This window comes from Tursiops truncatus, chromosome 4 (genome assembly GCF_011762595.2).
Source record: "Tursiops truncatus isolate mTurTru1 chromosome 4, mTurTru1.mat.Y, whole genome shotgun sequence".
Classification (NCBI taxonomy): Eukaryota; Metazoa; Chordata; class Mammalia; order Artiodactyla; family Delphinidae; genus Tursiops; species Tursiops truncatus.
Genome location: NC_047037.1, coordinates 63,164,941 through 63,237,029, shown reverse-complemented (window position 1 = coordinate 63,237,029; position 72,089 = coordinate 63,164,941). Strand labels below are relative to the sequence as shown.

General features: G+C 40.6%; 2 protein-coding genes across 14 annotated transcripts; one reads left to right on the top strand and one right to left on the bottom strand.

Moving 5' to 3' along the window:
- Positions 1-6,188: 6,188 nt before the first annotated feature.
- Positions 6,189-21,561, bottom strand: DNAJB11 (DnaJ heat shock protein family (Hsp40) member B11). Its single transcript, XM_019946195.2, has 10 exons — positions 21,122-21,561; positions 18,326-18,482; positions 14,459-14,556; positions 12,555-12,687; positions 10,598-10,740; positions 9,689-9,771; positions 8,953-9,010; positions 7,707-7,818; positions 7,097-7,256; positions 6,189-6,638 (listed from the first exon to the last, which is right to left on the bottom strand). The coding sequence occupies exons 1-10, from the start codon at positions 21,187-21,189 to the stop codon at positions 6,574-6,576; spliced, it is 1,077 nt and encodes a 358-aa protein (XP_019801754.1). The 5' UTR covers positions 21,190-21,561; the 3' UTR covers positions 6,189-6,573.
- Positions 21,562-26,064: 4,503 nt separating this feature from the next.
- LOC101337885 (gamma-crystallin S) lies at positions 26,065-54,473 on the top strand. 13 transcript variants are annotated; one of them, XR_012331420.1, is made up of 9 exons: positions 26,065-26,160; positions 28,668-29,046; positions 33,221-33,376; positions 36,340-36,706; positions 38,495-38,681; positions 38,816-39,313; positions 43,834-43,984; positions 48,783-48,849; positions 53,467-53,533. XR_012331420.1 is itself a non-coding variant. In XM_073803992.1 (9 exons), exons 1-9 carry the CDS (start codon positions 26,132-26,134, stop codon positions 54,376-54,378), a joined length of 2,199 nt encoding a protein of 732 aa, XP_073660093.1. In that variant the 5' UTR covers positions 26,065-26,131; the 3' UTR covers positions 54,379-54,473. The 13 variants fall into 13 exon arrangements, 11 of the variants coding, with proteins under 11 accessions (XP_073660093.1, XP_019801749.1, XP_073660096.1 ...); XR_012331419.1 differs by lacking the exon at positions 53,467-53,533 and adding an exon at positions 46,584-46,643; XM_073803992.1 differs by lacking the exon at positions 43,834-43,984 and adding an exon at positions 54,106-54,473 and having other exon boundaries at positions 53,467-53,709.
- The last annotated feature ends 17,616 nt before the right edge of the window (positions 54,474-72,089 follow it).

The window sequence follows — 72,089 nt, the reverse complement described above, 5'->3', positions numbered from 1 at the left end:
CTGTTACTTACACATACACTAGGTGCTTGGCATTTTAAACTCTCTTCCTGAATGCTCACCACTGATAAAAGTATTGAATAGATCAGGACTGAGAACATAGCTCTGTTTTGTGCCAGCAGAGACCACCTCCCTTCCAGGTTGACATTGGTTCATTAATTAACAGCATGTTCAAACATAGTTATTGAGTTATGAATCCAACTATATGCCTCTATTTTGCCCCCAAAGATATAAAGATCTGAATCATCAAATGCCTTGCTGAAAACCTTGTCTATCAATTTTCTGCTGTCCTAGGTTAGTGACCTGTTAGAAGAGGCAGAGGCTTTAATTACCTGACTTGTTTGGTTTCCACAACTGATATTAGATCTCAGGAGCCATCTTTTATTTATTTTTATTTTTTGGAAGAATTATCTCTAAATCAAAACCCAGCCCATATGGAAGCTACCTTCTCTACATTAGGATTAAGTGAGGCTAAGTGAAGAGGGCAGACACAGTCGAGGTGCATTACTTATTTGAGTTTGCATTGAAAATTATCATTCTTGTTGTTTTAATGAATAACTTGATTTTTAGTGGTAATAACGAGAAAATGACTTAAAAGAAAACAGGGCTTCCCTGGTGGTGCATTGGTTGAGAGTCCGCCTGCCAATGCAGGGGACACGGGTTCCCCGTCCGGGAAGATCCCACATGCCGCGGAGCAGCTGGGCCCGTGAGCCATGGCCGCTGAGGCTGCATGTCCAGAGCCTGTGCTCCACAACGGAAGAGGCCACAGCAGTGAGAGGCCCGCGTACCGCAAAAAAAAAAAAAAAAAAAAAAAAAAAACTTTACAAACCTTAGTTAAGCAAAATAGAGATACTAACTTGCTCCTTTTTGCCTATATGTCCCCAAGCCAGCAATTCCAGTTGTGACTGTCCAATTATTCAATGACCCTGTGAAAGGGGTACTATTATTATTACCATTTTGCAGATGGAGAAATTGAGGCACAACTTGTAAGTGGTAGAACAGGAATTTGATTCTAAGGGGTTTGATTCTAGAGTATATACATTTAAATAACTATGGTATACAGAGTGAAGTAAGTCGGAAAGAAAAAAACAACTACCATATGCTAACACATATATATGGAATCTAAAAAAAAAAAAAATTGTTCTGAAGAACCTAGGGGCAGGACAGGAATAAAGATGCAGATGTAGAGAATGGACTTGAGGACATGAGGAGAGGGAAGAGTAAGCTGGGACGAAGTGAGAGAGTAGCATTGACATATATACACTACCAAATGTAAAACAGATAGCTAGTGGGAAGCAGCCGCATAGCACAGGGAGATCAGCTCCGTGCTTTGTGACCACCTAGAGGGGTGGGATAGGGAGGGTGGGAGGGAGACGCAAGAGGGAGGGGATATGAGGATATATGTATACGTATAGTTGATTCACTTTGTTATAGAGCAGAAACTAACACAACATTGTAAAGCAATCATACTCCAATAAAGACGTTAAAAAAAAGATTAAAAAAAGAATTATCTGTTACAAAAGCTAAGTTTAATACATTGGAAAGACTCAATAAATACTAAAGCCTTTAAAAAAATAATTATGGTATATAAAACCTCCAATTTTGCATCTATATTCTGTCAGAAAGAATGATGTTTGAAACATAAGGGTAGAATGAACAGCAGTAAGAGGAAATGGAAGACCGAGAGGGAAGAGCTGATTACAAGAAACACTTATTAACACTTCAAAGGAAATTATGTCTTCTGGACTAGACAAAATCCCAGAGTACTGAGAGGAATATAGAGGAGGTTGTTAAACACGGCTGTGACTTTGAGACACTGTGGAGGGGTAAGAGGCTGAAAGACTGGAGATGGGTGATTCTTCCAAAAGCTAAGAAGGTGACAGTCAACTTAGGCATCATTTGTAAGCACGTAGATGAGAACGTGCTGATCTCTAGGACCCAATATGGGCTTGCTAAGAAGAAGTCATGTCAGATATACCTCATTTCCTAATAGGCTGTTGTATAAATGGATTTCAACAAGGCCTCTCAGCATATCCTTGTGGACATGATAAGAAATATGGCTACATGCAAAATTAGTTATTTTCATGGAGGTTGATATGACTATATGCCAACGTTTTGATGAATGACAACCCGGAGAGAGGCTTTCAGTGGCAAAACCCAGGAGTTGTCCTTCAGTTCTTTGGTCAGCACTTTTCTTCACTGTTTGGATAAAAATCTTGATGTCTCAGCCAATACAGCGGACAGATAACATCAAGCAGAGAGGCACAGACAGAATATTGGATGATTGAATGGGGATCCCAAAACATCTTGACAGTCTGGACCACTGGACTGAATTGAATGAGAGGTAATTGAATAGGGAGGAAAAGGAGGTCCTTCATCCCAAAGTGCTAGTCAACTTCTCTCGTGTTGAGAAGTAACCTGGCAGCAGCGCTATCAATAAAATGATAATATGAGCTACACATGTAATTTAAAATTTTCTAGTATCCACATTTGAAAAAGTGAAAAACCAAAACCACCTCAGGTGAATTTTATAATGTATTTTATTTATCATTCTAATAATATATTTCACCAAATATACCCAGAATACTATCATTTCAACGTGTAATCAATATATAAAATTCAGTTACTTTACATTCTTTATTTTGTACTGTATTCAAAATCTAGTGTGTAGTTTATACTTATAGCACCTCTCAATTTGTACCAGCCGCATTTCAAGTGCTAAGCCACATATGGCTCCCATATTGGTCAGAGCAGCTCTAGAGGTTCTCATTGACACTCAGCTCTGTGACTGCACTGCCCTCTACTCATGGCATTCTCAGGCTCGCTGCATCAATAGAGGTACCATACCTAAAGTTGTCCCACTCATAAGTACTGATTTCATTTAGTGGAAAGAGAAAGGGTCTGGGCTCTTTGACATATAAATCACTGTGGAAGCTGTACCGGTACCCACTGCCTGTGACCTGTAGTCAACCCTTGATCATGAGTACTGGTACCATGTCAGTGACTAAAAGTCTAGAATTTTAAAAAAGTGAATACTCATCAAACCATTTTTTCCTCTCTGCTTATCTCCTGGAGTCCTTGGATGTGTATCTTTGTTCAAGGTAGACGTTTTTACTGGAGCTAATTGCAGCTTATCTTTTGTCAAGGAATAGAGTAAAATCTTCCTTCCATTTCTAAGAACCACCAATGCAACTTTTCCAGTGGTTTTGTTTCCATATCCTGTTCCCTTTTCCAAAAACAGTGATTTCTGAGCACTAACACCCATCTAGGATTCAGGAATCTGGCAACATAAACAATAGTGAATGCAGCTGAGGACCAGGAATTAAACATAGATAAATGTGTAGCTAAAATATGTTAGAAATCACAAAAGCTCAAATTAAAATATATCACCCTTCATTATTTCCATTTTGCAGGTGAGAAAACTGAGGTTCAGGGAGGTTAACTGGCTTGCCCAGTGTCACAGAATTGAATCCCATCCCAGGCCAACCACCCTTTCTGCTTCATTACATATCTCATTGGAGTGACATTTTTCCTTGCAGGGGTGAAGACATTATTATTTGTTCTCTCACCATAACTACCTAGAATACTTCTTCCGCACCATTTATTTTCTCTAAGTAGAAATCATGAATTCATGAGTTAAGAGCACATTCTCTGAAGCAGACTGCTTGGCTTCAAATGCCAGACCCACACTAGTAAGCTGTGAGGTGTAACTCATTTCCTCATCTGCAGATTGAGGATAATACTCCCTCTTCCATACAAACAACCTCATCTATATAAGGCACTTGAACAGAAACTGGCACATAGTAAGGACTCAATAAATACTTGTTACTAAATGAGTAAGAGAGCAAGTTTTCAGTTCTTCACTTGAAAACTCTGTAACACATAGAAATCTTCAGCTTGAAGGGAACATATACTGACCATTACAACCTCCCAAGCCCATTTCTGGTAGGGAGCTTGCTGCCTCGGGGACCACCGCTCCATTTGGGGGCAGCATTAACTTCTGGGAAGGCAGTTGTACCTTAGTGCAAAAAGCTTGGGCTTTAAAGCCTGGTTTTCCGATCTTCCTGTCATCTCCACCGCACCACCCTGTTACTATGCTTTATTACAAGAAAATCTATGGAACTTTGATACAAGTCTTTCCATGTTATAATGTGCTTCAGAGAAAGCACTTAAAGTAAACTGAAGCTCACAAAGAGTCAATGGTAAAAGAATATTCTTTTTTAACTCATTCATTCATGGCCATCTGGACCATGGATAAACAGTAGTGACAAAGCCCCGTGAACATTCTTATTTATAGAAAAGCGTTATATCTGGGGTCTTTCTAGCTAAGAATAATAACTCTAGTTTGGTATGTGACTCTTTGCAAAAATCTTGGAAAAAATCAGCAAGTGCAAAAAATGATCAAGAGCTCTCCTGGGCTAAGATATAGAAGAGAAATGTTGATAATTACTCCTAAGAAATTTTTAACTACAGCAACTCAGTACATAATGAATATTAAATGTACAAAAGTTCATGAAACACACACGTATTTATATGGGGCATTTGATTTCTAAGCTAGATTTTCAGCATTTCAAATAAGCCTCTGAATTTTGTTCTTTTTCTTCACAAGTGAACACACAGTTGGATCACTCAAGTCCAAATAGTGTCTGGGAGCTTCCCTGGTGGTGCAGTGGTTAAGAATCCGCCTGCCAATGCAGGGGACACAGGTTCAGGCCCTGGTCCAGGAAGATCCCACATGCCGCAGAGCAACTAAGCCCATGCGCCACTACTACTGAGCCTGCTCTCTAGAGCCCACAAGCCACAACTACTGAGCCTGTGCACCACAACTACTGAAGCCCACGTGCCTAAAGCCCGCACTCCACAAGAGAAGCCACCACAATGAGAAGCCCGCACACCACAGCAAAGAGCAGCCCCCGCTCGCCACAACTAGAGAAAGAGCCCGCCCACAGCAACGAAGACCCAACACAGCCAAAAATAAAAACAAATAGGTAAATTTTTAAAAAATAGTGTCTGATTGAGGTTAAAAGGTGCGCTTTTTCTTTTTTTAATTTATTTTTGGCTGCGTTAGGTCTTTGTTGCTGCGCACGGGCTTTTCTCTAGTTGCGGCGAGCGGGGGCTACTCTTCGTCGCGATGCGCGGGCTTCTCGTTGCAGTGGCTTCTCTTGCTGCAAAGCACGGGCTCTAGGCGTGTGGGCTTCAGTAGTTGTGGCACGCGGGCTCAGCAGTTGTGGCTCGTGTGCTCTAGAGCACAGGCTCAGTAGTTGTGGCCCAAGGGCTTAGTTGCTCCATGGCATTTGGGATCTTCCCAGACCAGGGCTCGAACCCACGTAACCTGCATTGGCAGGAGGATTCTTAACCAGTGTCACCAGGGAAGTCCTGGCGTGCTTGTTCTTAACTGTTCTAAATGGATGAAATTTCCTCCCCACCGCCTTTCCCCTAATTTTTATAAAACAGGGCAAAATAAATGAAAAGGCAATAGCAGCATTGGCTGCTGTATAGCCAAAGGTGGGAATGTTGCTGGAACCAAACTGATGGCTAGAAGGCAGCTCCACAAACACTCTGCAACAGCAGTTGTTCAACAACATTGAAACATTCACTAGCTAAAGTAACATAAAGAATGTAATTTGACTGTATAATGTAGAAAAGGGAAGGAGGTTACAAAGTCAAATATATTGACGTCACATACCACCTGAATTAGGTTCCACTGGGAGAAGCAAATACAACATGCAACTCTACTGCTTCAAATTCATTTTCTAGGGCCGACAATAATCCTAGTTCCTAACACAAGCCGAAGACTTTTCAAACATGAGGTCAACTGAGATTGGATACATGGAAAGTGCTTTCTAAACAGTAAAGTTTCCATGTCAGATTTGATTATTCCCAAATTAAATGAGAGGGAATATACTTTCTCAAGGACAATTAGGTGGTTGTGTGACCTTGTTTCACCTACTCCAATCTCTAATTTTCTTCAGGCTCCTTTCTAGAAAGTGCCATGTGTGTTTAACTGGGTACAGGGACTGGATCTTCATCACTCTTCCACAGGTTTGTGCATTCATCTTGCTTGATGGGAGGAAAACCCAGCTAGCTCACAGGCCCCAAGGAGGGAAGCGAGGCTGATCAAGGAAAAATGACCAAAATGGAGATGGAAGAGACAACAGGGTAACTACACCAACAAGAAACAGGAGTCAAGAAAAAATTAACAACAAAATTGTATTTAAAAACAGACTTCTCCAGTTGGCATTTCGAATGAAATAGCTAACAATTAACTCCAACCCTTTATACTGTGTCTTTTGCTCCTGGAGTCCTCTTGCAGCTTTAATTCTTGAAACTCAGGTGGCAGCACCAGACATAAATCCCCAAAGGGAGAGGTATTATTAAACCTTTTGCTGGTCATTCTTTTCTCAACACGAATGGACAAATTCTTAAGCCCTCTTATTCATTTCATGACGATCATTAGAAGAAAAAAAAATTAAACCAAACTTGCATATTGAAAATGAAAACAAAAACAAAAAACCCTGCAGATAATAAATATCGCTGATTCACTTATTTTAAAACAAAGTCCAATTTTATTCGCTCTTAATATCCTTGCAGTCCATTGTATACCTTCTGCACTGACCCTTGATTCAGCAGCTGTTTGATACCTGAGGAAAGAACAAACAAATGACTCCGTTAACAAAAAAGTGACTTCCCCAGAGTTTGAAGACCATGTGTCATGGGGAGGCTCACAAAAGGCCTTATGACAACCAGGGATCTGAATTAAACAAGTAACTACCAATGTCTAACTTTATCGCATGTGGATACCCATACATGCACGTCCAAGGTGAGCCCCTGTCTTTGTGTCTCAGGCACACATACCACACATACATCCCACAAAATCCGATAAGAGGCAATTGAAATGGACAGAAAGCTCTTTGGCTGTCTTCCATTCCTTCTTCTTTGTCCTCTTTCCAGTTTTGACCTCTCTCACCTTTTCCTTTTTACTTAGGACCCACTGACTGGGCCCTCTTCTCAATCAGTCATTGCAGACTTCACCCCTAAGCCTCTAATCCTTCTAATGTAGACCTCATCTTTCCTTGAACAGTAAACATTATACCCTCACCTTCTCTTGCTTCCTCTGATAACTGTTCTTTTGGAAAATCCACATCAAAAGTGATTATCAAAGAGCCCTTGATGTTGTTGTTGTCAAAGTTGGGGAGCCCTTCCCCTTTCTTCCATAGCTTGGCTCCTGGTCTGGTGATCTTATCCCGGGAAATATGTACCTGGAAAGCAAAGGGGATGGACTGGAGCAGGACTGGTACTCTCGAAGCACAACACACAGCTTCCAGTGAGTACTGGCGCCCAGAGCCCATGTCATGGCTCAGAGCAGCAGGATGAAGGGGTAGGGGAAACATCATTAGGACAGTGTGAGCCAAAGAAAGAGAAGGTTTTCAAAAAGAAAAAGAAAAACGAAACACGTAAAAAAGTAAGGCTTTTACCAACGGAGACTGTAAAGACGAGACTGCCAAAGGCTGTGCAATCACCTGAGTAGCTGAGGGGTCTGTGGCGTTGTTACTGCTACACGTTCAGCAGCAGAGTGAGGAAAGATGACAGGACAAAGCCTGAGCACTTAGTTCCCGTGGCTCCAAATGACTGAAGTGGCTGAAGTAACCTCAACAGCAGCCATGTGAAGGCTTTAAAAGGACAGGAAGTGGGAGAACTGGTTTGCTTACCTTGTGACCATCCAAGTGAGCAATATCCATATCGAAGCCCACCAGAGACTCCACGAGGGAGACTGTCACGTTTGTGTACAAGTCATCTCCTCGCCTTTCAAATATTGGGTGCCTAGAACAGAACAAGGTAAAGATCATTAACTTCCAAAGTCTCTCTTTGGGAAGAGTTCAAAAAGTTTTTAGAAAAATCATGGAAAAGGATGAATGCCACTCTTTCAAGAAATAGGCATTTATTAGACACTCCTTCGTGTATAGTATTAATCAAGACTGTAAAGTAGCCTAAGATTTATTAAACCCTAATCTTAAGGAGCTTACAATCAGCAGAAGTCAAAGCACGTAATTAAAATACAAGTAACTAGATTATGGAAAAGAGAGAAGGACAACTTCTGGCTGTGGGACTGGGGGAGAAGGGCATCAGGGACGGGTCCTGGGGGGCTTCTAGAGCTGGGCTTGTAAGGCCCGATCAGCTCTGAAGCTGCAAATAAGGTGGGCGCAGGGGAGGGTGGGGATAGGGCAAGAGGGAATTCTGGCAAAGATAAGGACTTGAGAAGGTACCAGGTTTATTCAGGGAATAGTACATGTGCCAGTTTCTCTGGGAAGTGATGGGAAAGACAAGGTAGGTGAGAAAGGTTGGGGAAAGATCACAGAGATTAAAGAGTGCTATGAGGGAAAAAAGTCCTTGGCACTGGGGGCCCATTTCTCCATATTTGGGTGGGAACCTTGTTTCAATGAATCCTTAGAAACAGAGGTATCACTGGTTTCCAAAGTGGTAACAAGAGACAAGTGATAAACAAGAAAGCCTGAGTCCCAGGTAAAATTCTTATGTAAGTAGAACTGCACGTTGAAGAGAAGCCAACCAGAGAAGCTGCCCAGCAGCTGCAGATCATGTCACAGAAGCTCCTTTCTATGGAAAAGTCTCCCATTCTTGTATGGGGCCGTATTTCCTCAGTTAAAATCTCTGGTCTCCTTGTCTGCCTCTCTTTCACAGCTCCTTACTCATAATATCGATGCTTTCCTCCCAACATCTTTTGGACTTGGAAGTCCTGAGTAAATAAATAAATGGACTCAATCCTAGGCTCCAACCCCAAATTTTCAGTATGGCTGTAGAGTTACATATTTAGGGTATTAAGGGCATGAAACAGAGGAAAAAGTCTGGAAGTGCCCTGGTAGCTACCCATATTTCTTTAACCTGACTCCTCTGAAAAGCAAGGGCTAAAGAGAAGGCCTCTAAACTGAGATTACTTACTTGACAACTTTGATTCGGAACCGTAAGTCTCCTGGCTCTCCATCCACATGAGGCTCACCTTGTCAGAAGAGAAGAGATTACAGCACACTGTAAGCCACGCAAGTTGAACGCTGCAAATCTATTTAGCAGTTGAGAGAATTTTCTAAAGCCACTACCTTAGGCTTTGACTGTCAAGCCTATCTGTGAGAGCAGCGTGTCTGTGTCTACCTGGTTATGTCAAGTCTCAGATTATTAGTGAGGATCACCTGGGACTCAGACACAGCAATAAATAACTTGACCTACTTCCTAAACAAGGAATGATTCACTGGTCTCCTGAATCTGATGTTTTAAAGCTATTTTTCTTCTAGAGATTTAAATTTAACCCCTAAGTGAGGTCTGAGAGCATCTTATTAATGCCAACTAGAGTTACATAACTTCTTTCATTGCTGAGTTAAAATTAATCCATTAAGTTCTGAACATTTAAACTTTGACCTAACTTAGGCTACTTGACAGTAACTTTTGGCCATGATAGTCAAAGGATAAACAGTAATGCTACTGCTTAAGTGGACCAGCCAGGATGCTTAAGGATGGTCATAAAAAGGCTTTCTGTGTCCTAAAACTGACTGAAGTGTGTTGGAAATGATATATGCATTTACTAGGTGGCCACGAGGTATGGGGTGAGGCGGGGGTGGGAGGCGCTCATAAGCAGGCGAGAGCATAAAGTTACAATAATAAAACATCAATATCAATATTTCACCTTCTCCAATAAAGGGGTACTCCATGCCATCTCTCACCCCAGGTTCAATTTCCACCTCCAGTGTTCGTTCTTCATTCACTAGTCTGAGACAAAGAGCATTTAAAAGAAAAAAAAAAAAAGAAGAAAATATAAACCAAACCCCAGATACAGATAATAAAGTTTTATCTACTCAATCAGACCTTTTCTCTTGGAAGACTATCCTGTATCCCTAAATGACAAAACCACCTGATATCCATTTACACCTTCCACCTGCCAAAAGCCAGGGCAAAGCTACTATATATCACATAACCATGCGACTGCTGACTCCAAAAAAGCCTGCAGTAGACTGATTGTCTTGAAGTGGGTGATCAGTAACAGAGAAAACTACTCGCACTTACATAAACGTGCACCTGAAAGGACAGCATCATGTTTATCAGAAAATCTAACAGAAGAGTTTATCCTATTTGATTTTTTTCACTGATCCCACAAATAACTGAGCTAGTTTTAATATATACAATTGAAGGTTCAATTAAACAGTTGTATTTATAACATAAATCAGCAAATAGTACTTCTCTAATCTGAAATGTTAGCTGTACACATAAGATTGCTCTAAGTATTCCAAGTAGGAAAAAGGAAACATTCCAAGTAGGAAAACGGAAAAATATCAACATTTTTTTAAAGTATATTCAGAAATAAAGGGCACTGCTTATTAGTTCATAAACATAAAAGGAGATATTCTTAATAGATACTTTCAGAAAAAATTAAACTGTACATTTCTTTGCTCTATCCTCTGGCAGAACATGAGGGAGAGAGAGAAGGATGGGGGACAGGGAGGGAAAAAAAATCTAGGTATGGACCATTGGCATTTTATTAGACAAATGAGATGATTAAAGTGTCCCTTGGCAGAGCAAAGAAGGTGCTTGCACTCACTTGACATTCGGGCACTCGTCGCAGACCACCTCCTGGGTCATCTGGAAGCGGCCGGGGCCCAGCTGGGTGGTCCGCATCTCCTGCCTGCAGTTGCACTTCCGTTTGCCAGGGGCCTGCCTTGCCACGGGTTTGTTTCTAACCACCTAGCAAGTACACACACAGGATCAGCTTCTCTCTTGTGTCCCACAGCCTTTGGTTTCCTCACCAGATCGGGACTCTGCGCACCTGCCGGGGTTGGCACTTCCCCTTCTCTCCCAAGCCATCCCTCAGGGAGACCCACAGCTGAGAGAAGTCTTGGAGGAGTTACAGGTCAGCTCCCACATAGGAGTTGAGCAAATGGATCTTTAACTGACTCAAATTCTAAAGTTGGAGAAGAGAGAGGAGGGTAAGAAAGAAGAGAACTGAAAGATAGTATGTGTGGAATCACCTTTTCTAAGCCATGACACAATACTACTGAGTTAAAGTAGTGCACAGAATTACTATCTCTTGAGAAATCTGAGCTGTGTAAAGCGTAAGCCCTGAAGAACAACCACAGCCTTCAAAAGCTGGTTTGTCGCTCCCACCCCACGATTAGTCATGATTAACCTCATGAAAACACTTCCTTGTTTCAGGCAACTCAATCTGGCAGTGTTTTCCAGTGCTGTCTCGATTCAGATACTCTAACCCGTAAGAAAAGACACAACGATCATCTCCTTGTAGCTGACTGCAAGTAAACATTCTGACCCCTCTAAATCACTAGAAGCTAAAATATATGAAGAAATGTACTCTTGATTTTGCCTGTTTAGTCAAACACCTACTAATCACAGGGCACGTGCTCATGCAGTGAGATGACATGAATGCCTGGAGAAAAATCCCTCAATGCCTACAAACATATGAAAGCCCAGGTCAACGGAATAAATAACAATAATTAGAGCCAACACTTTATAGCACTTAGTATGTGCCAAGCAAGGCCCTAATCACATATATTTATGAACTCATTTAATCCTCATAGCAGCTTTATGAGGTAGATGCTGCTATTATCTCCATTTTACAGAGGAAAGAATGAAAGCACAGAAAGGCTCAGTAATACGACCAAGGTCACATAACCAATGTATGGTAGAGCCAGGATTCTAAACCAGGCAGTCTAGCTCCAAACTCTGTGCTTTTAATCACTATGCTCTCTCAAGGTAATTTTTTCTTAAAAAGAACTTACCATGGGGGCATTTAAATAGCAAGGTCATATACATCCTTTACAATAATTAGATTAAAAAGGAATTTGTTTAGGAGCATGCTAACTGCAAAGAGTGATGCACATTATGTATTAGCAATGATGACAGACAACAGGTCTGCAAGGGAACATGGGAAATTAATATTTTTACCTGGATATATGTACAAGACTTCCTAAAAGCACAGCTTGGAATTGAAAAAACGTGGAGGTAACCTACATGCCTATTGATGCAACGTGGTCACAATGAAATTCTCTTCAGCAGAATTATAGCTATAAGCAAGAACATGGATGAATTCTGACAATATTAAGAGTGAGTAAAAAAGGCCAGTCTCAGAAGATAATATATAGTATGATATCATTTTTACAAAGTCAAAAACAGTGAAAGTAAACAATATATTATTCAGGTATTCCTATATATGTAATAAAACAAACAAACACGAGTGGCAAGAGAACAATAAAGACAAAACTCAGGATATTAGACAGTTACCTGGGAAAGGAGGCAAGTGAATGGAATAGGGAAGTAGCATGTAGGTAGATATATCTCCTGGTATTGTTTTATTTAGTTCTTGGGCTGAGTGATGAGTTCATGAAATAATAACAGCATATCATGAACCAAGAATTATGATTAATTCAATTCTATACACCTCCCCACCCCCTAAAAGACAGAGAAGGTACGTAGAAACCTCTTGTTTTTAGTCATAAGAACACATTCTGGGAGTCAATATGAATAGCTGTATAGTTTGGACTTACTTCTACAAAATTTCCTGCATATACTTCTTCCAAAGTGACTTCTAGATCTACAATAATATCACTTCCTCTTGGAATATTTCTGTCTTGCTGACGAGGGGTTCCTCCAAACATGAAACCAAAATCTCCAAAGAAGCTGTTGGTAAGTGTAAAATCATCGTGAAAAGATATCAGAGTTCACCTCTTACAATTTTAGTTTTCTTCACATTGATAAAATATTGTGTCCCACCAGTGAGCAAAACTGAAAGACATTTTAATACATTGGAGTCATACACCATACACAATTTTTAATTTATATAATGTCAATTATATTGCCCCTACTACAAAAAAATTTACTTTTTAATATTGTCCAGACACACAGTACAGTGTATACAGTATGCCAATGAATTCTTAATCAATGAAAAAATAATCTCTCTCAATACTGACAAATATCAGGATATAATGGAGACAGAGAGAAAGGGTATAGTCTATATAAATTCATGTATTGCCAAACCTAATGGTAATTTTGGACATTTGTAGTGTTCACCTTTACATGCTTTTTTAGAAACTAACTTTGCTGAAACAAGCCACTGCTTTGTACAAGAATCTTGGAAACATAATTAAACTAAAAAAGCATCAGCCTTAGTAAAACTCTGGATCTTACAGAAAAGGAAGTTCTGGTCTCATAAGACGAAAATTAATTTGTTAAGTAACAGAAGCGTCACTTTGAGATTACTATAAACAGTGACTTTCAATTGCATAGGAGTTCTACTCTTGATGTTAAGTTTTGGTTATTAAGAGCCTCAGATGTTAGCATAGTGATGACAAATATACAACAACCCCAACCCCTCCAAAAAACAAAACCAAAACCCAATCTTGGTGAATGGATTCCCTGCATCTTAAATAAAAGCAGAGAGGGAGGATTTTGGTGGGGAAGGAGCAAGGGCAGAGCCTTTTTTCTTTCTGGCATCCCTGGGTATCACTTCTAACTGCTAAGGGGTTCAAACAGGACACTTCCCTGGTAGGCCAAAGCAGCCAAATCAATCCTGGGGAAGAGAAAGATTTCTTAATAATATTACTCACACATCGTCCTAAGTCCTGAAAAACTACTGTCACCCCCAAACACTAAATGAGGGAAGCTGTTGTAGCAACAGTGATTCTTACTTCTTTTGGGGAAGCGTTCACAAATCTGAAGAAATCTGAGAATCTAAAGAAAATTCTCTTTGAGAATCTGAAGAGAATCTGAAGAAAGCAATGCATCCTATCCCCATAGAAATGCATATTCAAACATCTTTTTATTTATAACTTGACTTGAAACCCCAGATCAAGATCTCCTATTTATGCATCATCAGGACATATGAAAATTCAAATGCTCAACAAAGAGGGGCTCAAAGAGCGGGAAGGAAAGATGTTTATTATTCCAGCCTCTCAGCACTCCCAGAAAGCTGGGCCCAGCAAGGGATGAAGAGCCTCTAACCCAACTCCTTCCAACAATGCTGATTATCATAACCATCCCTCTCTGGTGGATGGGATGAAGAGTCAGTTTGGGGTATGAGAGTAGGAATTTCTCTCTCCGCTTGTAAGAATCACCTTTGCTCATTAAGTGGTTTGCAGATTCTAAGACAGCAGGGAGATACAATGAACTGGTTTCCAACATATATCCCCCCCAACACAGTCAGAGTTGATTTAATTGATATGGTTGGCTAGATGGACATCCCTTTTAGTGCCACCTGTCTTTTCTGGAGCTTTGTGAAAATAGAGGAGTATATTCCCACAGAAAGGATGATGAATGACCTCTTGGTCAAGGATCAGTTGAGTTGTACTCTTCATCGAAAGCTTCTGAACAAGGGAGCAAGGATAATTCTTTAATAATCACTAAGTGATCCATTCTCAGACACTAATACCCTGCAGATAGATAAATTACTTACTGTGAAAAAATGTCTCCATGGGAGCTCTGATGCCCATCTTTTAATCCTTCTTCACCATAAGTATCATATTGTTTCCGTTTCTCACTATCTGACAGAACCTGGGGGCAAAAGCCAGTGGAAGAAAAGATTATGAGTTGGTAATATTCAGGTAAGGTGAATTCACATTTATGTTTTTGTTTTTTTAAACTCTGATACTGTGTGTAAAATTTTAGTGGAATTCAGTTTTCATTATGTATGGTATTAAGGCATGTTTATAAAGTTATTTTCTTTATCAGACTAAATTCTTTGATCAGTGCTCATTTTGTAACTTTCCACAATGCTCCATTCATGTTTTTAATTTAAATTTATCAAAACTCACCTAGCCACATAAATATCATGCTGGAGATTAGCGACATGGCTATGAATGTGAGGGCAGTAACAGGAAGAGGTGAGATGAATTCCTCAGGTTTACTTCCCCCGTAGTTTGACTCCAGTGTTTAGGCTGTTAACCACTATGTTATATTCTCTCTCTAAACTATAAACTAGGACATGACTATGACAGACTGTCATTAGTCACAGAAGCAGTAAACTAGGACAGTCGTCAGTTTGCTCAGCCCTACACATCTATACCATAACCCCTGCACCCCACTACCACACACACATTAAAAGACTGGTAAGTCAAGGGACTCCAATGACAGGTCTCCAGAAAGCTCTACACTGCAATATTTTCATATTCCCTTTTCATTCTTTTGATTCATGTAGAAATCCATTTGTGGAAGAATGCTGTCTGCCACACACAGCTCATAGCCTCCTGAGTTTGAACTGCAAAGAGTGAAAAGGGACACTGCTCTATGAAGGACGCTCAAGCTCAATTTCACAACTTGAAAAGACTTTCTGAAGTTTTAATGGTTTTAGCAAACTACATACTCAGTCACAGGTATATGCTTTCTCATTGGGACCATTCCATATATAGAACTAAAGAATGTAAAACAAAATAAGCTTCAATGTTCTTCAAAATTTGCCCTCCCAAAAAAAACCTTCCCATTTACTTAGAGCATTCTGAAATATATGCACACATATAACTTTGAAAATTGAATAACTTTATGTTATTTGATATTCTTAAATGTCTATTTAGATAGCAGACTGAAGGAGAAAGTTATTTCAAACCCATACTTGTGTTGGCTCAGGAAACGTGAGGTTGGAAGTGGATGGGGCTTGTTGACTCAGCAAAAGAAAGGGAAGATCTAACTGGCGTATGTAAATAGGACACACTTTTGGCTCAGGGCCTGAATGATGTGTAAGGTGCCACAGCAAAAATCTACTAACATTTAAGATACATTTAGAAGGATAAAAAGAAATTCAGTGTACAAGAGAGTGAGCATTCTTAAAAGCAAAGACAAATGGGTTAGTCTAGAAGTGACCAGAGTACTCAACTAAAGCCACTGTGATAGACCAGGTGAGAAAAAAATAGTTTGGTAAATATCCTAAAAAAATAGCCACTTTGGGGAAGTAGAAATGGGCAGAGTTAACTTTAAAAACAAACAAAACAAAACAAAACTCATTATTATGTGATCTGGATTTCCAATATTTTCACTTTCAAGTCTACTTCGCTGTTCCTGTCTTGGCAAAGAAATGAACCCCACATTTGGGTCCATAAGAAACACCATTTCAAAACCCCAAAACAAAGACTATTTTTTTAAGTCAGCTTCTTTTTGGACATAGGAGGCTTCTGTAATAACTACCCCCAAATTACTCTTAAAGTTATCTATTACCGTTCACTTACTCCTCACTTTTCTTCTGTCTAAGGAATGCAACTTTATTCCATAGTCTTGGAAACTTTTATTATTAAAAGAAAAAAAGGAGTTTCTTAGTTGATTGGCCAACCAACCAGAGTCTCAGCTAATTAAAATGCCAGTAGTAATCCCAGCTCAGTAGAGAAGACAGATTTGTATTCACAAAAGACTCTTCAACTTTACTGGGATTCTGATTTGTGAACACTAATTTATCTAAGGACCAAAGGCAGGCAATCAAGTGAATGATACAAAGAAAAAAGAAAATTTGAACTAGTGACCAGAAAGGTTCTTAAGAGTTAAACTGCAATATCATGAATGATCTATGTATAGCCTTGCCTAGGTCATGGCTAAAGAACATGGTAGAGTTTTTAAAGAGCACGGTAAATTCTTAGCAACAGCTTCCCCAGAAAATATTTTTGATTATTGGGTTCCTAGCAAGCAATGGGAATACTCATGGGAAACACAGTGTGAAATATGGAATCCATATTATCAACGAGAAAGAAAATGTTACATACAGTAATTTAGGAGGGTCCACCAACCCTCTCAAGTTTATTTGTGGGCCCGAGGTTAGGAACTTTGGTCCTACAGGTGTTGAGAGAAGAAAGGGAAACCCCATTAGTTCTAGGTTTCACCTGGGTATATAAGTCACTGTTTTGGTTCATTCACTTCTTTAAACTAGGCGGCCTTGGGATCCCTTCCTTCTGGGTTTTTTCCACTAAAATATTTTTCAGATTTGTTTTCAGTCTTCTCACTATACAGGGATTTAATTTGAATTCAGCAGTTGTAGCTCTCTGACTTTTGGAGTCAAATTATTTTTTTCTGTGCCCTTTTAGAAAATGTGAATAAATGGTGACTAGAATTGATAACACTGTACTGTATAACTGAAATTTGCTAAGAAAGCAGAGCTTAAATGTTCTCACCAAAACAATAAATATATGAGGTGATGGATTAACTAGATGGGTGAAATCCTTTCACAATGTATATGTGTACCAAGTAATCACAATATATACTCTAAATATCTTACAATTTTATTTGTCAATTATATCTCAATAAAGCTGAAAAGAAAAAGTATAACCACAGAATAATAGTATTCTATTTCTAGGGGAAAGGTGAATTGCAACACACACAAAACAGCTAACTCCTAAATTAATACATATGAAAGATTATCAGTGACTTATTTGTAAAATTTTTTCACCACCGTGTTGAAAGGTTCTGTGTATAATGGTTTTTCAAATAGTAAAAAGATTATTAAGCATTCAGTAAATATTCCTCTGTGTTGTTAAAAAATTTTTTTAAAATAGTAATAAGAATATGCCCAGCTCTACTATATCTCAAGGTGTCCTAATGAAGATTAAATGAGATGATACACATGAAAGTATTTTGACCTCTAGATTACAGGTTGCAAATTCAAACTACAGCTGTGTTTTCTTTGATTTGCACGAAAAAGAAAATTTAAAATTGAATCAGTTACCAACATTTTACAACCAGGAGAATTTACCAAAAAATCAGGATTTCCACTCCTCTTGAAAAATTAAATGATCTGGCCACGGTGTGCAAACACAGTGTTTGCATCTGTATATGGCAAAAACTGGCTGGTGTTGAATAACAGCTGTTCCCTTGAAATGGGGCAAGAAGTCTTCAGCTTGTCACAGTCCTCTTCAATCGCTACTGATTCCTAACATGGAGGTAGAATATCCACTCTCCTGTTTTATCTTATACCTGCCCTGAATGTTATCTGCCTGATCCACATGGGCATATGTGGATTTGCAATCCTCATTTAGATTTTATTTCTGTTTCTGGCTCCAACTCTCAAACGGATTGATTGATCATCAGTCTACGTATTAACCTACCGATCCTATTTTCTTTCATTCGTCTTTTTCAACATTACTCTCCTTAATAAGACAAATACTGAAATGAAAAGGGCAGGAAGTAGCACCTACTAACATTAATGTACAATATAGCATCAACTGCTACTTTTATCTATTGTCAATTTTTTTTTAAAAAGTGACTTGAAAAATGGGAGTGTTACTCAGCATTACATGGCTTTTTCTGTATCTGTAGGTTTTATTCACACTTTATCCTTTTCCTGACTCACCTCATAAGCAGCACCCAGATCCTGGAATTTCTCCTGCGCTCGAGGATCATCAGGATTCCGGTCAGGATGAAGCTGCAGGGCTAGTTTCCTGTAGGCCTTTTTAATATCCTTTATAGAGGCACTGCGAGGCACCCCTAAGATCTTATAGAAATCTCGCCTGAGGGTGGGGGAGAGGGAGAAGATATTTCATTGAAGAGTTAATACATTACATTTTTAAAAGTGAAATTTTTTCCTTTACATTTAGGTTTGTGTCTGAGCAAAGAGGTAGGAAAATGAAGGTACCCACGTGACACACGAAAAAGAATGACTAAAAAGAGAACACACCAGAATTTGTAATGAGTCTCATATTGAAGTAATCACAATGAGAGGCTATGTACTTTTTGAACAATACTAGAATTATTCAAAATATCTCTGGCATTCTTCTCTTAGAACTACCTTTAGTCAAGAAAGTCATTTTCTTATTTCATGGTCACACATCATTTTCAACAAAGAACTGTATACTCAAATTGACTCTCTTTTTTCTCCCCTATTATTGACTTCAAATGACTTTTGACTGCTTCCAAAGGTCAATCTCAAAGGATGAATTTCTTTATTCAAAAAGATTATGTCACAGAAATGTTCTAACAGTAGCACTCTTGGAATGTTAAAGATGAAGTGACTGAAGTTAACTTCAGAGGTTAACACAGAGGTTAAGTCAAAGCCCAAATAAAAAGCTTGAAGAGAGAGTAACACCCATTTGAATGGATGAGTTGTGGAGTTTTTTGCTGAGAGAGAAAATTTCAATTTTGCAGTCATTACTAGTGGTTATACTAGTTTGTCTAGGTCAAGTCTTAATTAGAGACAGCTGCTGGAACCCATATGCAGGTGCCTATAAGTCCCAGCAGCTGCAAATATGTACATGGCATGAGCTAGGAGATAAAGTGGAGATCCACTGACCTCCTTGCCAGGAACTATGTTGGAACCAAATTAATTGTAAAGGGAATCTTTGCAGGAAGGGCCAATGGGAAGACAGAATAAGACTAACAAACTTTTAGGGCAGGGACCATAGCCAGCCCATAGAAGACACCAATAAATATTCGTTGAATGAAATGAATAAATAAGCATGCTCACAAAAGTCTATTCATTTTGCCAGAGTCAGCAGAAATTACTCTGAAAATGCATTCTCTCAACCAAAGGGATGGGAAAGTTGTTCACAGGGAGATGATGTAGTAATGATGGTAATTTTAAAATGCAGTGGGGAAAAATGCATTGGGGTATCAAGATCCACGTAATATATGACAGAACTTTTTAAAAAAATGTATTTCATAAGCTCTTAGTCACACTTCAGGAAAATCATTTAATCATTTTATGTATAAATTTTAAAAACTATCACTGACAAGGGGTTCCATGAGGATTATTTAGGTGCTTTATCGCCACACCCCAAAAATCTGCAAAAACTTGACATCTCTTGAGACAAGAACTAAATAAATCAAAAGTTTCACTAATGTTAATGACAAAAGAGCTAGCTATATAAAAAATGAGGCTTAGGATATACTTAATATAAAAATGGTTAAGTAACAGCTGAGAAAAATACAGGGAAAAGATGGCTGGCATAACTCAGCATCAACATGATGGTTCCCAAGAGAATCCTTTAGGAAAAACTGAAGTTTATAGCTACAGTACTAACAGTATTTATCCTGACATCTTGTTTAAACAACTTAAGGTACCCATTCCTTTAAGTGCAAAAAGTACTAACAAAAAACATGTTAAAAAACCCAATAAAGCATTACCTAGGAGAAGTTAATTTTTTCAGAAATTTAATATGTTTCAGAAGAAAAAAACCCAACAAAGTTGAAGCATATATGCACAGGGAAAAAACTTTTAAGAGAATAACAAGTACTTAAAGTTTAAAGCTCTGCTAGGTAGTGCTTTCTACATTCAGAGCAACCTATAAATTTGTCAAAAGCTAAGACTTTACTATTCCCCACATTCTAAAATATGAACCTGGCATATCATACCCTGTGGTCAGCAGGCCTATACGATAGTGGATCTTATTAAAGGCCGGAGAATCTCAAGAGTTCAGGTGGTCCTACTTCCTTCAAACAGGTGGCACATTATCATCCTCATGTCACAGATGAGAATTGAAATGTTCCTTCAAGGTCACATAATTTGTAAGTGGGGTGGGGGTGGGGGGGTGGTCTAGAATCCCAGTTTACTACCTATTGGTGTAGTAGTGGAAATGTTTTTTCCCCGCTCGTAATACCATTCAGTTTCCTAAGAATGCTCCATGGAGAGACAGTGAGGCATGATGACAACTCAAGCTCATCATCTCAAGAAGCTGAGAAGTACAAGGGCTCTCCCAAGGGTCTGCCTTGCTCCCTCAATCCAACTTCCTTCAATCCCAGCATGGCCTCCCTAACCTGTCCTCCCCACTTCCTCACTTGGCCTGGCATCATAACCCACCCACTTAATGTCCGCCCAATGGCTTGTTGTAGGCTCAACACTGCATCGTCCTCTTCTCCAGTTCAGCAGCCCCCTCACACCACGTTGCTTTTGGCACTGCATCCAACCCTCACTTCTCTAGGCAAATCTAGCTCTAGGTCTTCTGGGTCTAAGCCCCTCTCACCCATATCACCCTCTGCTCTCCTCTCCACCCCACAAGCCTGGCCCACGCTACCCATTCCTCCGCTCCACCGCCTCACCATAGCAACGCCCCTCTCCACTCCCCAAGTCTGACAATGCCCCCTCCTCCCTCAAGCCCCCTCCCCAGCCAAGACTGACTTAAGGGCCCCGTGCCCGCGGATGCCAGTTCCTCACCCGGCGATCACAGCCCCGATGAGGTACAGCAGCAACAGGCAGAAGGTGCCCAGGTTCTGCGGGGCCATGGTCTCTCTGTGCGGGCCCCTGACCCCCGCACTCTTCACAGCCTCGGCCGCCGCCGCCGCGTCGGCTCGCCAGCCCACCCGGCCCTGAGAGGCCGCCTCACGCCGGAGTCTCCGACTTAGTCGGGAGCGACAGCTAGCTTGCCCCGCTCCTCTACCAGTCCACTTCCCGGGAGTCCCGAGTCCCGGCGAGAGAAGCACCCAGCGGGCCAGAGCCAATCGCTGCTCGGGACATCACACGCGGCCGGCGCCTCACAGCCAATCAGCGCAGTACACTTCACCTCCGAGGCGGTGAGGCCGGCCAGTTAGGCTTCGGAACTACAGCCGCAGCTCCCGGCCAGTTAGAAGGGGAAACGTCAGAGAATCGTGCCGCCGCAGGAATCCGCTCAGCCCCGGCACCTGCGAGTCGCAGAAAATTACGTAAAGATTGGTGGTGGGGAAGGGTTCCAAAAGCCGGCATCGCGGTACACGAAGTTTCCCTCCGCCCGCCTCCTTGGACTCTCCACCAATCACGGGGCTCCTCCTCCAGCACTGACCAATTGCGGGAGGGCGGTTTTATCTTGGTTACGAGTCTCGGAATTTCATTCACCTAGAGCTAGGCGCTGTACGCCGGAGAGGAAGGACGCGGGCGAAATGGGCGGGGACAATGACTCCACGCCAACAGTACGGCTGATGCACAGCTTAGATCATATTTTATCTTCTAAAAAACCTAGGAGAAAATTGTCTCGGTTTCGCAAAGAAGAGGCTGATGAGGAGTGGCCCTGGAAGCAGACTTAGGTTCGGATTCAGCTTCCACCACTTCCTAGCGGTGAGAACATGCTCCCTCTCCGCTCCCAGCCTTACACTAAGCTGCTTTATCTACAAACCTGAGGCAAAGCATTTACTGGTAGTGTTGTGAATTTTTAGTAGGAGAAAATCTGTAAACCGTCTGGCACATAGTAAGCAGGCAAAGAACAATAAATATTACAGTTAAGAAGAGAGCGGATCCCCCCCCCCATTTTTGCTCATTTCAGTAATTGCACCACCTAGTTGTTCACTACAAAACTTTAGGTGTCTTCCTTGATTCTCTCCTGTATCCCCTATCCAAATCTTTACCTTTAAACCATATATTGAATCTGTCCACTATTCTACATCTCCACTACCTCTCTGGGCTAAGTCACAACATCTCCCACCTGGCAAGGGCTTCCTAACTGGTCTCCCTGCCTCCACTCGTAATATCTTAGTATCTTTTTTTCACCCCGTCCCTTCCCCCTGCCATGATTTTTTACAAACATGTCAGATCATATAATTTGTCTGCTTAAAAGCCTCGAATGGCTTTTCAATGCACTTGCAATAAGATCCCAAGTCTTTATATTTATACTAGCTTATAGAAACATTATTTCTCAATAAAGCTGGGGAAAAAGAACAAAAATCTTATATGATCTGTACCCTCACCTAGTATACTCCTTACCACGTTCCAATAAAAGTGGTTTCTTTTCTCTTTTCTGAATACGCCAAGCTCATTCCTGCCTAGGGCATTTGTTCTAGCTGTTCTCTGCCTGAAACGCTCTTTCCTCAGATCCTAACATGGGTGACTCCTTTTTAAACTCAGATAACAGCTTAAATTCACCACCTCATAGCGGACTTCCCTGACCAACCAATCAAAATTAGCCCCTACTGAGTCTCTATTCTTACAGTGTGCTATTTTATTATTTCCGTCCCTGCCCCCCACACTCAAACACATTGGAATGCCACTTTCATGAAAGCATGAATCTGTACTGTTTTGTTCACAGCTGTCTAGAACAGCAACCTAGAACAGAGCTTGTGACAGAGACAAAGTCGCTTTGACTGTGATCTTCGTGTGCTGGCTTCTTATTCTTCAGGCCTCAGCTCAGATTCGGCACTCACCCCTTTCCCCAAATTTCATAACACTTACTAACAACTGAAATTATTCTATTTTATTTTCCTAATGTATTATCTATTCTCCCTATTAAAATATACACTCCAAGAAAGCAAGAACCTTATCTGTTTTGTTCACTGCTGTAATCCTAGTGCGTAGCACTGTGCCAGACAGAGTGCAGAGGTAAGAGGTAGACCAGGTTACTGCTTTCAGGAAGATGCCTACTAGGGGAGAGAGGCCACATAAAAGAGGAACTAAATTGCATTTTATGGTCTTATTTACCTTTGTATCTCCCATACCTAGAGAGGCCATAAACGAACTAAGAAAGCAGGAAATGACCTTTCCTTTAACATCAGGAACAAGACAAGGATGTCCACTCTCACCACTATTATTCAACATTGTTTTGGAAGTCCTAGCCACGGCAATCAGAGAAAAAAAAGAAATAAAAGGAATACAAATTGCAAAAGAAGAAGTAAAACTGTCACTGTTTGCAGATGACATGATACTATACATACAGAATCCTAAAGATGCCACCAGAAAACTACTAGAGCTAATCAATGAATTTGGAAAAGTTGCAGGATACAACATTAATGCACAGAAATCTCTTGCATTCCTATACACTAATAATGAAAAATCTGAAAGAGAAATTAAGGAAACACTCCCATTTACCATTGCAACAAAAAGAATAAAATACCTAGGAATAAACCTACCTAGGGAGACAAAAGACCTGTATGCAGAAAACTATAAGACACTGATGAAAGAAATTAAAGATGATACCAACAGATGGAGAGATATACCATGTTCTTGGATTGGAAGAATCAATATTGTGAAAATGACTATACAACCTAAAGCAATCTATAGATTCAATGCAATCCCTATCAAACTACCAATGGCATTTTTTATGTAACTAGAACAAAAAATCTTAAAATTTGTATGGAGACACAAAAGATCCTGAATAGCCAAAGCAGTCTTGAGGGAAAAAAACGGAGCTGGAGGAATCAGACTCCTTGACTTCAGACTATACTACAAAGCTAAAGTAATCAAGACAATATGGTATTGGCACAAAAACAGAAACATAGATCAATGGAACAAGATAGAAAGACCAGAGATAAACCCACGCACCTATGGCCAACTAATCTATGACAAAGGAGGCAAGGACATACAATGGAGAAAAGACAGTCTCTTCAATAAGTGGTGCTGGGAAAACTGGACAGCTACATGTAAAAGAATGAAATTAGAACACTCCCTAACACCATACACAAAAATAAACTCAAAATGGTTTAGAGACCTAAATGTAAGACCAGACACTATAAAACTCTTAGAGGAAAACATAGGAAGAACACTCTTTGACATAAATCACAGCAAGATCTTTTTTGATCCACCTCCTAGAGTAATGGAAATAAAAACAAAAATAAACAAATGGAACCTAATGAAACTTAAAAGCTTTTGCACAGCAAAGGAAACCATAAACAAGACGAAAAGACAACCCTCAGAATGGGAGAAAACATTTGCAAACGAATCAACGGACAAAGGATTAATCTCCAAAATATATAAACAGCTCATGCAGCTCAATATTAAAAAAACAAACAACCCAATCCAAAAATAGGCAGAAGACCTAAATAGACATCTCTCCAGAGAAGACATACAGATGGCTAAGAAGCACATGAAAAGCTGCTCAACATCACTAATTATTAGAGAAATGCAAATCAAAACTACCACGAGGTATCACCTCACACCAGTTAGAATGGGCATCATCAGAAAATGTACAAACAACAAATGCTGGAGAGGGTGTGGAGAAAAGGGAACCCTCTTGCCGTGTTGGTGGGAATGTAAATTGATACAGCCACTATGGAGAACAGTATGGAGTTTCCTTAAAAAACTAAAAATAGAACTACCATACGATCCAGCAATCCCATTACTGGGCATATACCCAGAGAAAACCATAATTCAAAAAGACACATGCACCCCAATGTTCATTGCAGCACTATTTACAATAGCCAGGTCATGGAAGTAACCTAAATGCCCATCAACAGACAAATGGATAAAGAAGATGTGATACATATATACAATGGAATATCACTCAGCCATAAAAAGGAACGAAATTGGGTCATTTGTTGAGACGTGGATAGATCTAGAGACTGTCATACAGAGTGAAGTCAGAAAGAGAAAAACAAATATCGTATATTAACGCATATATGTAGAATCTAGAAAAATGGTACAGGTGAACCAGTTTGCAGGGCAGAAATTGAGACACAGATGTAGAGAACAAACGTATGGACATCAAGGGGGTAAAGCCGCGGGGGTGGTGGTGGTGTGATGAATTGGAAGATTGGGATTGACATGTATACACTGATGTGTACGAAACTGATGACTAATAAGAACCTGCTGTATAAAAAAATAAATTAAATTTTAAAAAAAGCAGGAAATGACCAAAAATCATAATATGGAGTTTTAGAGGAAGGAGTTACGTTCCTATGATGGGTGAAATCCAAAAAAGCTTCCTGAAGGCGGTAATATGTAGGAAAAGCTAACAGTTAAGGAGCTAACCCTGGTGGCTCTCGCTTCAGACATCCTGGGGTTTGTGTTTTAGCTCGGTCTCAGTGTTACTTTCACCTCTCTAAGCCCTCATCAGTAAAACAAACGTACTTAACTTAGAGGGCTCTTAGGAAGACTGAGATAAGATACGTAAAGGTGCTTTAATCGGTGCCCAGCCCACAGTAAGCATTCTATAAATGTAAACTGTCATTATCATTATTGTTACTGATCAAAGCGTGCTGACCTTACCAGCAACTAGTGGCTGACCACAGCTCTGTGGAGCAATGGAAAACTTCCTAATACCCTGAGTAGAAAGGCGCGACACCACAAAGCGGCCGGATCTGGCTCCACGTTCCAGTATCTAGGACTCTCAGCTTCAGCCAACTGTTTCCCAAATCGCGGAAGAAGTACCGGGCCGCTCTAGCAACGTTTTCGTCCAGCTCTCGGTGGTGCGAGGCCTCGCGCTTGCGCAGTGGGTGGGCGGCGGGCTCTGGCCGGTCTGGCGGGCGAGGCGCGGCTGCGCGCTGGGAGATGCGGCCAGTTGGCCCCTACCTTCGCAGGTAACCGCGCGCGGGCCGGTGCCAGGGAAGGAGGGAGGAACCCATCACGCCTCGGGCTCGGGCTGGGGAGGCCGCCTTCGCGCTCGCCAGGTCTTGGGTCCTTTACGGACCCTGTCAGCTGGGGCTTCTCGGTTCCTGAAGTGAGATTGGGGCGCGCTCGGACGGCCCACTCAGAGCCGCATCCTGGACCGCGTCCTACCCCAGAGAGCGGACGAGGTGGCGGCGAAGCCTCGGTAGGACCGCCTTGGGCCTCACGCCGATCTCCCTGCTTGAATAAGCCGGATCCCAGCGCATCCCAGGGGAGCTCTTGAAGAGGGAAGGAGCCCCAGTTTATGTTTACGAATTTAGCCCTCTCTAGCCCTCTCTAGTTTCGTGGTTAGAATAGAGGGTTCATCCCCAGGTTCTGGCTTTTGATTGCTAACTTCAGGGACAGGGGTCAGTACCTCACAGAGCAGCCTATTTTCATTTTGGAGCGGACTAAGATCTTCCTCACAGAACTTTCATCGTCTGGTGTTACTCAGAGGGACGTTAAGCCATTCCCAATTTGGAAGACAGCTGCCATCTACCCTCTCACACCCTTCTTTTGGGTTTATGCTTCCATGACCTTACACCTGGTCCTTAGGTGGCCTTCCATTTAAGGCCAGTCATTCTGGTCATTCTCTTCTGGATTCACTCCTATTTTCCAGAGTCTCCCAAAACTGGGTTCCTAAAATACATTTGTAAGTAACACGGTTCTCAAGTCAGACAGACTTGAATTCTAATCCCGGGCTCTGCCAACTCAAGTATGTGACTTTGGGTAAGTCCCTTAACTTTTCTAAGCCTCAGTTTTCTCATCTGAAAATGGGGATAATCATATGTATCTCCAGGTGGTTGTGCGGATGAAAGGTGAAGAACATGAAATACTTAGAATGCTACCTGGCACATAGTAAGCACTCAATTGATGTCAATTACTTTTTGAACAGAGAATTCCCAAAAGCACAATTTTCTTAAAGTCAAATGCAAAACATAATAATAGCAATAAAACATTTTGATATAATCAAATTGATGGAACAATTTGATATAATCATTTTGGAAAGCAATGGTAATATATGTCAGGAGCTTCAGAAATCTCAGTTACTTCATTTCACAAATGCACATCTGAAAATTTTCTCTGGGAATTAATCATAATGCAGAAAATATGCAGAAAGATGGTAATTATAGCATTATTTATAAAAGTGAAAACATTTAAACATTTTTTAGTGGAAAATTTTAACATACACAAAAGTAGGATAGGTAAGTGAACCGCCATGTATTCATCATCTAGCTTCAACAATGATAAATAGTTTGCCTATCTTGTTTTTGTGAAAAAGTTTAAACCTACGAAATGTCTGAAAATAGAACAGTTGAATAAACTGGGGTACATTTATTTAGAGTGCTATTAAGCTTTTAAAATAAGACAGAATTGTATTATAAAATAATACAGACTATATAGTATTATCACAACTATGACAATTCAAAAACTAATATCTAACTTGTGTAGAAAAAAAAACAAGGAAGTACAGTAAAATATTAACTAGTTTCCCTTTGGTGGTGGGACTGTGGATGATTTCCTCCCCTTCTATTTTTAGATATTTAACAAATATTTCCTAAAAATCATGTATTGTTGTTATAACAATGAACAAACAAAATCTAAAAATATTGCATCTGAACTAAGGACAGTAGAATATGCCAGAGCAGGTTCACTGTTATAGAGACTAAAGATGCTTTGACTTTCCTTGATCTATTTTTGCAGCCTACGTTTACCTGAGCATTCTTTTTCTTTTTTTTCTTTTTTTTTTTTTGCGGTACGCGGGCCTCTCACTGTTGTGGCTTCTCCGTTGCGGAGCACAGGCTCCGGACGCGCAGGCTCAGCGGCCATGGCTCATGGGCCCAGCCGCTCCGCGGCATGTGGGATCTTCCCGGACCGGGGCACGGACCCGTGTCCCCTGCATTGGCAGGCGGACTCTCAACCACTGCGCCACCAGGGAAGCCCTACCTGAGCATTTTTGTCTGCCACCCTGTGCTAGTGCTTCATATTGAGTTCATATGGTCAGCTAACACGTCCAGATCTTTAATTAGGCATCCTCTATGTGTAAGTGATTGGACTTTGAAATTTTATTCCCCTTATTTTGACTAGTGTTTCCCCTCAGGATAGAGCAAGATTTCTGGTGATAGGATGGCTCTTTCCCATTTCTTCTTTTCTTCGTCCTGAGCAGGCATCTATCTCATACCTCATGCATTTACACACTTCCTTGAACAACCACTTTGAACAACTCAAGTGAGATAGTTTTATTACAATATTTTTCTTGCTCAAATAGATTATAATGAGATCTGACCAAAAATCTATTCTGCTTTTGTTTGATGAACTAGATCCACTTTTTAAATTGACATAGTACATTTAAAAACAGTTAAGGGAGGGGTCACCTTACAAGAAACTGTGTAAATGCGTTTTATTTCAAATTAGCTTGTGAAGAAACTTTGTTTCCTAGGTATGCAAAGAAGCCTTTTCACACAGATGTCCTTAGAGATAATATGGATGAGTCCGGAGTTCTCCTCTGGGTGAAAGCAGAACCCTTTATAGTGGGCGCCTTGCAGGTCCCCCCTCCATCCAAGTTCAGTCTTCACTATCTCAGGAAGATATCCACCTATGTGCGAACCCGGGCCACAGAGGGAGGTTACCCACGCCTGTCCTGGTCTACATGGAGGCACATTGCATGTGGAAAGCTGCAGTTGGCTAAGGATCTGGCCTGGCTTTACTTTGAAATATTTGATAGTCTTGCAGTGAAGACACCGAAGGAGCGCCTGGAATGGTCTGAGATTCTGTCCAACTGCATGTCTGAGGATGAAGTCGAAAAGCAAAGAAATCAGGTATGGATTTATGTGTACATGTATGTGTGTTTAATTACTTTGGGAAATAAACTATTTAAAATTTTTGTACTAGCTGTACAGTGTGCAGTTTAAGGTTTTAATGACCATGTGATGCCAAAGCACCACTTAAGTTTTAGCAGTTCCAGTTTGACAATACTTAGTGAGTTAGTCCTTACTTAGCAATCCTTATTCACTTATTTTTAAAGCAGTAATGTTATAGAAACCCTGTAATTGGAAGAGAGAAATATTTTCATTGACATTAAAACTACTGAGATACATGAGTGCTTATGAACTGCTGACATGTTACGGTCCGAGCACCTGACTCTTTTTAAGTGAGCGTCTGCTATATGCTGAGATTCAAAGATGATTAGAACAGCAGCTCTGACCTCATGGAGCTCATAGACTAGCAGGTGAAGCTGGGTGTAAAAAAGTGCTATTTAATAGACATTTCTCCAAAGGAGACATACAGATGGCTAACAGGAACATGAAAAGATGCTCAACATCACTAATTATTAGAGGAGTGCAAATCAAAACCACACTGAACTCTACTCAGTACTCTGTAATGACCTGTATGGGAAAAGAATCTAAAAAAGAGTGGGTATATGTATATGTATAACTGATTCACTCTGTTGTACAGCAGAAACTAACACAACAGTGTAAATCAACTATGCTCCAATAAAAAAGAAACCCACATTGAGGTATTACCTCACACTGTTCAGAATGGCTATCATCAAAAAGTCTACAAACAGTAAATGCTGGAGAGGGTGTAGAGAAGAGGTTACCCTCCTACACTGCTGGTGGGAATGTAAATTGGTGCAGCCACTATGGAAAACAGTATGGAGGTTCCTCAAAAAACTAAAGATAAAGCTACCATATGATCCTGCAATCCTACTCCTGGGCATATATCCAAAGAAAGTTCTAATTTGAAAAGATGCATGCACCCCAATGTTCACAGCAGCATGTTTACAATAACCAAGGCATGGAAGCAACCTGAGTGTCCATTAATAGATGAATGGATAAAGAAGATGTGATATATTTTGATATATATGTGTGTGTGTGTGTGTGTAATGGAATATTACTCAGCCATAAAAAAGAATGAAATAATGCCATTTGCAGCAACACGGATGGACCTAGAGGTTATCATACTAAGTGAAGTAAGACAGAGAAAGACAAATATTATATGATATCACTTATATGTGGATCTAAAAAATAGTACAAATGAACTTATTTACAAAACCGAAACAGACTCACAGACATAGAAAACAAACTTGTGGTTACCAAAGGGGAAGAGAGGGAGTGATAATTTAGGAGTATGGGGTTAACAGATGCAAACTACCATATATAAAATAGATAAGCAACAAGGATCTGCCGTATAGCACAGGGAACTATATTCAATATCTTGTAATACACTATAATGGAAAAGAATCAAAACAAAGAATATAAATATATAACATATGTATATATGTATAACCAAATCACTTTGCTGTACACCTGAAGCTAACACAATATTGTAAATCAACTATACTTTAGTTTAAAAAGTGCTATTTAATAGTATGGAATGTGCAATAAAAGTATGCATAAAGTACAGAAATAGAATAGAGAAGACAATGATTAATTCTGGTGACGAGGAAAGACTTCACAGAGAAAGTATATTATTCAGGATAGGCTATTGCAGTAACAGGTGATCCCAGCATTTTAGTGGCTTGGTGCAATAACAGTTTATTTCTTATTCATGTGGCAGTCCAATATAGGGCATCTGGTTGGATGAGTCTCTAGGCTGCTGTCATCTAAGCAATGACTGAGGGATCTAGGCATCTTCTGTCTTTTGGAGCCACTCTTATACTAGGTTAAAAACAAACAAAAATGAAATTTCAGTGGCTTACAGTAACTAAGGTTTATTTCTTGCTTATTTTACATTTAGGCTGCACCTTAGCTATGGCTCTTTTCCAGGCTGTGGCTCTATGTGTCTGCCCATTTGGAGACTCAGGCTGAAGAAACAGCTTCTATGTAGGTCATGTCTATTCTTGGGATAGAAGGGAAGAGCAACAGAGCAGGAGAAAAGTCTTGATACCTCTTAAAACTTTTGCTCAGATGTGACATAAACTACAACTACTTTTGTTCCATTGGCCAAAAGCTTTGTCACATGTCCATGCCTGAAATTAATAAGATGGGAGGTAAACTACCTCACAGGAGGCACGGAAATCCCATGGCCATGGGAAGGGCCGTGTAAGCCTCTTGGAGGATGAGGAAGTGAACAACTGCAAATAAAATACAGTTTGCCACAGCCATTCCCACTAGGGCCTGAGTCCTTCACTTCCATTTCTTTGGGAAAGTTTTTGGGAGGCTTAAAAGCAGTATATGTAAACCCACCCACATTCCATTGACTAACCCAGTTATGCCATATGCAACTTCAAAGGAGGCTGGGAAATGCCATCTAATTGTGTGATCAGGAAGGAAAGGCATTTAGTTAGCATCTAGCCAGTCTCTACCACATGGTATAATATCTAAACAAGGGTTTGGAGATTGAAAAAAAAGTTTTGCAAGCAACCAGGAGGAGAAGGGTATTATAGTTTTCATTAATTAAACATTTATTGAGTGCCTACTATGTGCTAGGTACAGTAGTGGGTGCTGTGTATACAGATATGAATAAAACCTTCAAGAAGCTCCAATTTTTTTGAGTGCTTACTATGTACTAGTTTCTATGCTAGTTACTAGGAATATAAAAATGAAAAAGAGAAAGATCTTACAGTTTCATGGAGAGGCAGGTATATGAAGGAATAATGATAATATAACAAATAATTGTTAAATGGAAGTATGTATAAAATCAGGGAATTACGTTGAGTGAAAAAAGTCAATCCCAAGAGGTGACATACTATATGATTCCATTTATGTAACATTCTTGAAATGACAAAATTATGGAGATAGAGAACAGATAAGTGGTTAGGGGCTAAAGAAGGGGTGAGGTAGGGTGGGAAGTGGAGCCACTAGTATAATAGTGGCTTCAAAAGACAGAAAATGCCTAGATCCCTGAGTCATTGCTTAGATGACAGCAGCCTAGAGACTCATCCAACCAGATGCCCTGTGTTGGATTGCCACGTGAATAAAAGGCTATACATAAAAGGGCAACATGAAGGAACCTTGCGTGGATGGAAGTGTTCTGTACCCTGACTGCATCAGTGTCAATACCCTGGCTGTGCTGTTGTATGATAGTTTTGCAAGATTGGAAACTGGATAAAAAGTACATGGGATCTCTCTGTTCTTGCAGCTGCATGTGAAACTGCAGTTACCTCAAAAAGTTTAATTAAGCAAGTAAAAATTTTTTTAAATATATAGATTCATGAGGTTCCACATTGACAGCTGATTGAATTGGTAGCTTTAGGTGATCCTGAGAATCATATTTTTAAGTTCTCTAGGCATACTGATTTTTAGCCATGTTGGGAATCGGGGTGAAAATAGCTGTAGACCCAGATGTATTACTTCACTTTTTTGCCTCTCTTGTATGTGTATGGGAATGGGTATATGAGGATAATCATGAGCTTCAAATCCTGAGCTTCAAACCACACCCTTCTTCAAATAAGAAATGACGTAACATCTGTCAGACCAGTAGTATTTTTTTTTTAAGTCAAACACCCTTTTTAAGAATTTGATGAGAACCTGAGGCCTACTCCCCACAAAATGCATATACACCAAAAAATTGCGTACAGTTTCAGGTGTTGCACTGATATCCTGAACTTTCTTGATAAGTCTGTGATCAGGTTAAACTAACCTCTGTGTCTTGATTAAATTTCCTTCTTCCTTTCTTTCATCTATTTGTTTATTCAGATTACAAAGTATTTTTTTAATTGTAATTGTAAACTTCTGAAATAATATACTTTAAAAAAGTATGTACTTCATCCTTTCCACTTCATCAGTTTTGGGAGAGAATGACTATGGCCATAGATGCTACATAGCTTTCTGAGAAAATAAGTGACTCCAGTTTAATTAGTTTTAGAAACTCCTACATCTGGGTATCAGAGACATACATATCCAACGCTAGCAATGTTTCCACATTTGTCTTCTTAGGATCAGCACACTGTTGTGAATTTCTTTTACTATATCTACTTAGTTACTATATCTAATAGTGGTTGATGTTGTTTTAAGACATGTGTTCATCATTTATTTTCTTCTTGGACAGCTTTCAGTGGACACCCTACAGTTTCTGCTCTTCTTATATATACAACAGTTAAACAAGGTCTCCCTGAGGACATCTTTGATTGGAGAAGAGTGGCCTAGTCCCAGACACAGATCTCAGTCTCCTGACCTGACTGAAAAATCCAGTTGTCATAATAAGGTACTGTTTAAATTATGATCTCTTTCTCCGAAAGAGACAATTTGTGAGGGAGACAGTTTGCCTTCATTAAAAATTACTTTGAATTGCTTATATAAGCCAGAGATTTGTTGGCTTGATTTGTTTTGTTTTGTTTTTTCTTTCTTTTCCTAATTATAAAACGAAATCAATATGTGCAATCTTAATCAAGATAGAGAAGTGATTTCAGTTCCTGCAACGACACAAAAATCACTTAGATAATTTTCAGGCAAATCGTTCACTCTACTCTTACTAGCATTCCCATTTTTGCAAATGTTAATGAATTTGATTTCGCATGATTGTAGGCAACTCAGTTAACTTCTCTAGCTTGGCTTCTTTTCTCTAAATGGAGATGATAATGCCTGTTTCTGAATGGCTGTGAGAATTCAGTAATACATAGCATGAGACTTGTTGCATCGTAAGCACCAGTATATGGTGACTTTAGTTTGTGCTATAGCATGACCTCTCCCAGCAACTGATTGGACCAGGGATGGACACTTGACTAGAATAACCCATTCCTAGGTATGTATTTGAAATTGGTCTGATTTGAAATGAAGATCTGGCCCAATCAGTACCCCAGGGATTGAAGAAATTACCCAGTTGGTGATAGGTATTTGCTGGTAGCTCATGTGGCATTGGGACCAGAATAGCTACCACATCCGTGAGTGACCTGGAGTTATGAGGGATTAGCAACTCTGAGATAAAGAAGAGAATGGAACAGACATGCAGAGAGACCTGAGAGAGAACCAGGTTCAAGAGGGCTTTCCAGTTCCAGTTCTGATGAGGTTTCCCTGTACTTCAGTTTGGGAGATGATTGTATGTCCCTACAGTAGAATCTCCCTTCACTTGAATTATCTTGTATTCCCCATTCCAGTGAAAGTTACCACCAGCCACCCTTGCTTTCTCTATCACCACCCATACCTAGTTAGTTGTCAAGTCTTACTGATTCTGCATTCAAAATAACTCTTTAGAATTTTGTCCTTTTTTTGGGAATTCCCTGGCAGTCCAGTGGTTAGAACTTGGTGCTCTCACCGCCGGGGGCCTGGGTTCGATCCCTGGTCAGGGAACTAAGATCCTGCAAGCCTCGAGGTGCAGCCAAAATAAAATTTATCCTTTTTCTTCCTCTGTATAGGCCCTAATGTCATTTTTTTTTTGCTTTGATTTCTATAATTAGATCCTACTTGGTCACCCTGCTTTCAATCTATAGCCCACCTACTACACTGGACTTTCTAAAATACAGATCCTTTGTATCCATCTCCTGTCAGAACTCCATCAGTGAATTCTCATTGTCATTGTTGTTTTCATCTTGTACTGTTTGGAGCCTTCTTAGGCCTACTTACCATGGGGGAGGGAGATGCAGCAAGAGGGAGGAAGAGCAGGTGAGGCTGTGGACAGCTCTGCTTTGAAATGTTCTTTGGCGTCCAAATGAGAGTTTATTAAAAAGAAAAATGGTATAGCTATTTACAAAATAGTTTGTGTCTCTGGCACACAAAATAAAGTCCAGATATCTTAGTATTTCATACAGAGCCTTTTGTGACTGGTCCCTGCCTACCATTTTACCTTTACCTGCCACTTCCCAGCATGCTCCCTACACCCCACCCAGAACTTCCGTTTCTCTGAACACAGCAGGTGATTTTACTCCTATGGGCCTTTGGTTGCTGTTCCCTAGGCCTAGAATGCTTTTTTCCCTGCTCTGTTTGCATAACTACCAGCGTCAATCAAGAATCTATTCAAACAGCGCTTCACTAAGATTTGTTTTCCCCAAATGAAGTTCTTTGTTCTTCTCATGCTCATAGAACATCTTACAGATCTCTGCTATAGGTCTCATCCCACTGTGTTATAGTTATTTGTTTATATTGTCATTTCACTACATAGTTGCTGAATTCCTTGAGGACAGGAACTATGTCTTATTTAGTTTGCATAATTCATCACTTAACACTGCTCATATCACATATCTGTCAAATGAATAAGCCAAGTTATTGGTACGTCTGCCAACTCAAAGCTTATTCCCAAGGTTATAACTTCTCTTTTCTTTTTTAATTTATTTATATTTATTTTTGGCTGCGTTGGGTCTCGTCGCTGCACGTGGGCTTTCTCTAGTTGCAGCGAGCGGGGCTACTTTTCATTGCTGTGCGCAGGCTTCTCATTGTGGTGGCTTCTCTTGTTGCGGAGCACAGGCTCTAGGCACACGGGCTTCAGTAGTTGCAGCACGCAGGCTCAGTAGTTGTGGCTCACAGGCTCTAGAGTGCTCAGTAGTTGTGGTGCACGGGCTTAGTTGCTCCGCGGCATGTGGGATCTTCCCGGACCAGGACTCGAACCCTTGTCCCCTGCATTGGCAGGTGGATTCTTAACCACTGCGCCACCAGGGAAGCCCCCAAGGTTATAACTTCTCTTAAATCTGGTTACTGTAAGATCAGTTGCCTTGTTTCATTAGATTTTGAAATTCCTTCTGTAATTTGAGAAGGTAAATTTAAAAAAAAACCTAGTGCTTCATGAAATGAATGTCTGAAGCGGTTATTTTTATGTTTGATCTGAAACTTTTAGAATATTTAATACTAGCTGTGTGACCTTGGGCAAGTTTCTGAACCTTTTTGTATCTCCATTTCTTCATCTGTAGAATGGACACGGTAATAGCATCTATCGTAAGACTGTTGCTAGTTATAAATATGTTAAAGGTTTTATAACAGTGCTTGGCACACACTGAGGGTTAGCTACTAGTATTACTTTTGAATTATCTAAGGTAGAGAGAGAATCTGTTTATACCTATTACGTGCACAGAAAATCTTTATAAGGTTTATATAGCCACTTTAAATGCTTTTGGGAGGATGAGGCAAAGTATAAATACAAAATAATTAAAATATAAAAGTCTCAGGTCTTACTGTTCTGTTGAAACAATGAGTTTCAATCTCATTGATCTGTTAAAAGTGCTTTCTTTTGATATTTTTTAGAACTGGAATGATTACAGTCACCAAGCTTTTGTCTGTGATCATCTGTCAGATCTCCTTGAACTGCTTGTAGATCCAGAACAACTCACTGCATCATTTCATTCAACCCATAGTAGTCTAGTCTCTCGAGAAGCTGTTGTAGCACTCAGCTTTCTTATTGAAGGTACAGTGAGTGGAGCCAGGAAGATATATCCACTTTATGAACTTGCACTGTGGCAACCACTACATGCAGAAAGTGGCTTCTCAAAGACCTCTAAGGCCTTTTCTTTCTACAAGCTGGAAGCCTGGTTGAGAGCCTCTTTAACTGGGAATCCATTTGGTGTATCTGCTTGCCTCAAGTCTGGGAAGAAATTGGCTTGGGCTCACCAAGGTATTTATTAATATTTTAATCTATATTAAATTGAATGACAGGTTAAGGAACCTAGTGTTTTCTGGTGTATTAATGATCACATGTCTTTTGTGGAAGACCTAAAAAATATTGCTACTATAAAACAGAAAAAGGGAACGTCTCTTTTGTATATGACTTTTTCTCAAGGCTGCAACAGTTTGAGAGAGTTGATTCATTAGTCCAGGTTGTTTTGGTTGCAGTTAGTAGAAACTCCAACTTCGGTTGGTCCTTTTCTTTGCTCTGCTCTTCTCTTTTCGGACTCTTTTCCCCCTCTCACTCTCATATGCTCATTTACTTGAAGCTTTCCTATTTTCTAGGCACCCTACCAGAAACTGGCCATTCCATAATTACAACCTCATAGAATTGGTGTAAAGATGAGATTCTTTTTTAGCTACACAGACACAAGCAGACTAGCTATTTCTAAATTGGAAATTTAAATTCATAGTAGAGAGAATTACACTTTGGTTGCAAATGTATCTATTCCTGATAGTCCAGGGATGGCTAGAGGGATAGGTTCAGGTACTGTATGACTTCTTCAGGCCCAGATAGAAGTTTTAAGAGAAGAGGGGCCCAGATAGAAGTTTAAAGAGAAGTAGGTATCTGTACTAAGGCCAAGCAAAATTAATGGGAAAAAACTAGAATATACTTCCACAATCTCTGAGTTTCAAAGGTAAAGAAAAAATAGTTTCCGTGCAAATGTAAAAAAAAAAAATCAGTTTCATATCAAATGTTTATAATTCTGAAAACCAGAAAATGGTTGAGCAACATCTACAGTGACCCAAGTATTATATATGCAACCAAGCTATTGCTCTAGCGTGAGCTCAGATTCTCAGATACGTAAGGCTCCTACAAATATACAGGAGATACTACATTATTCTTAATGTTGGTAAAAGAATATAAGTAAGTTTTTAAACGTTGTTAAGGTAGGCACTGGAGGAAAAAGGACATCTGACCTTTTAGGATTAAACCAAAACATATTAGATAGTAGGATTACAAATAATTTTTATCTTGTTTTACTACTAGTATTTAAAATTTTTCTACAGTAGCCATATATTACTTTTCTAATAAAAGGAAACAATAAGAATTGTTTTAAAAGAAGAACAGCATACTATGTGACCTCTCCACATTTGGCCAATTTTCTTTACAAGGGTATCCTGATGGTTTTCTGGGAAGTACGGTCTGAGAAGGCAATGATGTGATGGTGGGACTGTGTTAGGAGGGCAGCCTGCACAGATTTCTTGAGGGGTGAGTTTATGTTTAAGGTACCATGTTCGAGAGGAAGATGTGCTCTCACTTAGTAATGATCCTAGGAGTAAAGACGTGAACCCAAATACAATTCATGGAATGATGTGGTGAGTAACTTAGGAGGGGTTCAGAATTAGTATTATGGCAATTTAAAGAGATTATTTAAGAGTTGGGATGATAAATTAAGGCTGGTTGGAGAAGATACTGTTTGAGTTGGGCCAGCTCTGCCACTTACTAGCCATATGGCCTTAGGCACATTGCTTAAGTTAAAGGGTAGGCATGAAAAAATCTTAGATCTATAGGCAATGTTGAATGGATTATAGGTTTAACCTTTTTTTAAAAAACAAAAAAATTTGAAATATTGCAAATATACAGAAAAGCACAGAGAATAATATGGCATACCCAACACCCAAATCTAACATTTTTTTAAACCTCACACGGGTCTAATTTGAGACATGTGTAACCTCATATGGTTGATTGTTTTTCTTTGAAACAATCTCATTTATTTATATTTTTCTTAAATAGTTGAAGGGACGACCAAAAGAGCTAAGATTGCTTGTAATACTCATGTGGCCCCTAGGATGCACCGCCTGGTGGTGATGAGCCAGGTTTACAAGCAGACATTGGCCAAGAGCTCAGATACTCTGGTGGGGGCACATGTAAAGATTCATCGTTGCAACGAGACTTTTGTATATCTTCTGTCTCCCTTACGGTAAGCAAGGGTGTTTTGATGTTGTGACGTTTTCTTTGGATCAGGATTTGTCCTTTTATTTGCCATCAGAATAATATTGTAGTCAGATATTTTTCATCGTATTCTTATTCAGAGAAATTTACCTCATTTTTCAGATCTGTAACAATTGAGAAGTGCAGGAATAGCACCTTCATCCTGGGCCCTGTACAGACTGCTGTTCATCTCCACAGCTGTGACAATGTTAAAGTCATTGCTGTTTGCCATCGTCTGTCCATCTCTTCTACAGCAGGTTGCATCTTTCACATTCTGACACCTACACGCCCACTTATTCTCTCTGGGAACCAGAGAGTAACTTTTGCCCCCTTTCATACCCATTACCCAATGCTGGAGGACCACATGGCCAGGACTGGCCTTGCTACAGTGCCTAACTATTGGGATAATCCCATGATTGTGTGCAGAGAGAACAGCAGCACAAGTGTCTTCCGACTCTTAGCACCATGTGAATTCTATGTGTTTACTATTCCCTTTGAAATGGAAGGGGACACAACAGAGATACCTGGGGGTCTTCCATCTGCATATCAGAAAGCACTGGGCCAAAGAGAAAAAAAGATACAGACCTGGCAGAAAACTGTGAAGGAGGCTCGTTTGACAAAGTGAGTATTTTCTAAAAGTAGTAATTTGTCTTATGTAAAACTCCATGGGAAAGCAAATGAACCTGCACATGTTTATAATTGTGCTAAAGAAATCAAAAAGACATAGTGTGTCTTTCACTAAGGTCAGTATCCCAGGCACAGTTTGGTTGGGGGATGGGAGCAAGTGGATACTCAAGTATTAGATTCCTTTCTTTTAAGTAGCTTAAGTTTAACTGGCAGATATAAGACTTAAATGAATGAAAGATCATATATAAGGTCAATCATAAATGGATTGGTTTTAGTTTTTAATTTACTTCTCTGCACTATACTAGTGGTTCTCAAACTGCATTGTGCATCAGGGTCATCCAAAGAGCTCGTTGAAAATACAGGTTTCCTGGCTCCACCACTCCACAGGCAGACGTGCAAGGGTGGACTCCTAATGCTGGTCCATGGACTAATGCCAGTTTTTGTCAGAATTTTCCTAATCCATGGTAAAATGTGAAAAATAAGTACAGTGTTTTAAAATAATGCTAAATTTAAGTCAATTTAGAATACTGTCTTTTATTCTGAAATTACTTTTTACTTTGGGGGTACTAAAATATTTTATTTTTAATAACATGCTTGTGATAGTAGATTGTTATAGTTTATTATGTCCACCACAAAATTTTATTTCAAGCGTTTTGATCTTTGAACTCTAGAAGCCAGGGACACGCTATATATAAACCATATATAAAGATTCAGAAAACATCAGTGTGGGTGGTCAGAGACTTATGGAAAAAATAGAATTTGTGTTGGACCTTGAAAAATGAGCAGAGTTTGGAGAAGAAGTGAGGGTTGGGCAGCATACTTTTAACAGCACTAGAGGAGCAGATGTGGAAGCAGAAGCAGACTTCAGGTATCCTGGAAATCAGTTGCTGAAACAAGATTCTGGTTATGGATAATGATATTTAAACTTGGATGGGTAGATTGAGCTAGATTATGTAGAATCTTGAATATCAGGCAATAAAGGTTAGATTTAAGTGGAGTTAAGTAATAGGAGCCATAAAAGGGTTTTGAACAATGGAGTGAAAGCCATTTCATTTATTCAGGAACATTTATAGAATGCCTACAATATGCAAACCACCTTATTAGATGCTATGGCAGATTAAAAAATGTGATTGGCACATATGGAAATCCTCTACTTAGATCTGAAAGAGGGAAGTCAGGGTGATATTACAATATTCTAGACTAAGAAACTGGACTAGAGTAGAGATGAAGGGGGTGGAGACCAGAAATACTTTGACAGGACGCTGGACTTGGTGCAAGATTTTGTAAAAAAGACAAGAAAATTAACGATGACTCCAAAAATTGGAGCCCAGTTTAGAAACATTTGATCAGTTTTCTTCTGGACAGAATAGCATGTACAACTTAAAAGCAGTGGATGTTCAGAATAAGTAATTATTGTCTATACAAGTATTTTGGTATTTAATTAAATTTTATTTGTTAGAGATATTAGGAGAGGAAACATAGTACTGAAAGATGGAGGGGTGCTTCTTCTACAGCATTGTCCATTTGGGAGCTGGAGCTAGTTTGAGAAAAGGGTATCAAGTTCTTTTGGGGGATGTTTACATGAAATGTCCTATATTCTGATAATGTCTTGGTCCTTGAGACTTAGAAAAACTATTACTTTAATAATTGGATTCCATTTGCTTGGTATCAGTCTTTTTGTTTGTTGTTGTTTCTTCTGGTTGTCATTATCTTGGAAAATTAGCCATTCTAAAAATGTTTCTATTTCTGATGATCCAGAACTGTGATTTGATGTGTAAGTAAAAATGCCTATTTTAATTAGATCTCTTGGTTTTATTAGATGTTAAAATTAGTATTGTTCTTTGGATAGCTGTGTCTATATTGTAGTGGAAAGTACTCTGACTCAGGAATTAGTACAGATCATGCCACTTATTGTGTGACATTGAATGTGTCATCTGACCTGTCTAGCTCTTAGCTATATCATATATAAAGTATATTTTCTACCTGATGAGATTGATATAAAAGTTTAATAAGATAACTTATAGTAACGATGTGTGTGTAAGACACTGTAGTGGTGTGTGCTGTACTGTGTGTAGTAATGTGAGTGTAAGGCACCCTGCTTGGTGATGAGTTTGTGAGACACATCTTCTGGGTGAGATTGTTTACCCACAATCTGAGACCTGCCCTGTTAGAATTAGCTTCATTCTAAGAGAAATTGTTGAAGAAAGACTTGATCCAGCCATGGTATTTTCTGGATGCATTCTTGTGGCATATGGATTAAGGAAGGAAGTATATAATATATAATTACATAGTTGCATTTAGATTCTTTAAAACAGTTGCTACCTGCCAAAAATATAAACATCAATAACAGTCACAACTCATGCTTTACCTGGGAATCCACTGTAGTAATACTGCTGTTATCTGTTACAAACATTCCACCTGGTTTGTATCTCATGGATTGAGCCACCAGGATACTAATACTACAGATCATTCTCAATTTAGCAGAATAGTGCTGATGACCATAATAATAGGTAATATGTATTGAGCACTTACTATGTGCCAAGTACTGTTCTAAGCACCTTCTATGTATTAATTCATTTATTCTTCCTAATAGTTCCCTATCACAGATGAGGAAACTGAGGAACCGAGAGATTTAAGTAATTTATCCAAAGTCACACAGGAGCCAGGATTCACACCTAGTCAGCCTGGTTCCAGAACCTGGGTTCTTAGTGTCTTTACTGTTTTCTGTGAACTGTCATATATAATATAATCATTATACCGATGTGATATAAAAATGGATCATTGGAAGAATGTTCTTTCAAAGCAATTCTGTTGTTTGGATGCTGCTAGTATTTAGATGGCTAGATTTTCTTACACATATGAAAAGCTTATACACATGTGTGGAATCTGGAATGTGGTAAGCATTTAATAAATATTGACTCTGAATCATAGCATGTTGAAGTGATGAGATCCATGATAACACTAGAAACCAGCAAGAGCATGCAATTTAACTTTGGGAACATGGGAAGACAGAAGAATTATTGAATAATTTGAAAAGAAACTGCCAACACGATCCTTTTAAAGTGATAAGATGATGTCATTTCCCTGCTCTGTCCCCTCTAATGGGTCCCCATCATACTTGGAATAAAATATAAAACCTTCACAGTACCTACCAGGCCCTCTCTGCCTCATTTTCTGTCATTCTTTTCCTCATTCACTTCCCTCCCACCATACTATAGTGTTACTTAGTCATTGCTGTCCAGCCAAACACCACCAGGAACGTATCTGTAGAATAAAGTTGGATTTTGTTACTCATTACAAGGAGGGAGAGAACTAGTTTCATCTCTGTAAAAGCGTGTTTAAAAGAACTGATAATTGGATTTTGGCTGTTAGGTGGTTTGGGGGAGGGGTGTAGGAAGCAAGGTTTTGTTGTGGGTTGGATGCAATCTGGAAGTGAGGGTAATTCTATGATTTGGTATTGTAATAATTTTTATATTAAAGAGGAGGGAATAGAGGGGCTAAAACTATAATTGTAAAGAAACAGCAGTCACTCATTAGCCAGGAAAGGGTGATGCTCGGTCATTTTTGTGGTTTGGACCACAAAATGGTTTTGTTTTTTGTCTGGACCTGAGATATGATTATGGAATGATTTTTTTTTTTTTGCCTTGATCTAGCATTGTCCCATAGTGGCCTTGTCCCCTGTTGGTGTGCTATGGGATTATTTATGTTCAACAGAAGAGCAGCAGGCCAGATCCCAGCTACACGTAGGCCTAGCTGATGGTGCTAAGCTAGCTCCTGGCTGTCAGGAGCTTCTCTTCTCTTGCTTATCCTGAACATGATAAATATTCTCTCACTTTAGAGCCTTTGCACTTTTTGTTTCCTCTGCCTGGAATGTTCTCCAGATATTTATTTTGCTTAATCCATCACTTCATTCAGATCTCTGCTTACACGTCATCTTAGGCTTCTGTCCATCCTTTTTCTAAATTAGTATTCCAAATACTCTTGATTTCCCTACTCTGCTCTATTTTTCTCCAAGCCACTTACAACTACTTAAGTTCATATACATATTTATTTTATTTATTACCTATCTCCCCTACTAGAATATTCAGTCCACAAGAAGCACAGACTACATAGTTCACAATGTGACTGGCGCCCTCTAGAATCATGCAGTGCAAACCTGCCCGGACAGAGGCCATTTCTCTTCTCTTTACACATTTATCCTCATCAGTCAGAACACTACCCAGCATCACTTGGTCCTCAGTAAATATCTGTTGAGTGAATAACCACAGTAGAACAAAATATATAATTACTGATAAGTTTTTACAAAGAGGGAATTGTATCTGACCAATCTTTTTTTTTTTGGTGGTGGTGGTGGTGGTGGTGATTCAGTGTATAGAACTGAACAGAGCAGTTATTTGGAGAGAACAAATGGATAAGTAGAAATAATTTAACATTTATCCCATTAAAGTATTTTATAATCACTTGGAGTAAAATTAATATGAATTAGTATTGCTACATTCTTTTTGCAATTTTAGGGATCAAAGGAAGCAGTTCCAGGTACTTGTGGAAAACAAATTTTATGAGTGGTTGATTAATACAGGACATCGTCAGCAGCTGGACAGTCTTGTGCCCCCTGCAGCAGGCTCCAAACAAGCAGCAGGATAAGACTTCCTCATCAAAACACTGGTAGGCATTTATAATGGAGAGCACTTAAAACAAGTTATTGGGGGAGATATTACAAGCATACCAAAAAACCACACAGAATATTATGTCACCAACTATTGCTGATTTTTTCCACCGCTCCCCGCAGCATATACAGATTTTTACATACCCATATAGACTACATTTTATAGTGAGAAGGCCAAGCAAAATATTCAGGTGGAGCCTATAGAGTTACGGGCAAATATAATAGCCAAATTTGTCTTTTTTGTCTCTTGCCTGGCACGAGTTAGACCGTCCAAAGCTCTTCTGTACTTCCCCATATATGGTTTTAAGTCTTACCCTTTCTGACACATTTTTCCTCTTTCCCATAATCCCACACATAAATCAATTAATAAATTAGCTAATCTTTGTTAATTGTACATATGGGCATTAATAAATTACCAGAATTAGTCCAAATGAAGATTTGAATACTAAACTCTAGGAGACCTACAGATTCAGTAGAAGAGAACATGGATACAGGCAAATTTATTGGAAGTTATTTAATCCAAATACATAGTATTCTTTTTTTTTTAATAGAAATTAGCTTATTTTGCTATTTTAAAGTATCTTTAGAGACTAACAATAGAAAAACACAAAGGACATAAATAGGCAGTTCACAGAAAGATACTTACAAACACAAAGATGCTCACTTTCACTTAAAATTAAAGAAATGTAAGATACTATTTTTCATGTATCACATTGGCAAGGATCAAAAACATAGTACACAACACTGATAAGACATTTCAGTTACCTCTGGGGAAAGTGTAAATTTGTGCAACCTTTTTGGAGGATAGTTTGACAAAATCAGAATTAAAAATGCACACATTCTTTGACTTTGCAATTTCACTTCTTAGATTTATCTTACAGATACATTCATGTATGTAAAGATCTGTTTAAAAGAGATGTTCAGAAACTAACACAACATTGTAAAACAACTATACTCCAGTAAAAAATAAGTACATACATACATACATATACAAGAGATGTTCATTGCAGCATTGTTTGAAATAGCTGTAGGCTGGAAACCAGCCAAATGCTCCCCATTAAAGGGCAGGTGCCTAATGAACTGATTCATCCATGCCACGGAATGGTCTTTGAAAGGAATGAAGCACACCCGCATGTGCTGATCCTGAATGACCTCTAGGGGGTGATGGTGAAAGCTGGCAGGGGGCATAAAATGTTGCCTCGTGTGTTTGAAAAAAGGAAAGGGATAATCACATATTTTTATGCTAGTTATATGCCTTAAAAATTTCTGAAAGGATATAAAGAAATTGTTAGCAGTGTTTGTCTTTGAGGAATGAGACTGGGTGTCTAGGGTAGGAGAAAACTTACTCTTAATTTTTATTGAGATATTCACATACCATAAACTTCACTTTTTTTTTTTTTTTTTTTTTTGTGGTACGCGGGCCTCTCACTGTTGTGGCCTCTCCCGTTGCAGAGCACAGGCTCCGGACACGCAGGCTTAGCGGCCATGGCTCACGGGCCCAGCCGCTCCGCGGCATGTGGGATCTTCCCAGACCGGGGCACGAACCCGTGTCCCCTGCATTGGCAGGCGGACTCTCAACCACTGCGCCACCAGGGCAGCCCAAAACTTCACTTTTTTAAAGTGAAGAATTCAGCAGCTTTGATTATATTCACAAGTTTGTACAATCATCACCATTTAACAAATCCAGAACATTTTCATCACCCTAAAAATAAAGCCCGTATATATTGACAGTCACTCCCAATTCCTCCAACTCCCCATATCTCCTCTGCCGCCTGGTCCCTGGCAACTTCTAACTTCTACTATTTGTCGCTTGAGTTGTCAGTTCTGGACATCTCATATAAATGGAATCATACAATATGTGGCCTTTGTGTCTGCCTTCTTTCACTTAGCATAATGTTTTCAAGGTTCATCTATGTTCTAGCATGTGTCAGTACATCATTCCTTTTTATGGTTGGATACTATTCCATTGTACGGATATACTGCACTTTATTTGTTCATCAGTTGATGGACATTTGAGTTGCTTCCACTTGTTAGCTATTGTGAATAATGCTGCTATATGTACTTTCGTGTACAAATTTTTGTGTAGAGATGTTTCTATTTCTCTTCAGTATACTATGCAGAGGAGTAGAATTGCAAGATAATATGTTTAACTTTTTGAGGAACCGCTGAACTGTTTTCCAAAGCTGCGTAAACTTATTCTTTATTTTTCATATATTGTTTACATTTTCAAAGTGTGTATTACTTTTTATAAAAAAATAATTTTACAATATTTAGTTAATAAATACTGAGATTAAGAATTGGAAATCTGATGACGATTATACAAAGGAAATGGGAACTATAAGAGGATGAAATCTTACTTTAGACTAACCCCACAGCCTGCTACTTTATGCCTATGTATGAATTTCTTTTCTTCTATTATGAACTAATGTGACCCTCAGAGAAAAGGAATGTAATTAACTTTTAACTTCACATATTTTATCACTCTAAATCATCATCTGACCAATTTATGTGATTTTATGAAAAAGATTTTTTCCTATTTTTACACGAAGGTGGTAGAAAGTTAGTTTTTTTGTTTTGTTTTGTTTTTTTCATATTCAGGGCCCTGGAAGCAGGAGGATGAATGCAAGATGGTGCACGTGTTGAAACTAAACTGGAAAGGTGCTCTTGCTGCTTAAGAGACTTTGGGGATTTTTCTTCCTATTTAAGACCTTTCCTTAAGTTTCCTTCCAATGTCATTTGCTACTGTTTACATTGAATTTTAGATAAACTTCTATTATATAAACATATAGTTTATAGAACATCAGAAGGCTCATTCTGTGATGCTAAAATGAAAAAGTTGATGAAGGCATTGTATATATGTTAATATTAAAGTAATTGAGAATAGGTTTTATAGTTCTTTGTAACTATTTAAAAGGAAATTACTACTCCTTTTAGAAAAAAATTGGAATGAAGGTATGATTTTTGGAGTATAAATATAGCAGGAAAGATTTTATACAAAGATATTTTAGTCCTTAAAGTATGCAACAATGAAACTGTATAAAATCTTTATTTTTCATTTCACTTTCTGCTTCAAATTTTCAATAAACAAACTCTAAAAAGTAATCTTCTCCTTTCAGTAAAAAGATAAAGCTTTACTTTTAATTTTAGAAAAGATTTCCAATGTCATTCTGTGATGTTATATCAAAATAAAGTTTACATTTGATGGGAAAGCTATGTTCTTTAAGGTAAAACAGTTACCAGTTTAATGAATCTGATTGCTGATAAACATTGTTTCATATGCTTTTTGGCCATTTAATTAGTAATTATATCTAAAAGCGCTTGATCTCTTATTTCTAAAATGAAAATTAACCCTCAGAATGTGTTTTAATTATAATTGGAGTTTTTATTTTAAACTTGCTTGATGAAATTCAAGCAAGGAGAGCATTACCAAATAAAGAAACACTGGAATAATAGAAGTGTCTTTTTGGAAACCGCTATTGTTTAATGAAATTAATGGTATTAATTAGATACTTTCTTTAAAGTTTATGAAGTTCAGAAAACTAAGCATATAACTTAATACTTTGTAACCAACAGTCTTCATATCAAGGCACATTTGTCATTTTCTGGCTGACCAAAATATATTTTAGGGGCATCCCATTTATAAAAATATTTGCTGGAGGCTTTGTTAAGGGGAAAGATGAGGAAGTTGGGCTTTTGAGAAGAATATATTTGACCAGGAAAATTAAAATGGAGAAGAGTTGATTTGTTGTTTCTTTGAGTTTCAGTAAGATGTAATCTCATTCCTAAAATGAGACGTATATGAAGCACCAAAAACTGTTCCCTACACAGGTTCCAATATGATATCATGCAGAGCAATGCCACCTAGCAGGTGGCAAGCTGGGCTTAGCTAAACCTTTGCAAATTCAGGATTTCCACAGTAACTTTCTGTCTCTCGGGCTACACATTGTAGCACCCTTTCTTGTGGACTGGATCTTTTGGGTGTATGTGTGTGTTTTGAAAAAATTTCACACTTAAAGAACAGTGGCAGGAATGTAAATTCCCACATGCCTTTTGTCTAGATTCACCAACTGTTAACATTTTGCCACTTTCACTTTACCAACCCTCTGTATAGTGTTACTATTTTATTTTTGCTCAACAATTTAAGGGTAGGTTGAAGACATCTGGGACCTTAACTCCTAAATATATTAGCATGTATTTCCGAAAACCAGACATTCTCTTACATAGTCATAGTACATATGATTAAATTCAGGAAGTTTAACAATGGCACAATAGTAGTACCTAATATATAGACTGTATTAAAATTTTCTAATTATCCCCCAAATATCACTTGTGTTGACTTTTTTTCCAAACACAAGATCATGCATTGCCTTTAGTTGTCATGTCAGTTTTATTGCTTTGGAACATGTTTCACTTCTGTTCAGAATTAGAGGGTGGTTTTTTTGACTCATCTCCTGCAAGTTCTTTTGAAGAAAAAAAGACATGGGGGATTTCAAGGTGGCTACTTGCTAGAAAACCAAATTGCCCAAGTAAGAGGAACTTTTCTGTTTTCAATTTTGAAAAATTTGGCTGGGTTTTGGTGTCTTGAGTCAGCAAAGTCTATAATGCAGCAAGGCTTGGTAAGCATTAAAGAGGGTACTGAAGCTTTCCTTTATTTCATAATCCTGATTGTTTTTCTAGAAACCATCAATAGCCTCTAAATGACTGACTCAATTTTTGGATCCTATTCTCTTGACTAAGCAAATGTTTGATTTGAAACCAACCCAGTATAAATGTCTCTGTGCCTCTAACTCTCTGTAGCTATTCCTGGATTTCAGCACTGGGGAAACCAATCTATGCACCAAAAATGTCTAAAGCTGGAACCAAGGTAAGTAAATGGTCATGCTGATTTCTAGCCTACCCACTTTTTCACCTAATGGTACATTGAAAGAAACATGGAGAAAAGCTTTTGCTTCTTCACCTGGAGGTGAGCATGATAGTGGATAGAAGGCTGGGATTGATTGAAGAAAAGATTAAGGAATGCTTATTTTATTTTCTATTCTAACAGAATTACCAAATAATTTATTAAGGGTTTATCTTCATGTGTGGTACTTACTATGTTGAATACTGTACAGGTATGTAATGTGTAAATATCGTCATGATTTCTGCCTTCCAGCAACTAATCTCTGTATTTCCACAGGAATAAGACATGCAGATAAGAGGATTATATGGAGTAGAGAACTTTCAGTGTTCAATTAAAAATCTGTCTTTTGAAATTTAGCATCAACCATTAATATTCTAAATGGCCAAAACGGATGGACCAATCAAGTGAATTAAATCCTACATATCCCCTTCATTCAGCAGCTACTCTTATCCCTTTTCCCCCAAAAATTGTTTACTTACGTTAGGAAAATTGCCTCTAAAATATGTGACTCACGATTATTGGACTGGAAATTGATTCTCTTTGGGAATGAGGGAATATACCTTCATTCTCTTTCTAGTTCTTCACTGACTGTAGGTCTAAAGCAAAGCCTCTGGTGCCTGATTTTTCCACCTAATGTTTTACTGTGTAAATGTTCAAGCCCATTGAATCTTAAAAGAATAAGTAAGAGATGGTAAATGAATACTTGTTTGTCCCTTACTTATATTCTCCAATTGTTTACATTTTGCCATATCTGGCTTCTCTCTGTGTCTCTTTCTCTTTTTACTAAACCATTTGGAAATAAATAGCAGACTTCATTATACTTTTGCCTTAAGTTTTTAGGCATGTATATCCTAAAATCAAGGGCATTCCCTGTATAAACATCATATCATTATCAGGTCCTCCAAATTGATCAGAATATAATACCTAATATTTAGACTATATTCACATTTCCTCCAGTTGCTCCCAAAAATGTGCTTCATGGCTGGCTTTTCCCCTGATGTGGGATCCAGTCAAGGGTCATGAATTTCATTTGGTTGTCAAGTTTCATTAGCCTCTTTTTTTTAGCCCCTTTAATATAGAGCAATCCCCCTAGTTTTTGTTGTTGTGAGACACTGACATTTTTCAAAGTCCAAACCCAGGTGTCTTATAAAAAGTCCTGACATCTGGACTTGTCTAATTGTTTTCTCATGTTTAGATTCATACTAACCACCTTGGCACAAAAACTACATAGGCAATGTCAGGCACTTTGCATTGCATTTTTTCAGGAGGCACCTGTTAACTTGTTGCATAACTGGTGAGCGCCTGATTTTTTTTCCCGTTTGGAAAATAGAACTAATAGTCGTATTTGCATCCAGAAGGTTTTGGGAGAAAAATGAGACAGTGTCTTTAGTGCTCTGAGGTTTTTGAAAAATATGCCATGAAAATCCCACTAAAAAGCATCTGAAGTCCTTAGAGGGCTATCCACGTGCCTGGAGGGAAGGTTGTTACAGAACAGCCCCACTTTCAATGATTTCCAGTGTAGGGATAATGTACTCTTTTATTTCTTGTAGCTGGTCTGTTCACTTAGTAAAAACTTTTGCTTGCTAAGCCAAAGGAGATAGTAATAGCAATTTTATCTTTTACTTTTTTATTTCTTCTCCCTTTCTCATTGTCTTGCTAGCAGTTTAATCAGAGGAGTTATGGGCTGGGCAAAAGCAATGCATTTTAATAAGTTTGTTCTTGTTACCTGTGGAATAGTCAAGACATTTTCCCCTCTGCTATATTGGATTAGTAGGCTATTTTTCAAAAAATTAACTTGACAATTAGAGTAATTTTGTAATAACTTCTAGGAAAATCTCCTGCACGTTTCTTAGCCTTCTCTACAAAACTTTTTGTCCAAGAGTCCCAACCTCTCAGCTGACCATAAAGTGGATTTCATGGTCTTCTACAAATGGAAATTGAGTAAAGGTGCAACATTCTCTGGGCCCTGAAACCTGGAAGGTCTGCTGCTGAAGGAAGAGCTTGGCCCTGGAGCTCAGTAATGGTTCTGTGGCAATGCTAGTGCTTTGTTTCAGCCTTGGGATGGTTGGCTGGTCTGCTGGAAAGGCGGACAGCAAGGAAAAAATCATATATATTTCCACTTTTCATATACTGAAGTCAGTCAGGTAAGTGTGCAGAGGGTAGTAAGTGTGAGAAACAATGAAGGAAGAAAGATGATATTAATTTCCCATGGCATATCCCTTGCAGAGCCTCTTCTTTGGTGAATAGTTGGCCAAAAACCAAAGGTAAATTTAATTAAGTTTAGAATCTATCTTCTTAAGAGAGTTTACCTTGATTTTCTTGAAGATCTTGCCACAGGTTTTGGGAAAAGCCTCTGAGATTCAGGATTGGTCTTGTTCCATTGCTAAGAGTAAATGGTATATTTTGAACAGAGTTAGCTGTGCAGGTAGGAAGACAACAGAGGGAGATGAAGTGAAATAAAATGAACAACAGATTACTAACCAGGAGTCTGCACTGTTGTCCACTGGTTTGCCTGCAACCAACTTGTAACTAGCTAATGACCTTAGGCAAGTCATTTAACTTCTTTATCTGTAACAGTTGTAGCGAAAGCTTATTGGAAATCCTGAGGCAGCTATTAAAATTGCTCTATTGGCACTGTGCCATCAGACCCTCAGAACAACCCTCTACAATGCATAATGTTACCCAGATTTAACTAGTGGTGCTGCGATTTTGTTTTCTCACCTGTACCACGTATCTAAATCTGTGCTGTGCTAAAATGGGAAAGGGAGCGGGAAGAGATCGAGATGACTGTGGGAAGGGAAGAAAGGAGGTGAAGTAGGTGATTTAGGGGCAGGAAGGGTAAGGAGCCTTTTAGGGAACAGGAAAGGGAAGAGTTGAGAAATGGGAAGGGCAGGAAGGAGAAAGTTTACAGTGGAAGGAAAAGCTATTAGTAGGTTGCTATGTAGAAAGGCTCACCTGCGTAAAAAAGAATGAGGCCCAGCTGCGAACTATTTTTAGTGTCTTCCTTCATTCCCTGCATCTAATTAGTCACCAAATCCTCATTTCTTGTGACTGTCCTCATGGTCATTCACATTGCAGTTGCCTTTGGTTGGTCCTCAGCATCTCTCACCTCCGCCCATAGCAATCAGCTATTTCTAGGTACAAACCATTACATTACATTTCCCACATCATCACCAGAGGGATTCTAGCATGGCTCTTGTGTCACTTCTGGCTTTATTTCCTAACACTTCACCACATGCTCAGTCTGCACTAGGCTTAATGAACTACTTGTCCCTATAGTGGGCCATGTCCTTCCACTCCTTTATTCCAGTAAACAAGCTGTTCTTTTTGCTCTGCCTCTGGAAAACCCCCTACTTATCCTTCAACCCTTGCCTCAAAGATCCTCTCCTCAAAAATCTTCTCCAGACTCTAACTGGCTCTGTCTGCTTCTTTCATCTGAAATGGCTGACATGGTTTTTCTCCTTCTAAACGTATAAAGCAAATTAGCCACAAGGTGGCGGCACAACACCAGGGAATTAACTGCTCAAATCAATGACACCTGTGATTTCAGTTTAAATTATAAACTGGCATTGATCTTGGATGTGGAATTACAGAACAAGAAGGGACAGACTGTGTGGTCCATTTGGTTTTCTAGTGGTTTTCAGAAACTGCATCATGAATCCCTGGGACTTCCCGGGAACTCTGTTGCCTGTTTCAAACAGAAAAGTTTTATTTTATAGCCAGGGCTTCAAATCTAGTCCAGTCCTTTCATTTGACAGATGGGAAGCTGGAGCCCTGAGAGGTGGCTTGACTAAAATAGTAGGGCTGATTGTAGAGATGCAGCTCTAGAGCCCAGGCGTAGTATTTCCCGTTTCTCAGGGCTGCATATTTCCCAGTGCCATCACAGGCTCCAGAGGTTTACCCCAAAGATTGTGATGCAACTTGGTAAGAGTTTGAAGCAAAGGACATTCTTGCCTTGTCATTTTGTTACTTTGCAACTACTTTGTTGGCAACAAAATAGTAATACAGAACATATGATATATTTTCATGTCTGTATGTTCTATATCCATCTAAAATAAGCTCTAATGCTAAGGTCTGTGTTTTCTTTTTCTCTATATATCTCTTCCATATCACCTAGAATGGATTTCTGTATTTGGAACTCACTCATCTTCATCTAGCATTTGTTGAGGGTTTGTCAAGTGCAGGGTATAGGGGTCCATAGCTGAAATAAGGCTTGGTCCTTGCCCTTGGAAGAAGTCTAGTAGGTGTCGGTGGGAGAGACAGATAGAAAAGTGGAAAATTTATTACATAAGTACAGTGAGAAAGAAGCCATGAGCTTGAGTCTGAAAATGCTGGCTGACAGTAGAGCATTCTTTTGTTTTGCTTCGTTTTAAGGCCTCAGAAAGTGCTCATTCCTGTTGTTAACTAAAGTTGTCTGCCAGAAGGCAAATGTTGTGAGGTATGGTAGAACTAGATATTTTCTCCTCAAAATGGAGGAGAAAGGAATTCCTAAAGTGGGGAAAGTGTTCTTAATTTTCATTTTTCTATCAACACAGCCACTTAACCCCTCAGTTTTTCCACTTTGTTTGCCCTGTGCTCCAGATTACTTTCTTTGAAGACAAAAACTTTCAAGGCCGCCACTATGACAGCGATTGCGACTGTGCAGATTTCCACATGTACTTGAGTCGCTGCAACTCCATTAGAGTGGAAGGAGGCACCTGGGCTGTGTATGAAAGGCCCAACTTTGCTGGGTACATGTACATCCTACCCCGGGGCGACTACTCTGAGTACCAGCACTGGATGGGCCTCAATGACCGTCTCAGCTCCTGCAGGGCTGTCCACCTGGTGAGTCTGCAGAGGATGCGCGTGCTCCCTCTCTTTCTGTCTCTTACCCCCTACCCCGCCATTTTGCTTTTACGTGAAAGAGTTTTCTTAAGATTTTCCCACCTCTTAATGGGTGGTTGTCTCTTGTTGGCTGCTGAGGCTTCAATAAAATCTTAGGTCAGTTCATCACAAGACTACGTGACTTATTTCCATAGTACTTTCTCTACCTCTTGTATATTTTAAGGAATTGTTTTTCTTATTGAACGTCAGCTGTTTCAGTCAGTGCACAGTGGGGATGGGCGTTCAGATCATCTCACGTTCAAGATGGTGGGTCCCAAACCTCACTGTTCTCTGAGTTCCTGGCCTGCTGTTGATTTTGCTAATGTTTGCTGTTCATTTCCCCCTTTGTTTCTTTAGTCTAGTGGAGGCCAGTATAAGATTCAGATCTTTGAGAAAGGGGATTTTAATGGTCAGATGTATGAAACCACTGAAGACTGCCCTTCCATCATGGAGCAGTTTCACATGCGAGAGGTCCACTCCTGTAAGGTGCTGGAGGGCGCGTGGATCTTCTACGAGCTGCCCAACTACCGTGGCAGGCAGTACCTCCTGGACAAGAAGGAGTACCGGAAGCCCATCGACTGGGGCGCAGCTTCCCCAGCTGTCCAGTCTTTCCGCCGCATTGTGGAGTGATGATACGGATGCAGCCATAAGCTTCTTCCTGGGGCCAAATGCTGGCTGGCCTTGTCGTCCAAATAAGCATCATAAATAAAAACAATTGGCATGCATTCCACTGTTTACTATAATGCCTCTCCTTAAACACTTGTAGGCACCAGTAAAGTAGTGCCCACCACAGCAGGCAGTTACACAAAGCAACTCATCCTTCAGGTTATATCTTTGTGCCAGACGAAATGGGACTGGATTAAAAGGTTAGAAAATCGTACTGCCATGTGGTGGTTCTTGTTGCTTAAGGTCTGTATTAATGGTGCACTAGGAGGATGCGGAATTCGCGTCTCCTCACAACTAGGGCACCTATCAGGCACCGGTTGGGGGCCACGGACACCGAAGGGGATGGGAGGAACCCCCAGTAACCGGGTAGGATGTGGGGCAGAGTGAGGGGGGAGGAGTAGTGGAGGCAGGACGGGACTGGCACCGCTGAGGGGCAGCTGGGGGAGAGAAAAGAATCCCACGCCCAATGGGGGAAATTGCGGGACCACTGGGAGGGCAGAGTATCAAAAGGGAGCGTGGCCAGGTTTCCCCTGTCCACTTGGGCCCCCAGGAACCTGCTGAGATTCCAGGCCTGATCCTCTGCCCACCTAGGCCCCCTCCAGCCGTGCGGGTCCTGAGGGAGTGGGAGGGAGGGAAAGGGGAGCAAAGGTAAGGCCGGACCTCCAGGACCAGCACCCCTGAGGGGCGGCTGGGGTAGGGGAGGAGTTCCTACACCCAGCGGGACCCACCCACGGTTAGGGGGCCAGCGGGACAGGGGAGACCCTGGGGGAGACGGTGGGGGAGGGGCACGGAGGAACGTAAGGGAACAGGGCCAGCGCTTTCCCTGTCCACTTAGGCACCAGGAAGCCTGTTGGGCTCCTGGGTCTAATCCTCTGTCCTCAGAGCCTCCCTCCTGCTGTGCAGAACCCAAGCCCCACGCCTCACCCCCACCCAGGGCCCCACCTCTACACGGTCCCCCTCCAACGCACGGGGCCTAAACCCCACCCACACACCCTCACTCAGCGCCCTACCTCCAAACTCTGTAACTCCACATTCCAGAGGCCCTTCTTTCCACGTGCAGCCTCTCCCTTTCTGCGCAGGTCCTGAGCAGAGGCCCCGCCCCACCTTGGCTGTGCCCCGAAGGCCTTTTCCAGCTGAGCCTAAGGTCCTGAGCCTAGACCCCGCCCACGCTCAAACGTCACCGCCCCACCTGTCTAGGTCCTGCCCCACCCTAAACCCCACCCCTGCCTAAGTTCCACCACCACCACCCCCACCCCCACGACCCCCCCCCCCCCCCGTCTAAACTCCACCCCCATAGCCAAGGGTTGTTTTTTTTTCTTTTTTTCCTCTTTTAGATTGGGGTTCTGTTTTGCCTTGTTGACTCATTGCTGTTGATTCACTTATATTTTGATTTTTTCTAATCTTTTATTTTTCTAATTTTATTTTATTCTTTATACTTTGTTATTGTTCTGCTCCTTTTGGCTTGTTTCCCCCCCTCCTTTTTTTTTCTTTTTTCTGTTGTGGTTTTATTCTACCTTGTTTCAATTATAGTTTTATTTTTCCTAATATATTTTTTATCTTTCTAATTTTATATTGTTTTTTATTCTCTGTTATTGTACTGCTCCTTTTTTCTTTTTCTTTTTTTTATTTTGCCACGCCATGCAGCTTGTAGGGTTGGGCCTGAGCTCCTGTGGTGGGAGCTCCAAGTCCAAACCACTGGACTAACAGAGAACCTCAGACTCCAGGGAATATTAATCGGAGTGAGGTCTCCCAGAGGTCCTCGCCTCGGCACCAAGACCTGGCTCTATCCAACTGCCTGCAAACTCCAGTGCTGGATGCCTCAGGCCAAACAACAAGTAAGACAGGAATACAGCCCCACTCACACACACACACACACACACACACACACACACACACACACAAAATGAAACGACAAAAAATTATGTTACAGATGAAGGAGCAAGGTAAAAATCTACAAGACCAAATAAATGAAGATGAAATAGGCAAACTACCTGAATAGGAATTCAGAGTAATGATAGTAAAGATGATCCAAAATCTCAGAAACAGAATGGAGAAAATACAAGAAACATTTAACAAGAATCTAGAAGAACTAAAGAGCAAACAAACAGTGATGAACAACACAGTAACCGAAATTAAATACTCTAGAAGGAATCAGTGGCAGAATAACTGAGGCAGAAGAACGGATAAGTGAGCTGGAAGATAAACTGGTGGAAATAACTGCCAGGGAGCAGAATAAAGAAAAAAGAATGAAAAGACTTGAAGGCAGTCTCAGAGACCTCTGGGACAACATTAAACGCACCAACATTCGAATTATAGGGATCCCAGAAGAAGAAGAGAAAAAGAAAGGCTTTGAGAAAATATTTGAAGAGATTATAGTCGAAAACTTCCCTAACATGGAAAAGGAAATAGTCAATCAAGTTCAGGAAGCGCAGAGAGTCCCATACAGGATAAACCCAAAGAGAAACATGCTGAGACATATTAATCAAACTATCAAAACTTAAATACAAAGAAAAAATATTAAAAGCAGCAAGGGAAAAGCAACAAATAACATACAAGGGAATCCCCATAAGATTAATAGCTGTTCTTTCAGAAGAAACTCTGCAAGCCAGAAGGGTGTAGCAGGATATATTTAAAGTGATGAAAGGGAAAAACCTACAACCAAGATTACTCTACCCAGCAAGGATCTCATTGAGATTCGATGGAGAAATCAAAAGTTTTACAGACAAGCAAAAGCTACGAGAATTCAGCACCACCAAACCAGCTTTACAACAAATGCTAAAGGAACTTCTCTAAGCAGGAAACAGAAGAGAAGAAAAAGACCCACAAAAACAAACCCAAATCAATTAAGGAAATGGTAATAGGAGCATACATATCGATAATCATCTTGAATGTAAATGGATTAAATGCTCCAACCAAAAGACACAGACTGGCAAAAACAAGACCCTTATATATGCTATCTACAAGAAACCCACTTCAGACCGAAGGACACATACAGAATGAAACTGAGGGGATGGAATAAAATATTCCATGCAAATGGAAATCAAAAGAAAGCTGGAGTAGCAATTCTCATATCAGACAAAATAGACTTTAAAATAAAGGCTGTTACAAGAGATGAGGAAGGACACTACATAATGATCAAGGGATCAATCCAAGAAGAAAACATAACAATTATAAATATTTATGCACCCAACATAGGAGCACCTCAATACATAAGGCAAATGCTAACAGCCATAATAGGAGAAATTGACAGTAACACAATAATAGTGGGGGACATTTACACCAATAGACAGATCATCCAGACAGAAAATAAATAAGGAAACAGAAGCTTTAAAAGACACAATAGGCCAGATAGACCTAATTGATATCTTTAGGACATTCCACCCAAAAGTGGAAGAATACACTTTCTTCTCAAGTGCATACAGAATGTTCTCCAGAATAGATCACATCTTGGGTCACAAATCAAACCTTGGAAAATTTAAGAAAATTGAAATCTTATCAAGCATCTTTTCCAACCACAAAGCTATGAGATTAGAAATCAATTACAGGAAAGAAAAACAGTAAAAAACACAAATACATAGAGGCTAAACAGTGTACTGCTAAATAACCAAGAGGTCACTGAAGAAGTCAAAGAGGAAATCAAAAATACCTAGAAACAAATGACAACAAAAACATGGCGATCTAAAACCTATGTGACACAGCAAAAGCAGTTCTAAGAGGGAAGTTCATAGCAATTCAAGCTCATCTCAAGAAACAAGAAAAATCTCAAGTAAACAATCTAACCTTATACCTAAAGGAACTAGAAAAAGAAGAACAAAGAAAACCCAAAATTAGTAGAAGGAAAGAAATCATAAAGATCAGAGCAGAAACAAATGAAATAGAAACAAAGAAAACAATAGCAAAGATCAATAAAACTAAAACCTGGTTCTTCGAGAAGATAAACAAAATTGATAAACCTTTAGCCAGACTCATCAATAAAAAAAGGGAGAGGACTCAAATCAATATAATTAGAACTGAAAAAGGAGAGATTACAAGTGACACCACAGAAATACAAAAGATCCTAAGAGACTACTACTAGCAACTCTATGCCAATAAAATGGACAACCTGGAAGAAATGGACAAATTCTTGGAAAAGTACAACCTTCCCAGATTGAACCAGGAAGAATTAGAAAATATAAACAGACCAATCACAAGCACTAAAATTGAACTGTGATTAAAAATCTTCCAACAAACAAAAGCCCAGGATGAGATGGCTTCACAGGTGAATTCTATCAAACATTTAGAGAAGAGCTAACACCTATCCTTCTCAAACTCTTCCAAAATATAGCAGAGGGAGGAACACTCCCAAACTCATTCTATGAGACCACCATCACCCTGATACCAGAACCAGACAAAGATGTCACAAAGAAAGAAAACTACAGGCCAATATCACTGATGAACATAGATGCAAAAATCCCCAACAAACTACTAGCAACCAGAATCCAACAGCACATTAAAAGGATCATACACCATGATCAAGTGGGGTATATCCCAGGAATGCAAGGATTCTTTAATATATGCAAATCAATCAACGTGATACACCATATTAACAAATGGAAGGAGAAAAAACATATGGTCATCTCAATCGATGCAGAGAAAGCTTTCGACAAAATTCAACACCCATTTATGATAAAAACCCTGCAGAAAGTAGGCATAGAGGAAACTTACCTCAACATAATAAAGGCCATATATGACAAACCCACAGCCAACACTGTTCTCAATGTTGAAAAACTGAAACCATTTCCTCTAAGATCAGGAACAAGACAAGGTTGTCCACGCTCACCACTTTTATTCAACATAGTTTTGGAAGTTTTAGCCACAGCAATCAGAGAAGAAAAAGAAATAAAAGGAATCCAAATCAGAAAAGAAGTAAAACTGTCACTGTTTGCAGATGACATGATATTATACATAGAGACTCCTAAAGATGCTACCTGAAAACTACTAGAGCTAATCAATGAATTTGGTAAAGTAGCAGGATACAAAATTAATGCACAGAAATCTCTTGCATTCCTATACACTGATAATGAAAAATCTGAAAGAGAAATTAAGGAAACACTCCCATTTACCACTGCAACAAAAAGAATAAAATACCTAGGAATAAACCTACCTAAGGAGACAAAAGACCTGTATGCAGAAAACTATAAGACACTGATGAAAGAAATTAAATATGATACAAACAGATGGAGAGATATACTATGTTCTTGGATTGGAAGAATCAGCATTGTGAAAATGAGTATACTACCCAAAGCAATCTACAGATTCAATGCAATCCCTATCAAAGTACCAATGGCATTTTTCACAGAACTAGAAAAAAAAAAGTCACAATTTTTATGGAAACACAAAAGACCCCGAATAGCCAAAGCAATCTTGAGAAAGAAAAACGGAGCTGGAGGAATCAGGCGCCCTGACTTCAGACTATACTACAAAGCTACAGTAATCAAGACAGTATGGTACTGGCACAAAAACAGAAATATAGATCAATGGAACAGGATAGAAAGCCCAGAGATAAACCCATGCACATATGGTCACCTTATTTTTGATAAAGGAGGCAAGAATATACAATGGAGAAAAGACAGCCTCTTCAATAAGTGGTGATGGGAAAACTGGAAAGCTACTTGTAAAAGAATGAAATTAGAAAACTCCCTAACACCACACACAAAAATAAACTCAAAATTGATAAAAGACCTAAATGTAAGGCCAGACATTATAAAACTGTTAGAGGAAAACATAGGCAGAACACTCTATGACATATATCACAGCAATATCCTTTTTGACCCACCTCCTAGAGTAAGGGAAATAAAAACAAAAATAAACAAATGGGACCTAATGAAACTTCAAAGCTTTTGCACAGCAAAGGAAACCATAAACAAGACCAAAAGACAACCCTCAGAATGGGAGAAAATATTTGCAAACGAAGCAACTGACAAAGGATTAATCTCCAAAATTTACAAGCAGCTCATGCAATTCAATATAAAAAAACAAACAACCCAATAAAAAATGGACAGAAGACCTAAATAGACATTTCTCCAAAGAAGACATACAGATGGCCAACAAATGCATGAAAAGATGCTCAACATCACTAATCATTAGAGAAATGCAAATCAAAACCACAATGAGGTATCACCTCACACTGGTCAGAATGGCCATCATCAAAAAATATAGAAACAATAAATGCTGGAGAGGGTGTGGAGAAAAGGGGACCCTCCTGTAATGTTGGTGGGAATGTAAATTGATACAGCCGCTATGGAGAACAGTATGGAGATTCCTTAAAAAACTAAAAATAGAACTACCACATGGCCCAGCAATCCCACTACTGGGCATATACCCTGAGAAAACAATAATTCATAAAGATACATGTACCACAATGTTCATTGCAGCACTATTTACAATAGCCAGGACATGGAAGCAACCTAAGTGTCCATCGAAAGATGATTGGATAAAGAGGATGTAGCACATATATACAGTGGAATATTACTCAGCCATAAAAAGGAATAAAATTGAGTTATTTGTAGTGAGGTGGATGGACCTAGAGTCTGTCATACAGAGTGAAGTAAGTCATAAAGAGAAAAACAAATACCATATGCTAATGCATGTATATGGAATTTTAAAAAGTGGTACTGATGAACCCAGTGGCTGGGCAGGAATAAAGATGCAGACGTAGAGAATGGACTTGAGGGCACAGGGGGGATGGGGAAGCTGGGATGAAGTGAGAGAGTAGCATTGACTTATATACACTACCAAATGTAAAATAGATGGCTAGTGGGAAGCAGCATCATAGCACAGGGAGATCAGCTTGGTGCTTTGTGACGACCTAGAGGGATGGGATAGGGAGGGTGGGAGGGAGGCTTAAGAGGGTGGGGATATGGGGATATATGTATACATATAGCTGATTCACTTTGTTGTACAGCAGAAACTAACACAACAACAACAGTGTAAAGCATTTATACTCCAATAAAGATGTGAAAAAAAAGATTCACAGATTACAGATTCTGTAAGAGCCACACAGTTTATCTAAGCCAGTGCATGTAAATCTATTTTTAAAGCAGCAGAACCTTTCATCAAACAAAATTTTATGCTCTAATAAGCATAACAAAGAACTTAGGGTTAGGAAAATGTAAATTAAACCACCTTGACATACCACTACACACTCACCAACAGCTTAACCTGACTGACAGTACCAAATGTTGGCAAGAATGTGAAGCAACTGGAACTCTCGTGCACTCCTGAAGGGAAGGAAAAATGGCGCAGCCACTTTGGAAAACAGTCTGATGGTTTCTTATAAAGTTAAACATACACTTACCATATGTAGTAGGCAGAATTTTAAGATGGTCCCATGACCTTTGCTCCCAGATGTTACTCCTGTGATTAGGTTACATTACATGGCAAAAGGGAGATTGTTTGGATGGGTCCAATCTAATTACACCAGTCCTTTAAAAGCAGAGTTTTCTCTGGCTGGTAGCAGAAGAAGAACCAGAGAGACTGGAAGTGTGAAAAGGACTCAACATGCATTGCTGGTTTGAAGATGCAAGGGGTGTGTGAGAAAGAATGTGGGCAACCTTAAAGATCTGAAAGAGCCCCACCCCGCCCCCCTGAAACGGGAGGAAGAAGTGGATCTTTCCCAGCTCTCCCAAATAAGCACCCAGCCTGACCAATACCTTGACTTCAGCCTTGTGAAACCCTAAGCAAAGAATCTGGTCGAGCCCACCCAGACTTCTGACATAGAGAATTATCAGGTAATAAATGGGTGTTGTGTTAAGGCATTACATTTGTGATATGTAGTTACACAGCAGTAGAAAATTAATATGTCATTTGACCCAGAAATCCCACTCCTAGGTATTTACCCAAGAGAAATAAAAATGAATATTCACACAAAGACTTGTACTTCAGTCTTTATTCATGATAGCCAAAAATCTGCAAGTCCCAAATATCCATCAGTAGGTGAATGGATCAACAAATTGTGGTATAGCCGCATAATGGGCTACTACTCACCAGTAAAAAGAAATGAAGTACTGATAACACACAGCAATATAAATGAATCTCAAAAGCATTAAGCTAAGTGAAAGAAGATAGACACATAAGACCACATACTGTATGATTTCATCTATATGGAATTCTAGAAATGGTAAAACTATAGTGCCAGAAAGTAGATCAGTGTTTGCCAAGGGTCAGGGATGGAGAGAGGGGACTGACTACACAGGGGCACAAGGCAACTCTTTGTGGTGATGGAAATCTATACCGTGATTGTGGTGGTATTTACAAAACTGTATATGTTTGTCAAAGCTCATCTAGTTGTACAGTTAAAATCAATGAATTTTATTGCATGTAAGTTATATCTCAATAAAACTGATTTTTAAAATGTAAAAAAAAAAAGGTCTGTATTAATTCAACAGGTACAATAATCACAGCTGCCATTTATCGTGTGCCTTCATTATCCCATGTTCTCTTCACAACAGCCCTATAAGAGAGGGGGTCCATCTGCTTTTTACAGATGAGGGAACTGAGATCTAGAGAAGTTCAAATTTGCCCAAGTTTACCAGCTGGTAAATGGAGAAAACTGGATTTGGTCCAGGATATTTATGTTTCCAAAGTCCTTGTCCTTTTTAGTTCCAACTCGTTCATTCAACACATATTGGCGGGGGATCTGTGTGCATAATGTAAGAATAAGACCCTGAGAAATTTAAAAGGTAGGAAGGACAGGTCCCCTTGAAGTTCTGCTTGAGGAGACAGAACACCTATCAAGAATAGCCAGTAAGAACAGGGCTACTACTGGAAAATAACAGAGCCACAAGTCACCAGAATTCCCTTGTTTAAGATCCAGAGACTCCTAGGTCTCTTACTTCTCAACCTAAGTTCAGTTCCTCTAAAACAAAAGGACATATTAAACAATTTGTCCCTACTCTACAATAGTTGACATGGAGTTTTATTTACTTTGAGTGACCCCTGGGATCTTACCTATTGAATCTTAATGAAGAATGATGAAGGAAACAGTATTGTTAGGAATATTCTGTGAGCAACCAAGTGAACCTGGGGATATGCTGAATTCACCTGTCTTTAAAAGAGACAGCAAAGCCCGTCTCCTAGGAGCTGTCCCCAGAAGGACAAGTTAGGATGGCTGGGGACACGGCCTCTGTGTGTACTCTAGTCTACACTCTAATGTGTGGTAGATACTTTCCCTCAAGTATTTTAATGCATTTTGTTAACTTCCCCTGCCTTTTGCCATTTTGTCTGTTTTGAGTGAGGGGCTTTGAGAAAACTGAGTGAAAATAAGGGAAGGACCCTCGAGGAACCGGGGCGGAGGAATGGGAGGCCGTTCGCTGAGCCTCAAAGGGCTCTGGGCCCTGTCACCCTACCTGAAGCTAACTTTTCTGATCTCCAAAACAGTGAGTTGAACCAAATGCTTACTCAAATCCCGTCAAACATCAACATTTGGATTCTCTGGAGGCTGAAGGACTAGCTGATGACCAAGGACTACTGACACTCATTTTTAGAGGCACAATTTCTGGAAGTGGCTCAGAGATACCACTTCTCCTTTTCTGCCCAGGAAACTGAGGCAGTGAGTTAGGGCCAGTCTCTCCTCCCGTATCAACTGCTGCCACGTTCCAATCCATGGTAAGTCAGCCACCGTCTGTTCAAAACAACCAGAAAAGCAGTTCTGGCAGCAGGGTAGGAAAACAAGTGTCAGGATGACTAACCACAGCCTCAGAGAAGCAGAAGATGGCTTTTGACAGATAAAACTGAATTTAATTTTGAGATATTAGATGTCTTTTTGTTCATGCCCTGATCCAGAAAGAGATTGCAACCTTTCTCCCCAGCTGTAGAGACATCAGTCAACTTGCACTTAAAAGGAATTTTATTAGCAATTGATATTAGAGGTCAGGAACACATTATGTCCTTATCCAGCAATCAGTCCCAGTTCTGGTACGATATTCTGCCATTAGAGCAAGAAGCCAGCGTTCTCCCATGAAGCACACCCAGAAGAGCACCGGGGGTGTTACTTAGAATTATTAACTTCCTCTACCTTTTATTGTTTTGTTGCTCTGAAATGGGGGGTTTCAAGAAAATTGGGCAAAAGCATTCTTAGACCATTTTAGCTCTGCTTCCATCCTGAACATTCCTCTGAGACAAGTCTCTGGTTATCTCCCAACGGTGGAGCCCACTTCCTCAAAATGCAATGTCAGGGACTCCCATTTAAGTTACCAGGGTAGGGTTGCCAGATTAAATACAGGACAGTGTTAGTAAGTCTCAAGTGTTGGGATACAAATACAGTATAAGTATATCCTAAGTATTGCAGGGCATACTTATACTAAGAAAGTATTTGTCTGAAATTCAAATTAAACTGTACATCCTGTATTTTATTTGCTAAATCAGTCAACCTCATACATGACGGGTAAGGCAAGTTACACATGAGTGACATGGGACTAAAAGCGAGTGCTGCAGGCTGTGGCACTGGGATACATGTCCCACAGGGCATTTACATACAATTTTTAAAAAACACTTTTGTGCTTTTTGTGAGGCAACAAAACATGTCTGCAGCTTGATTTGACATGTGGACCACCAATTTCCAATCTTGGCTTGTTGGAGAGCTCTGAATATCAGGAAATATTCCTTACACCCAGTCAAAATCTGCTCCCTGTAACTAACTGTCAGCCCTCAATCCTAGTTCTGCCTTCCATCTAGTTCTGCCTTCCCAAGATAACCCTTCAGATATTTGAAGATCCCTCCCTGTTTGCCTCCATGCTCTCATTTCTAGGCTGGACAATTCCTAGTCCTTCCATTGTTTCTCTCTGGACATGGTTGGCTCCCAGTCTCCTCACCACACTGGTGCCTCTCCTCTGTGCTGATCGCAGATTGGCTTTTCCCCGCTGTCCTGGCTACAGTCTGATCAGTGCAGACTGCAACTGGAGGGTCGTGTTAGTTCTTTCACCCTCCTTTCTCAGATCTATACTGTTCTTGACCAAGCTCAGCTCTCCTTGTGCCCTCCTACCAGCCCTGATATGAGCCTGATCACACTTCCCTAAGAACTGGCATTTCAGCTCAAGGGCTAGAGAGTTCCTTTCCCCACTGAAGAGTTAGAAATGGGTTCAAATCCTGCCACTTTCACATGTTAGAGAAGTCACATAATCTAATATATATAATGTCAATTTCCTTATTTGTAAAATATAACACTTTGTGGGCATTAAAATGAGATAATATATGAAAAATACAGAGCATATATTATTTGTGGTAGTTATATTCTATGACTATAGAATCCTATGGGAACCCTGAACAGCAGATACAATACTGAAGTACTTTTTCCTAAAGGAAATATAGGGCTGGGTTCCTGTGAGCCTCTGGTCACAACATTCTTGTCAACTAATCAATACATAACCTTTTGTTGACGTGTATTTCTGTTTAGAGACACCTTATTTAATATACATTGTTGATTCATTAACCTTGAACTCATAGCTAACTCATACCTGACGGAAGACTATATAACACACATTTTCTCTGTAAGGCACATCGCAGCCTTCTTGTGCTTGGGAACACTGGACAGCACTTTAGCACTGCCTTTGTGGGTTATTTTATACAGTGAAATCATGAACCAAAGGAAAATAATGCAGAAAACATAGCACTAAACACTGCAAAAAGGACACTTGTTTACAGTATGAGAGCTGAAACAAGAAGGCAGAGCGTTTATTCTACCTCAACTGGGAACGTGCACACTGGGCGACAAATTTTTTGCTGCTGTGCTCATGTCCAGGAATGACCTCAAAAGCGCCATGAGCAGTGATGTGGGAATTACAAATAAATTTTAGTGAGTGGGTGAATTCACAAATACAGAATCTGTGAATGACGAAGATCGACTGCACTTCCCACTGTGGCCAACATGCTGGTACCACCTCCTAGACCTTAAGTACCTCTGTTACCAAGTTGCTCTGTTTTCTGGTTTTTGTTATTTTACTTGTTTAGCTTTTTCATACCTCTTTCTAATGCCCCAGTTGTTTTCAGAAAAGCATCGCAGCATTTTTGGCAGATGCTTCATAGTCGGGCAGAAATACATCAGGATCACCCAACCCATCCTGCTGCCTTGAAAAAGAGCCGCTTTCCACGGGAGGCTGGTTTCCCTTAGTTCTCCCATCTGCCTCCCTCCTGGTTCTGGCTCCCACCAGTCCCAGGGCCAGCAGGGTCGCCCCGAGACCTCACGCACACACACACCCTGTTTTCTCACTTCCTCTCAGCCTCTCTTATTTGGGGTCGCTTAGGCAACAGAGGGCAGTGAATCACCAAGCTTTCTTTTCAGCCCTTTGCCTGATTAGCCTTTGGTACATCTGGAGAGAAGGATCCCTTCTATGCAGGGGAAACCACTCTGCCCGCAGGAACCTCCCACCTCTGCCTCTTCACTCAAGCCTCAAACTTCAAAATCAGGGAACTCTATACCTGGAGGGGCTGGGGGCCTTCCCTTACACTGTAACAATGGGGTGAGATGGGCTTACTAACCCCAGTTTACAGACAAGGAACTCGGGCTCAGAGAGGCTGAACAACTTGTCCAAGGTCGCTGGTTCCAAAGTTCTGGTTCTTTCCACTGTACCATGCAGCTTCTGCTTCTCAACCTTCACGACACAGAGCCAGGATACCTTGTCAGTCATAACATGAGCTATTTCTTTTTAAATAGCTTTATTGAGATATAATCCACATACCATACAATTCACCGGTTTAAAATGTACAGCTCAATGGTTTTCAGTATATTCACAGATATGTGCAACCACCTCCACAGTCAGCTTCAGAGCATTTTTGTCACCTCAGAAGGAAACCCTGCATCCTTTAGGGATCACTGCTATTGTCCCTCAGCCCTGAGTGATCCCCAGTCTACTTTCTGTATCTATGTTTTTGCCTATTCTGGACATTTTACGTAAAAGATACCATATACTATGAGGTCTTTTGTGACTGGCTTCTTTCACTTAACCAAATGTTTTCAAGATTCAGCCATGTTGTAGCACGTACCCATGCTTCATTCCTTTTCATGGCCAAATAATATTCCACCGTGTGAATATTCCACATTTTGTTTATCCATTCACCAGTTGATGAACATTTGAACAGTATTGCTATAAACGTTGGTGTGCAAGTTATTATGTGGACACATAGCTTCATTTCTCTTGAGTACATACCTGGCAGTGCAATTGCTGGGAGCATGAGCTACCTCTTCTCAAATGCTGGAAGTCTGTGGGGACTTGAAGCCACACAGACCTTGGTTCAATTCTAACTCTGCTACTTTGTAGCTGTAGGATTTCAGGCAAACACACCTCTCTCTTAGTCTTAGCCTCCTCATATGTAAGATAGAGATAATTACACCCACTTCCCAGTAGTTTTGCTGGCACTAGATGAGATAGTAAGGGGGAAATTCTTTGTCCAGGGAACGACCCAAAGGAGCAGGTACTCAATAAAGGCAGCTATTCTAAAATCTCTCCAAATATGGAATCCCTGCAGGAGGAGGTTTAAGAGGAGCCACTGATGCTGAAAAGGTTGGGAACAGTGGGCTGGTGGCCTCTTCAGCCCCTCCCCACTTTCATGACCAGTGACTTACGAGTCTGTGAGTGGCTATGAGATGGTGTCTGGGGAGCAGGTGGAGGGGAGGAGGGCGCGGTGGAGCGAGGTGGGGACGGGGCCGCAGGAGAGCAGAGAGCTCCGTGCCTCGGAGGGGGAGAGGAGCAGCTACTTGCACAGAAAGGGGAACGTGATCTCTCTCCCTTCATTTCTGCCAGGCCTTGTGCTGCCCCCTCGGTCTTCTCTTATCTCCGCTAAAGGATCGCATTTCCTTTCACTTGCGCGAAATGGGTTCCTGTTTCCCCGGCGCCCACGTGGCCCTTTGTGAGTCAGCAGCCGCCGGGGCTCAGCACCCTGGTTGAGTGGTTCCGGAATTGATGAGCTCCGAGGGAAAGGCTGCCAGCACTTTGTCCCCGGGGAGCGCTGTGGGCACAGATTTGTTCCCATTGTTCCCGCCCCGCCTTCCAGAATAGGCCGCATTAGCCGGCGCGCTGACTGGGGCCGGACAAGGGGGTCCCGGCTGGGGTGCTGACCTCGGCGCTTCTCAGCACACCCGCACGCTATGCCGAGCTCACGGGAAGCCGATGACCCTGGCTTGGCGGGTCCTGCAGGATCCAGCGCTCAGGACAGCGAGAGAAATCTTTAGATTGTGTTCCGGTGAGCGGGGGAGGCGAAGGGGGCTTCCCGCAGGTCGGTTATAAACTAGAAACGAAAGTATCTCGACCACTAACAAGCTCCGGGGGCCTCCTCTAAAGGCCAGGGGTCCTTGCAGTGGGGAGGGAGTCGCTTTTCACACCACGCTGGCTGTGTCACACAGCGGTTCAGCAGCAGCTGCTATAGGCGCTGTGTAGGCAGGTGCTAGTCCAGAGTTTACAGGGCTGTTTCACGTGCAATTCCACACGTGCCCCTAACCACGGGTTATGTGAGAAAAAGAAGACAGTTATTGTTATTCCCATTTTACATGTGAATAAACTGAGTCCCTGAAGGACTGTGGGGGTCATTTACAGACTTCTTGGGCTCCCATAGTCAACAGCAGCCCTTTGGTATGACAGGTTCATGCCAAAAGCCTCTCCCATGATATGACAATTTTGAAAAAGTCCTTTCTCTCATTTTTATCACACGTAGAACGCATACTTTCAGAGTAGGTGGCTCCTGTGATTTCATGGAATGTTAGTGAAATCCAAGTGAGCATGGGAGTGCTGGGCTGGGGGGGAATGTGCGAGTGTCTGTGAGTGTGCATCAGAAAGACAAATAGAAGCGCTTTCTGTTTATCCATTGTTTAGTGTTATCTTCTTCCTTTCTGCCCTCCATCTTTCTGGTTTCTAGCTGGGCCCTGCCACAAAAGAACGACACATCTGGCAGGTCTGTCGAGCAAAACGGAGGTGTGATGGCTTCTCCTTCAGGTATACTCCCTTTTAAGCAAATCCAATTCACGAAAAGTTTCAAATGTGCAAAACAAATAAATCAGGAAGAATATCAACTTTAAAGTGACTACCTATGGGAGTCTTTAAAAAATTCACATTTAAAATTTCAGCAAAAATTCAATGCTCACAGAACGCTTACTATCAAAGAATTTGTGAAAGTGAGAATCTATTGGGTGGTAGAGGTTGAGGTACCCAAATTTATCAAAGGAGATGCTCTCAGCCATGACAGTCTCGTGCTATTCTTACACCCTGGAAAGAGGACCCTTTCCCTGCCTCGGGGCCCGTGCTTAGGAGGACTCTACATATCACAAACTCCAAAATATAGAATGTTTTCTGTCTTTCTGTCTAAATCTGTCTCCCGCTGTCTCTGTCTCTGTCCATCTGTCTTCCTCTGGTTTGATAACCAATTGAGTGAAGAGGAATTACAGGAGAGGGTCACTTGGGCTGAAATGGACCCCCTAGACCAAGGAAGAGGGAGAAAACCACAGCCTCTGTCCTGGGAAACCAGAGAAAGCGGGTCGGATTAATTTACTTATTTGGGGGTTAGCTTCATTAAATTCACCCTTTTTAAAAGTATTTGGTTTGATGAGTTTTGACAGATGTATGCAGCTGTGAAACCACCAACACAATCAAGACGTAGAATACTTTCATCACCCAGTCAAATCCCCTTAGGTCCCACTGCAGCTAATCCCCTCTGCCCTCCCTGCTCTGGCAACCCCTGATCTGTCTTCTCTCCCCATAGCTCCTCTTTTCTAGAATGTCATAAAGGTGGAACCGTGCAGTATGCACCCTTCTGTGCCTGGCTTATTCTACTTAACATAAAATGCTTTTGAGCTACATCTAAGTTGTTGCTTATAGTAGTTTTCTTCTTTTAATTACTGAGTGGTGTTCTGTTGTATGGATGTACCACATTTTGTTTTACCGTTTACCAGTTGAAGGAAATTGGGGTGCTTCCAGAAGCCCTGCTTTGTTGACAGTCACTTCAAATCACCCAGAGTAGGTACATAGCCAGAGTCGTTTCCACAAGATAACTATGCGCTTTCCCTTCTCTCTACACGGGTGATGTAGTTTGGGGAGGTGCTTAGAATTGCCTGGAAATCCTGAGTCGGCAAAATGACACGCAGGGAGGGGAATCTGCTTGCCTCAGCTTCCTGGGAGACCTTGATTGTGTCCATCCGTTTCAGTCCCGAGGGTCTAGTCACCAGTTGGGAGTCCTGGGCCCAGGTCCAGCTTCTACCCCATCCTGGCTCACAGGCTCACAGGTGGCCGGGCTGACCCAGGGAAGAGCTCACCTCCTTTAGCCTCTGGGATGCAAGGGTAGTGCTTGGGAACAGGCTGCGAGGCCCAGCTAGGAAAGCAGGCCCGTTGGGGGGACAGCTTCGCTGAGTTTCTACATGCTTAGCCAGCTGGTGTAGGGGGTATATGGGCCTCCGTTTGCACTCTCGCTCCAGGCCTGCTCCTGCTGGTAGCTGGGGAGGCCGGCTGGGAGCCTCTTCCCACACTCCCGCAAGCAAATGGCACCGGTGGCCCTCTAGCGGTTCAGACGAGTAAATTCTGTGTCTAAAAGCACCTGCTCTGCCCCCAGAGTGTAGCTTGTGTGCTGGGAGGATCTTACCTCATTGTTCCATCTGGTCCCCTGACTGACGGCAGCTGTCGGGCCAGGAGAAAACAACCCGTGCTTGGCAGTCCTCCCCGGCGTCCCCCATCCGCTGCCTCTCCAACCCCCTCACAGTAGCTGTTTCCTCCTTGCCATCCTGAGCCCTACCACACGCCCCAGCCTCTGCAGATACCTCCACCTCCTACTCAGTGGGGAAAAGAAACACCACAGGGCCAGGTTTGCTCGGCCTCCTCCCCGCTCCCTGCACGTTTCTTCCTGTCTCTCCCTCAGGGGCCCCTGACATTTTGTTCTGGATCCTCTTCCCTCTTGACTCTCCGACGGATTCACCTTCCCCTCTCTCTCCACATAAATGACTCCCACATCTACGTCTGCAGATCCACAGGCCCCAGCCACCGTCGTGTCCTCACCTCCTCCCATCTCCACGCGGTCACAAAATCCTGTCCAGTTTACCTTCTGTGGATTCCTTGAAGCCTCCCTTTCTGCCAGCACCCCCCGCCCCCCGTGCCTCTGCTTGTGTCCTCAGGGTATCCTCCCCGAGGCCTCCAGCCTTCTCTCTCTCCTCAGCAATCCAGAAGCCTTCCTGTGTTCAGAGTGTTCTTTCTAAACCACAGCTGTGATTGTGTCACTTCCTTGATTTAAACCCTTCTAGTTCATTTCTCAGGTTCGGAGTGTTCTGAACAAAATCCAGATTTCCCAGACCATGACACACGTCCCTGCTGAGGCAGCGCGCTGTGCCTCGGGCCTCGGGGTGCAGTTGTGCAGCGTGTGCATGGAGCCATGCAGCCAAGGGGGGTGCCCACACGCAGGTAGAGAAGGGGGCATGGGGAGGCCCCAGGCTCACAGAGGGGCTCACAGGCCTCAGCTCCTTCTGCTTCCCCAACTCCCTCACCCTCAACTCTAATCCCCTGCAAATCGCTGATAATTCTTCAAAGGCAGCAGGCTGTTTCCTGCCAGGAGTAATCCTCCTACCTTCTTCCCCCCTGTGAGTCTCCTCCTCATCTTTGCTATCAGCTCAGATGTCCCCTGGGGGGACGTTGGGGGGAGGAGAGGGTCTCCTCTGACCACATCGCCTCTTC

Bases quoted from the DNA above. Each gene is read 5' to 3' on its own strand.
- DNAJB11 (XM_019946195.2), bottom strand. From the start codon at position 21,189: ATGGCCCCGCAGAACCTGGGCACCTTCTGCCTGTTGCTGCTGTACCTC. The intron at 18,483-21,121 runs GTGAGGAACTGG...CCCCACCCTCAG, and splicing joins ATCGGGGCTGTGATCGCCGG to GCGAGATTTCTATAAGATCT. The intron at 7,819-8,952 runs GTAAGTAATCTC...GTTCTGTTCTAG, and splicing joins TTCCGAATCAAAGTTGTCAA to GCACCCAATATTTGAAAGGC.
- LOC101337885 (XM_073803992.1), top strand. From the start codon at position 26,132: ATGCGGCCAGTTGGCCCCTACCTTCGCAG. The intron at 38,682-38,815 runs GTAAGCAAGGGT...CTCATTTTTCAG, and splicing joins TATCTTCTGTCTCCCTTACG to ATCTGTAACAATTGAGAAGT. The intron at 53,710-54,105 runs GTGAGTCTGCAG...TTGTTTCTTTAG, and splicing joins CCTGCAGGGCTGTCCACCTG to TCTAGTGGAGGCCAGTATAA.